Here is a 69,169-nt window from a genome sequence, read left to right on the forward strand (position 1 = left end):
AAAATTTCTACAACATGTCCAAACATTCCCAAACAGACAGAATCATATGCTTTCTGAAAGTCAATCCAGCACATCGTTGTTGTCGTTGTCGTTTTTGTCGTCTACGTCATCATTATCCTTCAAGGATAGTGGACGGTATGGACACTGGAATATTTCGAATATTTGGAAATGTGTGCATTTCAATTAATACAAACACTATTTTAAGCGTCAGGAAACGGGATTTTTCTTGTCACGAATGGCGAGTATAACAACTTGGGAAGCTAGCTTGACATTTCGTTAGTACGGTCCTCATACTGTCTTTGCCTTGTTTCTCCTGAATCTCATTATTTTCAAAAGAAACAGATAAATCGGCCATACAATGCTTTCATTGGATTTATCAAAAAGGACCATATCAGGTTTGTTCGCTTGGATACGTCTGACTCTGTATGTGGGCGTATTCCGTGGTAAATAATAAGTAAAGCTTTATTTAGGTTTAACTCGGTAAGCATAACGCAGCCGATCCTCTGCTCAGGTCACGATCCGCACGTGCTTCTGCTACCGCGAGGGCACCGCGCCTCACCCATGACACTCAGTCTTCTCCCTGCAGGCGAGAAAGTAAGACTCCCACCCTCCCTCCCAGGGCTCATTAGTTTTTAATTATTGTTTCATGTTGTACATTTTACTTCCGGAGGTATTTTTACATTGTTTTAACACATAAACAATTTGTTGTCAATTAAATATTGACCTATTCCCCAAAGCGGTTGTTTGTCTTTTTTTCTTGATAAGAGTTAAAAAGAATTTTATAGGATCGAACCATGCCAAAGATACTGTGTTTGTGTCAAGCTGGACATCAAATTTCGACACAAAATCACACATTGACGTTTTCGAGTGGCAAGTGACTGGTTCTGGGTCGATTTGATATGGTACTTCGCTTGATTGACACTCATTTCTGTACCGTCCAGCACCATCAACAAAATAAATATTAACATTGATATTCAGTGCTGCATCAATGGGTAGTTTAGAAAAATCCATTGAATGACTTGTTTTCAGTCTTGACATGCTTCACAAGAGGATCTTCAGATAAATAAATATGTGCAATAGTGCACGATTAAATTCAATCATGCAAGGCCTCCTTGTTAATCACACCATAGACGTTAAAATATGGTGATCTTCCTCATCATAAACAACTATCATCATCATTATCATTATAATGTTTATGTTCCCGTCACAGTACATCGTATTTAAAGAAAACAAGGTATAGATATAAACTCATTTGATGATACATCCATGAGTTTAAAGCAGCCCGGGCCAAACCGGACCCAACACTTCTGACAGAGATTTTCTTAAGAAAATACAGTAAAAGTGTTTGACTTTAACGGACCAGTTTTCTTTACATAAGATGTACTGAGACACTATAAAGTGGTATATAGGTAGATATTAAACTCGTTTATAGATGTGAATACATTTGAATATACACCTGTGAGGTTTAAGTTGATTTTGACAGCCCGGGCCAAGTCGGACCCAACACTTCTGTTAGAGACTTTCTTAAGAAAGTACAGGGAAAAGTGTTTGACTTTAACGGACCAGTTTTCTTTAAATACGATGTACTGAAACATTATAAAGTGGTATATAGGTAGATAAAATACTAATCTATAGATATAAAACATATTTGATGATACATCTATGTGTTTAAAGTTTATTTTGACAGCCCGGGACAAGTCGGACCGACCACAAGCCAAACACTTCTGATAGAGACTATGTTGAGAATGTAGAGGGAAAAGGGCTTCACTTTGAGCACCTTGTTTTCTTTCAATACAGCGAACCGAGACACTATAAAGTGGTTTATAGGTAGGTATAATGCTAGTCTATAGATTTAAAGACATTTGATGAAACATTTGTGTGTTTAAAATTGGTTTTGACAGCCCGGGCCAAGTCGGACCCAACACAAGCCAAACACTTCTGATAGAGACTATGTTGAGAATGTAGAGTGAAACAGGCTTCACTTTGAGCTCTGTGTTTTCTTTAACTACTGAAATATGAGACAATAAAGTGGTATATAATTAGATATAATACTAATCTTTAGATATAAAGAATGTTAGGAACTTTAGAAGTGCTTGGACAGTTTTTAACACGTGTCGTGTCAGTCCTTTGACATTCGCGAATATCCACTTCCAGAAAACATCCTGTGTTGGTTTAACACGAATTAGTAAAGGTTAATTAGGGATGCCCAACACGTTAATTAATGAAAGAAGAGTAGTCAAACACTATCGTTTCCTGCCCAGGACATCACACCCCTACACGCCAAGGTCGGTGAGAAGCATTCTAATCAAAGAATACACACAGACTTTTCTACGAGACTCACGGTATGTAGTCATAATCATCAGTTTATTACATTGTTGAAGGTGCATTTTTATTCAAACTCAATTAAATGAGCAAAACTATACGTTTGTGGACATTTGAGATCTGCCTAGATATGCGCGTTTCGTTTTATTATTCTGCAATCCATTTTTAGTATTACCCGCTGGCCCGGCCCGGCCCGACTTTTCTTGGCCCGACTTTTAGGCAATCCCAAATATCATCATTCCAAATCATATACAAGCTTGTATAGATGGACTTTTTTTGCAGTGTGGATACCATAACAATAAATTAAACCAATAGATCGTTTGAGCTAGCATGAATATCAAAAATATTTAGAAAGTGGATAGTCATAATTCCCACTGTTGGTCAAAAGTGAAATGTTCTTCATGAATACTGTAAATCATGAAATTAACGCAATAATAAGTCAGCACATCAATGCGAGTATAGAACTCTGGCTTAAAATGCGTCATGACATTTATGAGAGTAGTCTTTCAAAAATCACTGTAGACTCACAATTCAATAATGTAGTATTGGCTGATAGACGTTCGACCGAATAATATCATTTGCTAACTTCAACTGTTCATCTAATTTCCATTAATGTATGTTACATAGTTAATATGTTCATGGGCTTCATCACTGAATGTATAGTGTGGAGGACTACTTCAGTTGAGGATAAGTAACATAAATAATGATATTATTATGCTATTATCATTATTATTCCTTCAGATTATTAAAAAAAGTTATTATGTTTTCATATTAAACATAGAGAAAGAGGTATGGAGATTGTGGAGGATATTTGTAGCACAGGAATTGTTAACATAATTCTTTATAACGACAACCAAACACAAAGTAGTTTCAAACATTTATTATGATAAAATACAAAATTATAAATTTGGCGTATGGGGAATTCTCAGGTTTGATTACGGGTGCCCATGATTGAGCATCAATCATGCCAAGCATTGGAAACGATTTGGCCACTTGCAAATAATAACATGACACGGCCAAATCGTTGGCACTAAGTGTGTACATGATCGAGCATCGGTCATGCCCAAGCATTGGGATCAAACGCTGGCTATAGTTCTGAGCCTCAGAGCACAGCGAGTGACTACACAGAACGGTACAAAATGGTGCGATAAATGAGCATACAAGTAGCCTACAAGTTGGATGTGGATTATTGAACTTTAGGGGGAACTATCCCAGCAATTTGAGGAGGATAGTAAGGCTGTAAGCCTCAAAGCAAGTTGAGGAGGATAGTTGGGCCGGGCCTGAGAATTCCCAAGTTTGAGTATGATACATAAAGTGAGACAAAATATAAATTTCATATCATATCTGGTATGACCATGAGGTTACTTTGGGAGGAGGTTGGGGAGGTGGTGGAAACTGCTGGATGATACCAAGGTACTCTAAACATGTCGTAGGGCCAATTGTTTTCCTTGGTGACAAAGGAATCTTGAGATCGTTGAAGAGATGTCGCAATTTGCTCATGGTTGCATTGCCCTCGTTCTTATTTGCGTCAATTGTGAGAAAATCATCAAGTAGATGAAGTATATGAGGAATGTGGTACACGTAGGTTGCGATCCAACAGATGGCTTGAGATAACAGGTCAAAAATTTTAGGGCTGGATCTGGATCCAAAAACCAGTCTGGTAAAGTAGTACAAGCAATTGTCCCAATGGATACCATGTAGATGCCAGAGAGAGTGATGTATGGGTATCAGTTTGAAAGCATCCACAATATCAGCTTTGCACAGATAGGCGTGTCGTCCAAGATGTTTGATGATTTGTATGGCGTCATCCAGCTTGACATACACCAGGGAGTACTGTTCTTTGTCGATGAGGGAGTTTAGACTGGGATTGTCATGGTCGTTATGCGGTGCTGATAAATCAACAATCATGCGTTGTTTCCGAGAATACTTGCCTTCCACGATCCCTATGGGATTGATGCGATGATAGGGAAACGGGGACTCTGTGAACGGACCAATAAGGTAACCCTTATTTAGCTCCGTTTGTAATAAGTTATTAGTGGCATTTGGATCCTTATTGGCAGAGATGAGATTCTTGCAGAATTTTGATTGAGCAGGAGGGTTTTGAATACCCGTAAAGAATCCGTTTGTCATCCCTGCTATTAGTCTTGTCACGAAGTCATTGTCTGGATGGTTGAGCAGGTTGGCAGATAGGCGATGGACGGAAACCGGGGAGGGAGTTGCACCTAGTCAGTTCTTCTTTGAAGATCTTTTCTTTTGCTGGTGCTTTCTTCTGTGTCTAGACTTCGGCACTTCAGGACAGAGTGGGGTTTACGACAGAAGGAACACAGATGTCTGTATTTGCAGTTGACATGGATGCACTTGTCGGCAGTGTAATTATTGCAGATTGGAATGCCTTGGTGGATGATGATTGCTCGTCCATGGCGATCAGCTCTTTTGTCCGACTGCCACCGTTGATCAGGAGCGTCATAGTGTGATGGCTGTGCTTTGGTAGCTTGAGAGGTAGAAACCAGGGAGCAGAACTGTGTAGAATGTCCAACATCGTTACAAAGTTGACATGCATTGAGTCGTCGTCCCGTGAATATTGTTCTGTATAACTCGTTATCCACTGTTCCCCAGTTGACTTTCCAGTTTTGCTGCTCCAGTAATGCTGCTGCCTTTGCCGAGAAACGCTTGTGGTACTGGTAGTACGTTAAATCTTGGTATTGTGCATGCATTTCAATGATGGTGCGCTGATATTTGTCCATCTCTTTCCTGCGTTGTGGCCAGCGACTAATCATGATGTCCTTATAGCGACCAAATGCAATGATGAAGTTACCAATTGTTAATGGCTGCCGCAATCTTGAATCCCCATTGTTAGACCCCTTAAGAAGCAAGTCCATGTCATCTACATGTATAGTTTTAGACGGAGTAGAAAGATCATCTGGCATAAGCAGAAGAGCTAAGTTGATATCTCTACCTTCACATATTTGGCGCCGGAGTGTAGTTGAGACCACTTCCACCTCAGGTGTAGTACCATCCAAGATTTGTTGTGGCAAAGCTGGGAAGTTACCTTCGGGCTCCACTGCGAAGGGGTCGTCTTTGGCAAATCTGGCCGTGTATAAGCCATAACCATGGTGAGGGCCGGATGGTGGGTCCATGATGAAATGTTCAGGCACTGAGAAATTTGGTTGTGGCTGCTGTGGGGGTTGTTGTGGTGGTGGAGGTTGTGACAGTTGTGTGATCTGCTGGCGTTGCACATGCGTTTGTAGGTTTTCCACTGTCTGTTTCAGTGACTGAAATGCGATCATAATGTCTGAAAGGTTAACACTGGACTGTGGGGGGATGTCCGGAGGAAGCTCTTGAGAGTTTCTGTCATTATCTGGGACGTTGTCACTCCCGGATGGCTGGTTGTGCAGAAGGTGAAAATTGTCAGTATAAAACTGCTGGTATTGTTGTCGGGTCAGGCCTGATGGAGCTGTGATGTTGAGTATGTTTTTGATATAGCTGCAGATATGGGGCAGTGACCAGTTCCTAGGGAATGTCTGGTATGGACGTTGATCTCTTCTGTCATTGCTTCTTACTGTAGCCGGCCTCTCTGTCGCACGACTCGGGACTGAAGACTGGAATGTTGTGGAAGCCCCTGGTATTCTTACATTCTCCGCGTGAAGAATTTCCCCTGTATCAGCAATCTGTAGATCGACATGAGATTCTGCGTTACCCGATCGCCCCGGGGTTGCTGACTTCCTAGATGACCTGGGTGTCTTTTTACGTCTCACAGGTGGCATTCTCACTGTGAATCACGGCTACGCTAATTTCAACTCGAGTAACACGCCCGGAGAGGCAGGATGGTTACGATTAAAAACTGCTTGTCATTGTTTACAACTGATAACTATGGCTGCTGACCTGTACCCACTGCGCATGCGTGGGAGGAAGGCTTGTAAGCTTCCTGAGAGGAAACTCATGTCTGCGCATGCTCCTGTCAAACTTCCTTCCTGTCAAAACAAATAGTTACGACTACGATGGGTGTGGCTGTTGTAGGCACAAGCCGTTGTCTAAGCAATAAACTGGAAAGGTTAAGAGTGCATTTGGGAAGGGATTTATGTAGCTGGTACAAGCTAGGTCAGCATGACCTGCATAAATATGTACGTAGCACCACCTTGTCGTACTCAGTGTCACCAATGTGTGATGAGCAAATTGTTGCTAACCGCAGCATAGCACACATATACCAACAAATTAAACATAAGTAAAGTAATACATGCAAGTAGCAAGAATAATACATGGTTGTTTTATTGTCGTTATAAATGTGCTCATAGTACCGAAGAGCTATAATTAAAGATATTATGTTTTGTTTGTTTGTTGTTTAATGCTGCACTCAGCAACTTAAGGATATTACAACATACATACATTTAGGTTCAGTTGTATTTTTAAATTTGTATTATTTTGCAAATGTTACAGAGACCTGATAAGTGATATAATAATGTATAGTCGCTTATTCTTAAAAGTATGAATATGTTAGATTTATCAACCAGAAATATTGCACACCAAAGGATAATCATATTTCATGACACTATTCTACGTCGAAGTCAACGATATTTGTGTATGCCATTGCTACATTATTGGCTATAACAAGGTTACGTCATGATGAAGCAATGAGAAATTGATATTTGATGATATAAGATAACTACGCGATAAATCGCAAAGAACAAAGAATGAAGCGATATTTATTTCACGATAAAATATTGTTCTATCATGACATGGAGATTCGAACATGCACTCGCAACTTGAAAACGTCGTAAATTTGACCTTTTTTGAAAGGTATGTATCTAGTGAGTTGTTCCCAATAGATGTAACTGGTGAAGGTAGATAAACGCAGTGCCCAAACAATCGCATTCGAAAGTGAGAGCGATATGACAATCGGTATTGGGAGAAAAGGTACAGATAATCGACGAGAAAATTGTGAAAATATGCGGGAAAGACCAAACCCTCCCGTTCATAAAATGGATTTATCTGACATGGCCGCGGTCGGATTCTATTTAAGGAGTCATCATTATTTAAGTACGGGTAAATATTTTTCCTTTTTCCTTATTTAACACCCTTAAAGAGGCTGTACGTAATGTACATGTGATATTAATATTCCATCAATTTCTTTCCTGGTTGGTCTATCCATGTTTACAAAATGAAAATAATGCAATTAAAAAGGAGCACAGAACAATTCTTAATTTCAGACTAGAGCTGTGGAAATCTAGACTTTCCCAATCATTATAGACTTGAGTTGGTCTCATTTTTTACATTATTCTCTTGGGTCTACGTCACAGCTCATACCAAACAATAACAAGACCAGTTAGTCCCCCGCCGGAGCGCCTGGATTTTGGTTATATCATCTAACAAGGCCAACTCTGCTCTTAAGTAAACAAGAACCTAATAAGCGAGTGGTCCTTTATGATCATAGTGGGTTTTTGTCCTTTGCTTGAACAATAATGTAACTTAACTTCTTTTATTGAGTCGTTTATTTGTAGATAATTTCGTACACAGATATTTCATCTAACATGGTAATTATAATCATAACTATTTTTCAGTAATAATGGTATGCACAGTTCTTTATGTTGTTATGTACACGGATTCCCAAGTGGCTATATTGCATTATATAGAATACTCATGGATGTGTATGCCACTGTACCAAATTAATTATGATCATATTCTTTATTATTATCCCATTCAGACCCGACATTTTAACAAGAACACACATAGATCTAGTTCAGAAACACTAGACTGAAATTAATCCAATATGATTCCAAAATTATTAGATATATTTATGATTAATTTGATTGTGTAATAAGAAAACAAATGTCAAATAAATGGATTTTCATGTGAATAAAATCCAGAGGCCAAATATCGGAACCAATGACAGACCCTATCATTAAACACGATTGTTAAGGATACCGGGCGTTCAATAATTTCGCTAAACCACCATTTCACAATGGGAAAATATGGGGCATAATCGGCGATATTTACTCCATCAAATCGAACTCTTCAATAATCGTAAAACAAAATATATCAAATAAAAAAACATTTCTCATGCAAGGTAGCAAAGAAACAAAACTCGCAACTTGTCTGTCTCACAGTGCTTGAACCATACTATTTTCCCTTCCGCCCAGCCCTTAATATAATAACACGTCCCATTTTAATTCTGGAAACCCAATAGTCCAGAAACTCAACGGTCTTTGCCCAGTCTCGGTCAAAGGTATTTACAAAATTAAACATGCCGTTTTCATGGGAACATACAATGGAAGAAAAAATGAAAAAAAATTGTTCAAAAACTCAATATCTACACTATGCCGCCCATGGGCGAAGTGTGGTCCATGGCCCATCAACGATGTTATAGCGATATTGAAATATTTCGCCCATGGGCGAGAAAAAGGTTTGGCCCATGGGCAAATTATTTTCCTTTGCTCAAAACTCATGTTTTTGTTTCCCAAATACATACAGGTGTTCTTACAATTGAGTTCATGCTTTCATTGGCAGCTTCAAGCTATTAAATGAGATATATTGTGTATGATTAAAATAGATGAGAGAATAACAGTATCGCTCATTTCGTAAAGAGGATATTAAATGATCCCCCGTGCCGTACCATTTCTAGGAAACGAGTGAACAGTTTGGTATCAACTGTTTGGTTTTGCTAGGTTCATAAAACATGGTATTATGGCTCGTTTCGTATTTTACTAATCGCCTCTTTTAAAGATTGAATGATACATAAAGGGCCGTGCCTGCATTATATAGCCTGCCACGAATAAGATGCATCACAACTGACAATATGTTTTGGTTGAAATAACAGACGAGACACCTTTATGTATGTTATAGTTATCCGACATATTTATCAAGTCACGAGCGGATGCGATACAGACCAATTTTCATTTAACTGTATAATGCACCTTGCTGCCTTTGAGAGTCTGTAGAACTGGTTTGGACCTTGTCTATTTGGTATTCACTCGCTGGAACACAAATATTGGATATTAGTATTGTATTGTGATTTTGAGCATCCGGGTGCCTATATAACATGTAATATATTTCCGATTATAGTACTTGCTGATCATGCATATGCTCTAGCAATAAGAAATTTGATAAATATTCGTTTGCTTAATTTCTACTTTGAAAAACTTCGTTGGCGCTCTGAACGCTTGGCGCTGTATAATTCAGCACGCGCATGGTTGGGTGCAAACCAAATTATGTTTATTTGTCATAAATTAAACCACCAGCAGCGGTACAGGAGCATATATCTAATATCATACAATAGTAGATCAAGATGGCAGTTTCCCTGTAAAGATTATGTATTTCTAAAGATTTGTACAATATATCTTGATAACTGTTTTTTATCTTCGATCTTTTGTGAAAATAATAGTGAAAATGGTTGAGTACATGAACTAGTTTTGTGCATCTTCAATGACCGATGTGGATCAGACGCGGCAAAAGGTGACTATACCTTCATCAGCCACAATGGCACAAGCGTAATCGACTATATTGTTGCAAACCCTTCATTGTTTATGTTGTGCAAACAGTTTGACATTGCAAATAGAACAGAGTCGACCCATATGCCAGTTACATGTTCATTTCACGCACGTGCCAATTCTGGATCGAGAGACCGTGAGCGTGTTGCACGAGACCCAGGGGACAGCTACCGCTTTGTGTGGAACGAGGACAAAACTCAAACTTTTAGAGACAGTTTACTGTCTACAAATTCTATTTCAATGCTTGACAAGTGTTCAGATTTTATCGCTTCAGGTAAAATTGATAAAGCAGTTGAGGTATTTTCAGATGTTTTATGTACCGCTGCGAAATGTATGAAACGCCCTTCTTATATTTCTAGAAGTAAACAGCCATGGTTCGATAAGGAGTGTGAATACCACCGCTGTGAAAGATATAGGCTTCTTACGGTTTTCCGATCACTTAAAGATTCGTCATCACTTTGTTATTATATTAAGGCAAGAAATACTTATAGACATGTTATCCGTGAAAAAATAGAGTTATATCAAGACAATGTACAGAGTACCATTTTGACTAACTTAGATAACAGTAAAATATTTTGGGCAAATTTGAAACGTTTGTCTGCTACCACTGTCCGTCCTAAGCCAAATATTTTGAGCAATGGTTTTCACATTTTAAGGGTTGTTCGATTCAGAAATGGGAGATGAAGATAACACTGTACCAGATAACAATTTTGATGACTCAATCTATCTTAGACTCGCCAATTGAACAGCAGGAGGTAATTGAGACAATAAACAAATTGAAAATAGGCAAAGCTGCCGGCAGTGATAAGCTTATTGCTGAAATGTTCAAATACGCATACGATGTGTTAGTTCCCTGTATTACCTGTCTGTTTAACGTCATGTTTGATTCCGCATATTTTCCGATTTCCTGGTCGACTGGCCAAATTGTACCATTACACAAGAAAGGGGATACTAATACAACCGATAACTACCGAGGGATTACAGTATTAAGTATTTTTAGCAAGTTATATATTTCTGTGATGCCTATGATAAAGTTGTGGAAGCAAAGCAGGATTTCGTTGTGGCGTTTCCACAATTGATAATATGTTTATTTTACAGTCAGTTATACAGCGTTATCTGTGGAAGAAGCGAGGTAAACTATATGCTTTATTTGTAGACTTCTCCAAAGCATTCGACTCTATAAACAGATCAAAACTGTGGATAGTTTTGAATAACAGTGGTGTGTCACCTAAAATGTTTAAATGTATACAATCCATATATACGACTGTACGTTCCTGTATAAAGTGTAACAATAGCTTCTCAGATGTATTCGATTATGACTTGGATGTCCTTCAAGGCTGTGTACTGAGCCCGTTTTTGTTTTCATTGTTTATCAATGATCTAGCTGTTGAAATTGAGGCTAACTGTGAACCCGGAATTCAGCTCCATCCAGACATAATTAAACTATTCCTGCTACTCTTTGCTGATGATGTAATTATTATATCAGATACTGTATATGGCCTCCAAAAACGCATCTATGTACTCGAACACTATTGCCAGAATTATTTCCTAAAGGTAAATCTTGATAAATCGAAAATGGTAGTTTTTAAGAATGATGGAGTACTTTCTAGATCTGAGAAATGGTATTTCAGTGGCTGTCAGATGGAATGTGTATCATCGTACAAATATTTGGGATTTGTATTTTCAAAGAATTTTTCATGGTCGAAACATACTTACAATGCTTCATTACAGGCTAAACGGGTATTCTTCTCGGTTCTAAAATCACTTTCATTTTTTTTAAATATTCGATATTAAAATTGCTCCAATTATGTTATATGGGGCTGAAATGTGGAGTTTTGAAAACTGTAAAGAAATAGAAAGTATCCATGTACTTGTTTGTAAACGTCTGCTAGGTGTTAAAACGCCTACTCCCAATCATGGTGTGCGAGGAGAGTATGGAAGATACCCACTGTACATTTCTGCGTATAAATGCTGTATAAAATATTGGTGTAAACTTATGTCCCTCCCAAATTCACGATCCTAAGAAAAGTTACGATATGTTATTTCAGCTAGCCACACATGGTAAAACTAATTAGGCTACAAAAGTCAAAACTCTTTTATACAGCCTTGGATTTAGATATATATGGGAGAACCAATATGTTATTTGCCCCGAAACATTTATTTCCGAATGTGAAGATCGGTTAAAATTTGCTTACGAACAGGTTGGCATTGGTCTTTAGCAAATAGTGATAAAATGTTCCATTAAACACTTTTCAAAAACTCATTTAGTCTAGAGTTGTATTTGTCTGCTATCACTATAAACAAATTTCGTGTTGCACTAGCCCAGTTTCGCTGTAGCTCCCACACTCTCCACATTGAGACTAGTAGATACGTTAATACTCCACGATGAACTTCGTCTTCAGTATTTACCACAGAAGTATTTTGTACATCCTACTCTTGCTAAATTCAATATGCTTATGGCGATAAACAATGAAACTGTTATTAGAAATGTTGCAACTTTTATATACCATGCTATGAATGTTAGACTCCAAACACTAAGCCTATAAATGTTAATGATGGACCAAATATTGTACAATGGGCCGCTGGCCTACACATGTACATGAATAAAGAATTGATATAACAGAAGAGATGTTTTACACCTTTTAAAATAGTGTTTTCTTTTGGCTATGTTAGTTTCTCAATAAAGTTCCTCATGGCTTGTACCCTTTGTCCCCCCACAAATAGTCCATAATGCAGTGTAAACTTTCTCGAATTGGTTCTTGTTCTTTGGTACAATTATTCCAAATATGGGAGCAAAGATATGGCCAATAAGCTTGTACATAACTTCTAACGATTTATGTGAAAGGAAGTATTTAACTGAGTGAGTGAGTATTGTTCACGACAGGCGACACCAGAAAGGTATTTTAGGACTTCTAAGGCAATTACTCACAGGGCTTACCTTTTAACTATATCGTCAATATCAGAATGCTATTAACAATCTGACTGAAACATTTAACCAAAAGTAATTGATAAAAAATCTTTTCATTTTAAGGTTAGGTATTGCATTTAGACTTACTTTAACGTGAAATTGAATAGTTTCTGTTTTCTTTGGATTATGCTTTACTTGCTTTCATCCATTTGGTAATTTTCTCTAAATCAGCATTAATATTTTACGCAGTAGTATTTGGAATTGTCCACTTGGGGAACTGTCTGGACCCCGCTGCAAACACAGTAAACAGACATTCCAAGGTGAATAATATATACAATTGTTTCTTGGCTCGACATGCTAGGGTCCATAGTGTTACTTATAATGTAATACTAATAGTGATTTTAAATTATATTAAAACATTTTTATACATTTATGTATTAAACATGAGAGAGGTATCGACACACATATATAAACATGCTGTATTTTATAATAATGATTTTACAATTCTAAATGCTTTAAACCTATTGCATTAAACAAATTTTGGATATGATGTTGTCACATTGTGAATCAATTTATTTGATATTCACTTAATGGCTTTGTTGTGTACTAAACTTGTAAGTCAATTTTTTATTTCTTCCAAATGTTCTATTGCGAACACATACAGAGTCAGCGCTCATGATTGCCATATATATTGCACGGATGAATAAAAATATCATCATTAATAAACTTGCCTGAGCTCACTGTGTGTTATGAAGTAAAATCGATGTAAGGCACCCTGCACGGCTTCGTTCACGTTCACCCTCAAATGTACGATAGAAAAATCTGCGATTCTGTGTGTTCTATGTTCAACTACATTTTTGTGGCGTTCGTTTATTTATCAAAATTCCACAAATTCATAAATCACATTGAGTTGCTCGCCTCTTCTCCAGCTGCTCACACTATCCACTGATGCTGGTTGCGGGTAACTTCTCAGCCTGCCTTCATCTCAGTCTGCCTACACTTTTTTGTAGGCAGACTGAGTATAAATTAGCACAGGTGGTGAATTGGTTCGAAATTCATCCACTCACAACTACGAAGTTTTTGAAGACGACACAACCTTACGCCTCATGAGTAATCTACGGTGCCGAGTCAAAGAAGATATCAAGCCCATACAGCAGATATGGCTGGAGATCCTGGAAGATAGGCCGGACATTCCTCTTTTGAACAACTTCACTGACTACGTGACATCTACCATTTTCAGGAAAGGCCCATCCAAATTTACATGAATTTGTTTCCAAATTGAAGGAATTTGAGAAGATTGACAACATTCGAAGAGCTGAACTTCAACACGGCGGCCAGCAAGCTCCCCGAAGGAGAGTACACAGAGACTTAGACTCGCGTCTTCAGACACTGAAAGTGAAGCTTGTGCAAGGACAGATGAGCCCAATGAACTTCTTAGATGCTGCCAGCCACCTGTTGAAACTGAAGATGTGAACTGTGAACTAAGATGACGATGTGAACTATTGATAGATCTGGGCCCAATTTCTCAACACAAAGTTTTTGCTATTAAATAACATTAAATATTACACATTCTTTTTTGTTTGTCTAACAGTCTGGACACTGTTATTATTGAAATAGGGGTGTTCTCACTGTGCCTACACTTTAATTTACAGTGTAGGTAGACTGAGATGTATGCATACTGAGAGTGAACCCTGGCTGCCTTAGCTAACTGGAGTCCGCATATAACTAATTACAAACTCTGTTCTAATTATCCTAATCGAGGAAGTGCATTATACCAGATGACAAACTTAGTTGTCCTGTCACACTAATCCTTGTTTAAAATGAACACATGTCAATTGACTAAACGAACATCCTTTTTTATATACTTACGTAGGAGTATCACATTGGACAGTGCACACAACTGTTTGTCAACACAATATCAAGCAACATTTTACATTTAGAATCACCATACCATGACATAACAGAAACATATAATTGTAAGACCGCATAGACCAAAAAAAAAGAATAAAATATGTTTTGGTTAAGGAGAAACATTAAAGTGTTTTATTATACTTTGGTAACATGAGCAATAGGATGTAGCAACATAAACATGCATGGAATAGGGAAAATGGTGAAAACAAATTGAAAAGGATTTTAACACAAAATGATTGAACTAAATAACTTGCCTGAACACAAGGGGTACCCAAACTTGTTTGACTGTTTCTCGTGTGTTGTAGACTGTCGAATGGGACTCATGTGTGTGCGTAGGGTACATATATCTATTGCAAGGTTAAGTACTCATACACTTTCTCTTTTTGTGTTGATATGATTTCTATTTTCGTACATGATATGATTTCAATTTTTCTTTGTCTGCTCTGTTTATATTTGTTCGAGTAGCTGTTTGTCCCTCATAAATTGATATAGTTCTGCCTCGCTATTGCATCTCTTGACTACGGGAGATCTACACCATATAGCGGATCTAACTGCAATTGTTGTTTTAACCAAGCCCGGGTTTGACTCTCAGGTTGATTGCAGGATAGGCATACCTCGTCAAAGTGATTGTTGTGAATTCCTCCAAGTTTTGTTTGTTTGTTAGTTGTTTAACGCCGCACTCAGCAATATTTCAGCTATATGACGGCGGTCTGTAAACAATCGAGTCTGGACCAGACAATCCAGTGATTGACATCATGCGCATCAATCCACGCAATTGTGATACGATGACATGCATCAACCAAGTCAGCGAGCCTGACAACCCGATCCCGGTAGTCGCCTCTTACGACAAGCGCTGTCGCCCTTTTACGCCAATAATGGGTTGCTGAAGATCTGTTCTACCCCGGATCTTCACGGGTCCATTGACGCAGGGATTTGTGTAAAGTCATTCCGACAGTATACACTGCCATCACAAAAATTATACTCAATGTCTTCCAAAGTAATATAGTTCGGTACTTAGAGTACACGTGGGATTATATTCAGGTTAGGGAGATGTTAAACGTTTAATCTATATAACGTGTTATTATTCTACCTAACAATGTATTTAATGAAATGAATGCAAAACAAACTCAACGGTTAAAAGGTTTCATTGAAAATACTACCCCTGGTCTTGCCTAATAAAACACCCCCCACCTCGACACAGATTAAACGCAACCTAAATACAATCATAATCTGGGTAATCTGTATCACTCAACTAATTGGAGTAGCTTACTCTGCCCACAGTATGACAGTATTGGGCAGCTCAGTAATTAGTAGGTAAGACCAGGCAGGTACACTGGACACACTTGACTGGTCTGTCTGATGATTAGGTCGTCTGACAATTGGGAGTAAACCATAGCAGGTACAGCGGGATATCTGAGAAACAAGTTGATCCTTTTATTGGACCGATTAGTTTTATGACCACGGGCCTCGGCACAAGCGTGGTGTTGGAAGACAAGTCATACATGTACATCCTATATGGTGACTGTTTTTCGCTGTTCATATACTAAATCCATTCACAATACCACAAAATTTTAGTACTCCTTGACTTCAAAATGTACAATAGATTGAACGAGACCAAATGATATATTGCAGATTAGTCAATCGTTGCCTCTATTATCAGCCGCTACGTTTGTATCGTTTGCATTGTACAAATAATATTTTTTCTGTCCTATTGCAGATTTAGCCTCAGAATGTGCTCATTCGAATTAAGAACGAAAATAATTGCTTATCATGAATATATATGATACAGTTAAAATTACTTGTACACCGTAGATGTATTCACTTTAAAGTCTTATACGACATTCGACCTTCGCGAGCGAGTTGAAGGATCCAGGTTAATTAGAACGACGTCTAGAACGGGTTATAAAGTTTTGTATTTGGTAATGTGTAGGTTTGTTAATTACGATTTTTTTAAATCCTTTTATTCAAAATGTAAAAACATTAATTATGCGCTGAAAAATAGAGCTGACTTGATGCCTTAGCCACCTGAGATTGTCTGGTGGACACGGTTTAACCTTACTGTGCCCTCACCCTGGTTGTTGTTGTCGTTGTTATAAGGGATTAAGAGCTACCGCTCATTGCATTTTTTGGTTACAGTCTGTCTGACTAAAGTGGACATGTGCAGGTGAACTCAGGTGTTCACAGTTTCATACCGGATGTATATCTGAATTTGTATATGGAACCATGCGTACAGCATGACAATTACTTGCTAGTCGTCAGTCTACAACACACATAACACGGTCAAACAATTTTGGGCACCGCTTTTGCAAGTTGTTTAGTATAATAATGTTTTAATAAAATCTCTTTCAATTTGTTTTCACCATTTTCCCTATTCCACCCCATGCCTGTTAATGTAGCTACATCCTATTGATCATGTTCCCAAGTATTATAAAACACCTTAATGTTTCTCCTTCCTAATCTAACGTTATAACATTTCAGGTCATCACCATCATCTAATACACAAGCGATGATACATATTTTATTCGGTTTTATGGTCTATGCGGTCATACAATTGATTTTATTGGTCTCTAAATCTTATGTCTAGTACATATTATCACAAACAGGGCTGTTAGCTGATATAAGGAATGTAACATCCAGTTGAATTCCCAGTTGACGTACTTACTTTTTTTATCAAATAAGAGGACTCTATTCGACATACGTTAGTCTCTTAACAAACTTTCTACAATTAATATTTTTAATAAGCCGTTAATACGCCAGTTGTGACAGGGATGATGGTATGGTAGCTGTAGCAGACAGATTGACAGTCGTTGTTAGGTGGGTCACTAGGTTATTAGGACGGCATTGACCTTGACATGTGTCCTTTGGCAAACATCGTCCTCACCAGAAGTGCTGAATTCTAAGGATGCACCTGGGTGTAAATTGACTGGAGGGGGGGGGGGGGGGGGGGGGGGGGGAATAGGAACCACATTATTGATATATTGATGACACGAAGTTCGCAGATGTTACTGCAGCTGTTCAATTTGGGAAACGCATTTGTTCATGTTCACAATTCATGTCAAGGCTTTTAGATGACGTTTCAGAATCAGTGAGGTGAATTGGGGTGTAACGTTGCACTTCTATAGCGACTTTCCTTCCTTCCCTTGCTTTCCTGATGTGCTATCATTTTAATTTGAAATAATGACATAAATAGTTACCACACATCTTTCAATATTTTTCAAGGTTGGGTTAATCACAAACATATTTGAATATACACAACAGCTATACTTACTTATCTTTATACTTAAAGGCATCAGGTTTGTCTGTCATGCAGCGATTCGCTGTTCAGAGTTGCGTCCCTTTGGGCACGCCAGAAACCTATGATTGTGGGTTCGAATCCCGGTTCGCCCCGATTATGTTTCTAGGTTTGTCAGCACCATACCCGTGCTCGTGGGTTTCACCGAAGTGGTAAACGTCTGAGACCTGCATCACTTCCGGTGTCCCGGTATAAACTCTCCCCCGTACAAATTCTCCCCCCGGAGATTTTATACCGGTACAGATTCTCCCCCGGCGAATCTGTTCTGAAATAAAATCTCCCCCGGGCGGATATATTTCGCGCCCCCCTCAGTATAAAGTCTCCCCCCTGATTATTCGGTTTGTTGCAATGTCTTTAAGTACTATATTCTTTAAATAGTTATCTTTAATGTAAGGAGGGTTACTTTAAAAAATAGATTATGAAATATGGTCATAATGAATTGATATTTCAGAATATTTTATTTGGTAACTGTACCTTCCATCCTAAAATAATTATAAGACATAATCATACCAAACAAAGGATGGGAGACATGAGTCTCTACAGAACTTGTTGTTTCTAATACAGTTGTTGTTGTCTGTATACATTTTTTTAATATACCAGTTTGAGTCTACATGTGAACACAATCGATGGTTGAAATGTTAGTCTAAGAACAAAACATGAACTAATTCTAAAGAACTCTGATGTATAAAGTTACCTTCATCTTTGATTGACTGATGTATTTTCAATCTTTATTCAGCACTGAAGAGGCCACAGGCCTATAGTACGAAGCATTAAGTTTATGAATAAACTGTTATAAAATATTCATAAAGTATCAGGGGTCATTTCAACTTGCAAAATGATTGACATAGTCCTTTATAGAGCGAGGATTGGGCTGTTTTCTCACCCGATTGACTGACATTCACATGGTTTAGAATGGTACAATGAATGGTAAAGCATGCAAATTACTCTAATACGCGATATTTCATAAGAAAATATCATATCTCCGTTAAAACATAAAACCAATATTTATGAGTCTACATGTTGATATAAGACTTTATCACTGTATCCAATTCCAACATTTTAGATATAAACTTTCGGACAGTTCAGTTCAAAATTCTTCAACCTTTAATATATCACAGGGATTTGTAGCTAGACGACGGGAATCTACAGTCTTGACTGTGTGTGTGTTTTTTTATGAGAATGTTTCTCACCGACCTTAGCGTGTAGGGGTGTGATGTCCTGGGCAGGAAATGACAGTGTTTTGACTACTCGTCTTTCATTAATTAACGTTATGGGCATCCCTAATTAACATTTACTAATTCATGTTAAACCAACACAGGATGTTTTCTGGAAGTGGACAATCGCGAATGTAATAGGGCTGACACGACATGTGTTAATAACTGTCCTAGAACTTCTTAAGTTACTAAACATTCTTTATATCTAACGACTAATATTATATCCACCTATATACCACTTTATTGTCTCATACTGCGGTAGTAAAGAAAACACAGTGCTCAAAGTGAAGCCCTTTTCACTCCACATTCTCAACATCGTCTCTATCAGAAGTGTTTGGCAACTATTGAACTGCATGGCAAGTATTTATAAAACGACCGGACTCCAAGTAAAGAATGATTTGACAAGTCTAGATTGCCTAAGTTCTGGTCCTGAAATCAAGCATCGTTCTGGGATCCATTTGTATTCTATTGAGTAGATTTATAATTTTAACTACGTGAAATTGTATTTCAGGGATGTTGGTTGATTTTAGATGTGGGTATTTATAGATAACAAAAAAATATGAAATATATATTATTTATGATGTTGCTAAGGTATGTGCACGTGTAAAAACTGTAGTTTGCAGTCAACCAAAGAAGATAATCAACACTTCAGATTGTATATTGTTTTGAAATGTCTCGCCTCATGAACACGTTCCTTATTTCAATATTGTATTCAATTCCACCCATGACTGTACACAACATTTATATATTTACATGTATACGACGGCTACATGGGCAAGTATAACGGTAAACACAAACGTGTGTTTGTTTAACATTTTTGTGTGTTGAAACACTGTTATATTAAAGGGAAATATAACCATTTAGTCTGTTCGGGTAACCAATTCTAGCTATTATTTCCTGAATAAAATATTATCTACTTCAGGCATACACATATTGTTTTGTGTCATGTGACACCAGATGTTGTTATGAACCAATACTCATGTCGTAAACAACCATAAAAATGTGAAACATCAATGCTAGAGAATAACCAAGTTCGATTTTCCAACGAAAAAAATCCTTTTGGCGTGAACGTTGACAATAGCGGTACAAATATATTAATGGATCACTGAAAATCTGTTGCCTCCGATGAATAGATGAAGTTATGCCGCAACAGTAAGCTCTTAGAAGTCTTGTTTGCCAGCTGGGACCATGTCAATATATATATCAGGTATGAAATGCATTTACACGTTGAACGCATTTGACAGAGAGTATTAGTTATCTTGAACGGTTGGTGAAACCGCGCAAATCGAAACAGTTCATTTATGGTGTAGTATTTCCATTGGCAAATCGAAACAGTTCATTTATGGTGTAGTATTGTCTTCAATTCAAAAATGTTAGATATAAACTTTCGGACCCAACACAAGCCAGATTTTATTTCGTAGGGTGGGGGAGAGTTTATTTCGAGAGGGACTGAACTGTACCGGTATAAATTCGCCGGGAGGGGTGGGGGGTGGGGGGTGTGGGGGGGGAGTATTCTGGGGGCGAATATATTTCGTGACACCGGAACTACTGATGTAACTGATTTCAGAGATCTTATTAATCCTCGCAAACATTCGGTTTTAACACTAACTACGTAAAAACTGTCAACATATCCACGCCGTTATACTCTGATTAAAGATCTAAAATATATTCCTTAATACAGGCTACCATTTGAAAATGGTATCAGTGTAATACCAGGGGCTAGAATATCATGGTGCAACCAGGTTTCTGTTAAACATACAACATCATAACTATCTAATTCAGCACTGATTAAATCTACTTTAAAATCTACTAAGACTGCGTACGTTTACATGTTTAATCTTTATAAGCAAAGTAACCCAAAATATAGATAATGTGTATCATCTTCCCGAAATGATTAGCATGTAGAATAGTGAGTGAGTGAGTGAGTGAGTATGGTTTTACGCCGCTTTTAGCAATATTCCAGCAATATCACGGCGGGGGACACCAGAAATGGGCTTCACACATTGTACCCATGTCGGGAATCGAACCCGGGTCTTCGGCGTGACAAGCCAACGCTTTAACCACTAGGCCACCCGACCGCCCCGCATGTAGAATAGATTCAAAAACACCTGTATTGAACAACATCAACCGGCATCGTCAAAGCAAAGTGTACATGTAATTGTTACAATGGGGCTGGCGGTGAATATTAATGAAGAACATCTTGTTAAAAAGACACACCGAAACTGATTTGCATAACTGATGACCACAACATATTGCAAAATATCAAAATAGTAAAAATGATACAGTTTAACCTCACACTGAAGAGAAAACAAGAACGACACAGAAAAGTAAAATAGTACGTCATATAGAACTGAGATAAAGTAATCTGAGAAGGGATTCATACGTTATATACAACTTAAAAATATAATATTATGAAAAACGAAAGGAAAGGTGGGACATCCCCCACCCCCCACCCCCCACCACACACCCCACACCCCACACAAGTAACTAAATGTATAATTCAGAAAAAATAAAGGAGAGAAAAAAAATGAATAAAAAAACACATAAACAAATTAACATTAAAACTATTGGCAACTGCATGGCAAGTATTTATAAAACGACCGGGGGAGGAAATATTCTGGGGGGAGATTTTATTTCGTAGGGTGGGGGAGAGTTTATTTCGAGAGGGGCGGAACTGTACCGGTATAAATTCGCCGGGGGGAGATTTTATTCTGGGGGCGAATATATTTCGTGACACCGGCACTGTCCCTATTGAAGCTATTTATAGCTCAAATAAGAATTTCGAATTGTCGTCCATTGTTCGATGTCAATGCATCGATGTCAAGTGAGGATATCATATAGTTATCGTTTATGCCGCGCTACACTATAACAAAAAAATACAATCAAGTTGACTAGTATGTACATTACTACAATGAACATGTACATGATCATGCCCTCATAATCAAATACCGTAATATCAAATACTAATATATTATTGTGTGATGAATTTAACTGGATCAGTGGTAACATGTGATATTAATATTCCATCAACTTCTTTCCTGATTGGTCTATCCATGTCTACAAAATGAAAATAATACAATTAGGAACGAGCACAGTCAACAATTCTTAATTTCAGGCAAGAGCTGTGGAAATCTAGACTTTCCCAATCATTATAGACTTGAGCTGAGTTGAGTTTTTACATTATTCTCTTGGGTCTACGTCACAGCTCATGCCACACAATAACATGACCAGTTTGCCCCCCACCGGAGCGCCTGGATTTTGGTTATATCATCTAACAAGGCCAACTCTGTTCTTAAGCAATCAAGAACCTAATCAGTGAGGGGTGTGATCTGCTATCTCTCCCATGGACCTGGTTAATAATATATTTTCTGCTGAATATTCGAAACAGAGTGAGTGAGTTGGTACTACATAAGTATACAGTTCTATTTTAAATGACTGCAGCATTCCATATGAAAACAAATTGTTTTAACGCCGCTCTCAGCAGTATTCCAGTGATATATGACGGCGGTTGTTGTATAAGAAATTGATGCAAATTGAATCTTGAATCTTGAAAGTTGTAACCTTTCCGCAAATAAGTATCACATGCAGTATGCAGTATATCAACTGCAATATACTGTATACAACATGCAGTATACAGTGTGTCGCGAGCTCTGCGCTGGGCTTGAGCACACATTTCCTACCCCTCTCCCTTCGGCAAACACCTCATGGGGGTTGTAACGAGGTCACAGGTCAGGCGTGCACCCGTCAGTTGTATGATACGGTCAAGAGTAAGATCTTCCGGACGATCACTGCACTAGAGGTACGTGGATTGTTGATGAGGTACTACGTGTTTGGAACTGGGAGTTAAACACTAAGCACTTGTAGAGAAGAGCTCACAATAAAACGTTATTGACTCGCGGACGGACTTGTGTTTTCATTTCAAGACTTACATGTATCAGGTTGAACTTCTACGACAGATATAACTTGGTTACCGCCTCCTAACTGTAACATTAACTGAACTTTACGCCTTTTATACACATTTGTGATGGGGCGACAATGCGACAACGAGACATATTTTGACCTTGAAAATGTCGCGTTACGGCATCGTCTTCCTTTTGTAAAATAAAGAAAACGATTATTCAAAGAGCGACATTGCAACCACGTGACAATGCGACAAATGGCCAAACTGTCGCGTTGTCGAATTGTCGCGCTTTTGTTAATTTTGACACATTTTTCTTGTTTTTGTAAGGGCGTCAATGCGACAATACGCCAACTGAAAAAAATAAAACTGAGTCTAAGTCTGAAGTCTAACATGCCAATTAAAAGATAAAGTGTAAAAACGCGCTATTGCAGCTTCTGATTTCATAGATCTTCAAGAAGGATTATCAATAATGGGATGGGTGATGAGTTCAACTGCATGCCAAGTCTATACGCTGTGATTAACAATTATGCTCTGAGTTAATACATTTTGTCAAATGTATGACATGTATTACCTGAAGGAACATATTGTTTATACTCGTCCATGTTTTTGACGGACAATATAATTTACATGGTCGGTAAAAGTGAGGACGGGCATCATTTACGTGTTTCCGTGCTTTGTTCAGGTGAACAATTGACTTGGGCTTGCATGTGTTTGTGACGGGTGCCACTTACGTGGCAGGATACGCTCACCTTTTACCGAACACCCATTGGATGGCCTGAACGACTTCGGATTTTTATCCCACATCAGTCTGATACACCGTGATATAACTGAAATACTGTTCAAAGTGGTGTTTAATGCGATTCCCTTAGTGTGTTACTGCAACTGTCAACATTTTGTGTAGTGATGTTATGTAATATGTAATAACAGATCATATACACGCATGGTGCCTTGACTTACTACCAGCTTTAATAGGTCATCCCGGATAAAATAGTTCCCCCAAAAGCGAGGAACATCTGTATCAAATGTATCATCTGAACAAATGTATTCCAAACAATATCCTCATTAGATGAGAAGATCTGTTAAAGAATTACCTCAGTTAGTCAATTTCAATTTACATCAAGTACAATACGTCAAAATGGCCGACACGATAAACGTGACGGGAGATATTTCCGAAGTTGTTAATTAACCTGTGGCTGTTTCAAGCCTTTGTCATCACTGATCAGTTGGCCGACCATTGAAAGGTGATTGTAAAAATGTGTCAAATAGATTCTAAGGTAAATTATTAGATTGCTGTAGATTGTCACTACGATAGTTTGGATTTTTTCCCGGTTTTTTTTCGTGTTATTTTCATCTAAGATGGGTTGTAGCGAGGGTATCCTTGAACGGGCATGCAACCAAACTCTCTGACTTATCCCAGAGTAAGCTAAGACGCTAAGTTCAAAATTAAAGGGTCTTATTAATGAGAAACAACGCTTCTGTATGAATTCGTACCAGGGAATTCCCAGGGTTTTCCCCAGGAATGTGGGAGTAGTCAGACTGAGTGTTTACGTCATTTCAAGAATACAGTCACGTGAAAAACGTCATGTGACCGACCTCTCGTCCAATGGAAAAGCCGTATATCTTGTAAACTTCACATTACAAAATTAGTTACTGTTATAACCAAATGAAACACAACCCATTATCCGATAGAGGTAACTGTGCATAGCGGAGGGCTATGTTATCACAATAAACTTGGTAGCATGGTTTGGTTTGACTTCTTGGCACGTGTCTGAAATTCCATTAACATGCTAAATATCCTAAAACTGGCTTATCAGCAAATCTCGCTGCACTGCGCGCGACAGATACTAGAGCAAGGCATGCCAGAAATATGAAACCTAATGCTTCCGAAAGGAAGCCTTAGGCATTACGTGCGTCGGGGGACCAGCGCCATCTCATTGGCCGTTAACAGTTGTACAAGGCGGAGCAAAAAGCATCGTTTTTCCGTCCATTTTACGCTTGAAAAACTCGACCCTTTTCCGGACACTTTCTAGACGCTCACCAATTAATCAATTTTAATGAATTTTTAGTCCTTTTTCCGTCCAATGACCATATACGGAAAAAACGACGTTTTCGTGTTTGCAGTGCTACTTTCCTTAAAAGGCTTGTGAAAGTTATGAGATATATTAGCTACTTTGGAAATGGACCCCTCTTCAAACCAATTCTAGAGAAAGTCAGGACTCAGCTGGATCCTGACACAGGAACGGGTGACGTCACGACCCTCTGCATTGATATAGTTCGCTTTAAATAATTAAAGTTTGATGTTTAATGGATTGCTTTGTTGTGATTTATGTATCTGTCAATATCATGTCTGAAGCTGTATTTGGTGACGTTCATCAGCTGATGAAGACAGTGCCTCACGTAAGCAAATTCCATGATGCGTGAGGCACTGTCTTCATCAGCTGATGAACGTCAACAAATACAACTTCAATCCTTAATTAAATACGGGTAAATGATTTTAAAGCTTCAACATGTTATTGACATCCTTAAAAAGGCTGCACAAAATGTTGATATTTTATATAAGAAATAAACGACGAGTGGGAATTGATCATCGTTCAATCAAACACAGCAGTAAAAATAAACCATGTGGGACGAAGCAGACGCAGATGTGTTGGTTTAGCTGGATATAGATGTGTCAAAAAATATGTCGATCACATCAGCTTTGCACGGGATCGCAAAGGACAACTCGCCTGTCGTCAGTATATAGGGAGGTATATATAGTCGTGTATTTAACTTTGTTAAAGGATCTACAAAATGGCATTCCAACATTACAAGGTGAGTGTTGGTGTGGACGTATATGCAAGTGCGTGTACATGTCAACCCCTCTATTTATACTGATGGTAATGAAACAGGGGAATACTCAGTTTCAGACACAGTTAAATGAGATGCGATCATGGCTTCCCATCCAAATGGAAACAATGCACACAAACACTTCTCAACATTTAGTTCTGACATGTTGAATTTGCATGCGCGTTATTTCAAATGTACTGACAGTAGTTAGTGAGTATGGTTTTACACCGCTTTTAGCATTATTCGGGCAATATCACGGCGGGGGGGGGGGGGGGGGTATGGGCACAAGAAATGGGCATCACACATTGTACCATCGTGGGGAATCGAACCCGTGTCTTCGGCGTAACGAGCGAACGCCTTAACCACCATGCTACCCCGCCGCCCCCGTTAGTCAGAAAACGCCTTTAGTCTGGACCCGCCAGCCCGGGAAACCCCTTAGTCTGGACGTGTTTGTCCGGAACCCACATTGCCTGGACGTGTTATTCCGACATCCCCCTTTCTCTGGACCTGTTTGTCCGGTACCCCCTTTAGTTCGGAACTGTTGTTCCTGAAAAACTCTTAGTCTATACCTGTTAGACTGGAAATCCCTTTAGTTTGGACCTGCTAGTCCTGAAAACCCCTCAGTGGGCCTGTTGGTCCGAAACCCATTAGTCTGGGCCTGTTAGTCCTGAAACCCCCTCAGTTTTGGACCTCTTAGTCCGGAACTCCCTTTGGGGTTAGAATTGGACCCAGCATACCTATCCTAATCGTAAGTGGCGACTACGTTGATTGTAACTTCGTTCAGTGGCATTTAGAAGTTGGTGTGATGAAGTAAGACAAGTTCTATGGATGAACAACTTCTTTATTACAACTAGTGCGACGTTTCGGTGTAGATCCTAACACCTTTATCAAGCAAGTGATGGATAGTGCTTACTTACTTATATTGGAGATTTAACGTGCGCCTCCCAACTGCAAGCGTATGTCGCACACGGGCCCGGCCAGGCCATTTAATGTGTTTCCGAAAAGGGGAAAAGTGAGTTTGTGCAACCCAGGAGGGGGGCTTTAGGGGTTGCTTATAGAGTCATTTTGAAATTTTGAGATTTGGAATGAATGCCAAGAATGGGTGTAGGACGAACTAAGGGAGCTGTGTGTGTTGGGTGGTTGTTAGATTAGGTAGTTTTGGTTTTAATATTTTATTGGGGTTTAAATGCGACTAATTAGTCCTGTTTTAATTAGGTATCTGCCTAAGGCTTTGAATATTTCTAATTTATTTTGTGGATTTAGGATTGATTCTAGTGTAAGATCGGTTTTAAGATTTAGAGTGGTCTCTAGTGTTCGGCCGTGAATATGGATTGGTTGTTTGGGAGTCGGTAAGATTGTGTGTTTTTGGTTGGTTGTGCGATGTGGAATCCGAAACCTGTGTGTTTTGAGATCGGATCTGAGGATCCGTCTGTTTTGAGATCGGATCTGAGGATCCGTCTGTGTATATGTGACACCAGTTTGGCCAATTGTCGTGTATGTATGCTAGTGTGGTGGTTTTAGCGATGTTAGGGTTGGTCTGTTTATTTAGTGTATCGGCTAGTGTTGTGTCTATTTTTGGTATTTTAAGTTTGTCGCCATTGTGTAGCTTTTGTGGAGTTATTATGAATATCAAATACATGTCTTGGAATATGGACTTGTAAAAGAACTCAACATTGAACCATATGCAGTCTAACCCATTTAATTTGCGTGTAATGACAAATCATCCATCTACTTATACACACTTATTATGGACATATACAGAATTGCATTGTCCCTTATTATTTAAAAAAAATACCCGTGAAGATCCGGGTTAGAATAGGCCTTCAACAACCCATGCTTGTACGAAGGCGACTAACATAATCGGGTGGTCAGGCGTATCCCAATTGCGTAGATCGGTGCTCTTGATGACAATAACTGGATTGTCTGGTCCAGATTGGATTATTTACGAACCACCATCATAGAGCTGGTATATTGCCTAGTGCGGCGTTTAACAACAAACAATCAAACAAAAACTATTATTAAACACCTTCCAACAATGAGAAATTAAACTTATATTTTCTATATATTATGTTATATCTATAACATAATTTGATTCCCAAGTTAATTATTGCGTTGCTTTCTTGTCTGTCATTCAATGTACATGTAAACGTTTAAACCCCTAAACTTTGAATATTTGATTTTTCACTAATGGTTACGTTAGTTAGTTGCCTAGATCTCTCGTTACCGACTCACACGAACAGATTAAAATAATTTGTTCTTACTATCATATTTTAGTTTCATATTCATAATACGAAATTTATCATTCATTTATCACAGTATAGATCATATTCGTTTATATCACTTCCTGATGTAAAGGTTTTATTGCAGAAATTATGATGAATTCAAAATGTAGTAAGATACACAATTTGCCATATTTAACTTTTAAACTATACAAAGTATAATATAATGATTAGAATGCCTGTAACGGACAGTATTTAGTCGATTAGTCCCATTTTTCAGATATGCCCTTCAGTAGTATTATTGTATATCTCCAGAGAGAGGTTTACATTGTAGTTCTCATTATTTGTGGATAATTAAAAAAGCAACATAGAAAATACATATTCTACCATGACGAAAGAATACAGAGTATACAATAACTCGCAAGAGATTTCAAATCACAATAACATATCTGATATAAACAGAGGCGGTAATGATTTAATCTCTACATTGTGCCCTTATTCGTGAGCCCTTGTTCTATTCAGCAAACAGCCCAAACCCGAAACTCAACAACATATCCGATTACACTGACCCAGTTCTCCATGCGATAATGACGCCCTTGTACGTCCCCCAGACCATAGAGAATAAATTTAAAAGGAATCCCGCTCAAGTCTAGAACGATTTGTCAAGCCTAGATTGCCTCAATTCTATTCATGGAAGTAAGCATTAATAAAAAGTATTGTTCTTGGCTGCTTCAGATTGTATTTTGTAGATACATATTTTTAACTACGAAACATTTACTGACACCGGCACTGTCCCTATTGAAGCTATTTATAGCTCAAATAAGAATTTCGAATTGTCGTCCATTGTTCGATGTCAATGCATCGATGTCAAGTGAGGATATCATATAGTTATCGTTTATGCCGCGCTACACTATAACAAAAAAATACAATCAAGTTGACTAGTATGTACATTACTACAATGAACATGTACATGATCATGCCCTCATAATCAAATACCGTAATATCAAATACTAATATATTATTGTGTGATGAATTTAACTGGATCAGTGGTAACATGTGATATTAATATTCCATCAACTTCTTTCCTGATTGGTCTATCCATGTCTACAAAATGAAAATAATACAATTAGGAACGAGCACAGTCAACAATTCTTAATTTCAGGCAAGAGCTGTGGAAATCTAGACTTTCCCAATCATTATAGACTTGAGCTGAGTTGAGTTTTTACATTATTCTCTTGGGTCTACGTCACAGCTCATGCCACACAATAACATGACCAGTTTGCCCCCCACCGGAGCGCCTGGATTTTGGTTATATCATCTAACAAGGCCAACTCTGTTCTTAAGCAATCAAGAACCTAATCAGTGAGGGGTGTGATCTGCTATCTCTCCCATGGACCTGGTTAATAATATATTTTCTGCTGAATATTCGAAACAGAGTGAGTGAGTTGGTACTACATAAGTATACAGTTCTATTTTAAATGACTGCAGCATTCCATATGAAAACAAATTGTTTTAACGCCGCTCTCAGCAGTATTCCAGTGATATATGACGGCGGTTGTTGTATAAGAAATTGATGCAAATTGAATCTTGAATCTTGAAAGTTGTAACTTTTCCGCAAATAAGTATCACATGCAGTATGCAGTATATCAACTGCAATATACTGTATACAACATGCAGTATACAGTGTCTCGCGAGCTCTGCGCTGGGCTTGAGCACACATTTCCTACCCCTCTCCCTTCGGCAAACACCTCATGGGGGTTGTAACGAGGTCACAGGTCAGGCGTGCACCCGTCAGTTGTATGATACGGTCAAGAGTAAGATCTTCCGGACGATCACTGCACTAGAGGTACGTGGATTGTTGATGAGGTACTACGTGTTTGGAACTGGGAGTTAAACACTAAGCACTTGTAGAGAAGAGCTCACAATAAAACGTTATTGACTCGCGGACGGACTTGTGTTTTCATTTCAAGACTTACATGTATCAGGTTGAACTTCTACGACAGATATAACTTGGTTACCGCCTCCTAACTGTAACATTAACTGAACTTTACGCCTTTTATACACATTTGTGATGGGGCGACAATGCGACAACGAGACATATTTTGACCTTGAAAATGTCGCGTTACGGCATAGTCGCCCTTTTGTAAAATAAAGAAAACGATTATTCAAAGAGCGACATTGCAACCACGTGACAATGCGACAAATGGCCAAACTGTCGCGTTGTCGAATTGTCGCGCTTTTGTTAATTTTGACACATTTTTCTTGTTTTTGTAAGGGCGTCAATGCGACAATACGCCAACTGAAAAAAATAAAACTGAGTCTAAGTCTGAAGTCTAACATGCCAATTAAAAGATAAAGTGTAAAAACGCGCTATTGCAGCTTCTGATTTCATAGATCTTCAAGAAGGATTATCAATAATGGGATGGGTGATGAGTTCAACTGCATGCCAAGTCTATACGCTGTGATTAACAATTATGCTCTGAGTTAATACATTTTGTCAAATGTATGACATGTATTACCTGAAGGAACATATTGTTTATACTCGTCCATGTTTTTGACGGACAATATAATTTACATGGTCGGTAAAAGTGAGGACGGGCATCATTTACGTGTTTCCGTGCTTTGTTCAGGTGAACAATTGACTTGGGCTTGCATGTGTTTGTGACGGGTGCCACTTACGTGGCAGGATACGCTCACCTTTTACCGAACACCCATTGGATGGCCTGAACGACTTCGGATTTTTATCCCACATCAGTCTGATACACCGTGATATAACTGAAATACTGTTCAAAGTGGTGTTTAATGCGATCCCCTTAGTGTGTTACTGCAACTGTCAACATTTTGTGTAGTGATGTTATGTAATATGTAAAAGAAAGCATATTCAATAAACCAATTGATTTGATTAGAAAATACTTGCGTCAGTGTATTTTATTAACGCCCCAAACCGTAATTTAAACACAAATAATAACAGATCATATACACGCATGGTGCCTTGACTTACTACCAGCTTTAATAGGTCATCCCGGATAAAATAGTTCCCCCAAAAGCGAGGAACATCTGTATCAAATGTATCATCTGAACAAATGTATTCCAAACAATATCCTCATTAGATGAGAAGATCTGTTAAAGAATTACCTCAGTTAGTCAATTTCAATGACAGAGCGTCGTAATACATTTACATCAAGTACAATACGTCAAAATGGCCGACACGATAAACGTGACGGGAGATATTTCCGAAGTTGTTAATTAACCTGTGGCTGTTTCAAGCCTTTGTCATCACTGATCAGTTGGCCGACCATTGAAAGGTGATTGTAAAAATGTGTCAAATAGATTCTAAGGTAAATTATTAGATTGCTGTAGATTGTCACTACGATAGTTTGGATTTTTTCCCGGTTTTTTTTCGTGTTATTTTCATCTAAGATGGGTTGTAGCGAGGGTATCCTTGAACGGGCATGCAACCAAACTCTCTGACTTATCCCAGAGTAAGCTAAGACGCTAAGTTCAAAATTAAAGGGTCTTATTAATGAGAAACAACGCTTCTGTATGAATTCGTACCAGGGAATTCCCAGGGTTTTCCCCAGGAATGTGGGAGTAGTCAGACTGAGTGTTTACGTCATTTCAAGAATACAGTCACGTGAAAAACGTCATGTGACCGACCTCTCGTCCAATGGAAAAGCCGTATATCTTGTAAACTTCACATTACAAAATTAGTTACTGTTATAACCAAATGAAACACAACCCATTATCCGATAGAGGTAACTGTGCATAGCGGAGGGCTATGTTATCACAATAAACTTGGTAGCATGGTTTGGTTTGACTTCTTGGCACGTGTCTGAAATTCCATTAACATGCTAAATATCCTAAAACTGGCTTATCAGCAAATCTCGCTGCACTGCGCGCGACAGATACTAGAGCAAGGCATGCCAGAAATATGAAACCTAATGCTTCCGAAAGGAAGCCTTAGGCATCACGTGCGTCGGGGGACCAGCGCCATCTCATTGGCCGTTAACAGTTGTACAAGGCGGAGCAAAAAGCATCGTTTTTCCGTCCATTTTACGCTTGAAAAACTCGACCCTTTTCCGGACACTTTCTAGACGCTCACCAATTAATCAATTTTAATGAATTTTTAGTCCTTTTTCCGTCCAATGACCATATACGGAAAAAACGACGTTTTCGTGTTTACAGTGCTACTTTCCTTAAAAGGCTTGTGAAAGTTATGAGATATATTAGCTACTTTGGAAATGGACCCCTCTTCAAACCAATTCTAGAGAAAGTCAGGACTCAGCTGGATCCTGACACAGGAACGGGTGACGTCACGACCCTCTGCATTGATATAGTTCGCTTTAAATAATTAAAGTTTGATGTTTAATGGATTGCTTTGTTGTGATTTATGTATCTGTCAATATCATGTCTGAAGCTGTATTTGGTGACGTTCATCAGCTGATGAAGACAGTGCCTCACGTAAGCAAATTCCATGATGCGTGAGGCACTGTCTTCATCAGCTGATGAACGTCAACAAATACAACTTCAATCCTTAATTAAATACGGGTAAATGATTTTAAAGCTTCAACATGTTATTGACATCCTTAAAAAGGCTGCACAAAATGTTGATATTTTATATAAGAAATAAACGACGAGTGGGAATTGATCATCGTTCAATCAAACACAGCAGTAAAAATAAACCATGTGGGACGAAGCAGACGCAGATGTGTTGGTTTAGCTGGATATAGATGTGTCAAAAAATATGTCGATCACATCAGCTTTGCACGGGATCGCAAAGGACAACTCGCCTGTCGTCAGTATATAGGGAGGTATATATAGTCGTGTATTTAACTTTGTTAAAGGATCTACAAAATGGCATTCCAACATTACAAGGTGAGTGTTGGTGTGGACGTAGATGCAAGTGCGTGTACATGTCAACCCCTCTATTTATACTGATGGTAATGAAACAGGGGAATACTCAGTTTCAGACACAGTTAAATGAGATGCGATCATGGCTTCCCATCCAAATGGAAACAATGCACACAAACACTTCTCAACATTTAGTTCTGACATGTTGAATTTGCATGCGCGTTATTTCAAATGTACTGACAGTAGTTAGTGAGTATGGTTTTACACCGCTTTTAGCATTATTCGGGCAATATCACGGCGGGGGGGGGGGGGGGGGGGGGGGGGGGGTATGGGCACAAGAAATGGGCATCACACATTGTACCATCGTGGGGAATCGAACCCGTGTCTTCGGCGTGACGAGCGAACGCCTTAACCACCATGCTACCCCGCCGCCCCCGTTAGTCAGAAAACGCCTTTAGTCTGGACCCGCCAGCCCGGGAAACCCCTTAGTCTGGACGTGTTTGTCCGGAACCCACTTTGCCTGGACGTGTTATTCCGACATCCCCCTTTCTCTGGACCTGTTTGTCCGGTACCCCCTTTAGTTCGGAACTGTTGTTCCTGAAACACTCTTAGTCTATACCTGTTAGACTGGAAATCCCTTTAGTTTGGACCTGCTAGTCCTGAAAACCCCTCAGTGGGCCTGTTGGTCCGAAACCCATTAGTCTGGGCCTGTTAGTCCTGAAACCCCCTCAGTTTTGGACCTCTTAGTCCGGAACTCCCTTTGGGGTTAGAATTGGACCCAGCATACCTATCCTAATCGTAAGTGGCGACTACGTTGATTGTAACTTCGTTCAGTGGCATTTAGAAGTTGGTGTGATGAAGTAAGACAAGTTCTATGGATGAACAACTTCTTTATTACAACTAGTGCGACGTTTCGGTGTAGATCCTAACACCTTTATCAAGCAAGTGATGGATAGTGCTTACTTACTTATATTGGAGATTTAACGTGCGCCTCCCAACTGCAAGCGTATGTCGCACACGGGCCCGGCCAGGCCATTTAATGTGTTTCCGAAAAGGGGAAAAGTGAGTTTGTGCAACCCAGGAGGGGGCTTTAGGGGTTGCTTATAGAGTCATTTTGAAATTTTGAGATTTGGAATGAATGCCAAGAATGGATGTAGGACGAACTAAGGGAGCTGTGTGTGTTGGGTGGTTGTTAGATTAGGTAGTTTTGGTTTTAATATTTTATTGGGGTTTAAATGCGACTAATTAGTCCTGTTTTAATTAGGTATCTGCCTAAGGCTTTGAATATTTCTAATTTATTTTGTGGATTTAGGATTGATTCTAGTGTAAGATCGGTTTTAAGATTTAGAGTGGTCTCTAGTGTTCGGCCGTGAATATGGATTGGTTGTTTGGGAGTCGGTAAGATTGTGTGTTTTTGGTTGGTTGTGCGATGTGGAATCCGAAACCTGTGTGTTTTGAGATCGGATCTGAGGATCCGTCTGTGTATATGTGACACCAGTTTGGCCAATTGTCGTGTATGTATGCTAGTGTGGTGGTTTTAGCGATGTTAGGGTTGGTCTGTTTATTTAGTGTATCGGCTAGTGTTGTGTCTATTTTTGGTATTTTAAGTTTGTCGCCATTGTGTAGCTTTTGTGGAGTTATTATGAATATCAAATACATGTCTTGGAATATGGACTTGTAAAAGAACTCAACATTGAATCATATGCAGTCTAACCCATTTAATTTGCGTGTAATGACAAATCATCCATCTACTTATACACACTTATTATGGACATATACAGAATTGCATTGTCCCTTATTATTTAAAAAAAATACCCGTGAAGATCCGGGTTAGAATAGGCCTTCAACAACCCATGCTTGTACGAAGGCGACTAACATAATCGGGTGGTCAGGCGTATCCCAATTGCGTAGATCGGTGCTCTTGATGACAATAACTGGATTGTCTGGTCCAGATTGGATTATTTACGAACCACCATCATAGAGCTGGTATATTGCTGAGTGCGGCGTTTAACAACAAACAATCAAACAAAAACTATTATTAAACACCTTCCAACAATGAGAAATTAAACTTATATTTTCTATATATTATGTTATATCTATAACATAATTTGATTCCCAAGTTAATTATTGCGTTGCTTTCTTGTCTGTCATTCAATGTACATGTAAACGTTTAAACCCCTAAACTTTGAATATTTGATTTTTCACTAATGGTTACGTTAGTTAGTTGCCTAGATCTCTCGTTACCGACTCACACGAACAGATTAAAATAATTTGTTCTTACTATCATATTTTAGTTTCATATTCATAATACGAAATTTATAATTCATTTATCACAGTATAGATCATATTCGTTTATATCACTTCCTGATGTAAAGGTTTTATTGCAGAAATTATGATGAATTCAAAATGTAGTAAGATACACAATTTGCCATATTTAACTTTTAAACTATACAAAGTATAATATAATGATTAGAATGCCTGTAACGGACAGTATTTAGTCGATTAGTCCCATTTTTCAGATATGCCCTTCAGTAGTATTATTGTATATCTCCAGAGAGAGGTTTACATTGTAGTTCTCATTATTTGTGGATAATTAAAAAACCAACATAGAAAATACATATTCTACCATGACGAAAGAATACAGAGTATACAATAACTCGCAAGAGATTTCAAATCACAATAACATATCTGATATAAACAGAGGCGGTAATGATTTAATCTCTACATTGTGCCCTTATTCGTGAGCCCTTGTTCTATTCAGCAAACAGCCCAAACCCGAAACTCAACAACATATCCGATTACACTGACCCAGTTCTCCATGCGATAATGACGCCCTTGTACGTCCCCCAGACCATAGAGAATAAATTTAAAAGGAATCCCGCTCAAGTCTAGAACGATTTGTCAAGCCTAGATTGCCTCAATTCTATTCATGGAAGTAAGCATTAATAAAAAGTATTGTTCTTGGCTGCTTCAGATTGTATTTTGTAGATACATATTTTTAACTACGAAACATTTACTGACACCGGCACTGTCCCTATTGAAGCTATTTATAGCTCAAATAAGAATTTCGAATTGTCGTCCATTGTTCGATGTCAATGCATCGATGTCAAGTGAGGATATCATATAGTTATCGTTTATGCCGCGCTACACTATATCAAAAAAATACAATCAAGTTGACTAGTATGTACATTACTACAATGAACATGTACATGATCATGCCCTCATAATCAAATACCGTAATATCAAATACTAATATATTATTGTGTGATGAATTTAACTGGATCAGTGGTAACATGTGATATTAATATTCCATCAACTTCTTTCCTGATTGGTCTATCCATGTCTACAAAATGAAAATAATACAATTAGGAACGAGCACAGTCAACAATTCTTAATTTCAGGCAAGAGCTGTGGAAATCTAGACTTTCCCAATCATTATAGACTTGAGCTGAGTTGAGTTTTTACATTATTCTCTTGGGTCTACGTCACAGCTCATGCCACACAATAACATGACCAGTTTGCCCCCCACCGGAGCTCCTGGATTTTGGTTATATCATCTAACAAGGCCAACTCTGTTCTTAAGCAATCAAGAACCTAATCAGTGAGGGGTTTGATCTGCTATCTCTCCCATGGACCTGGTTAATAATATATTTTCTGCTGAATATTCGAAACAGAGTGAGTAAGTTGGTACTACATAAGTATACAGTTCTATTTTAAATGACTGCAGCATTCCATATGAAAACAAATTGTTTTAACGCCGCTCTCAGCAGTATTCCAGTGATATATGACGGCGGTTGTTGTATAAGAAATTGATGCAAATTGAATCTTGAATCTTGAAAGTTGTAACTTTTCCGCAAATAAGTATCACATCCAGTATGCAGTATATCAACTGCAATATACTGTAAACAATATGCAATATACAGTGTGTCGCGAGCTCTGCGCTGGGCTTGAGCACACATTTCCTACCCCTCTCCCTTCGGCAAACACCTCATGGGGGTTGTAACGAGGTCACAGGTCAGGCGTGCACCCGTCAGTTGTATGATACGGTCAAGAGTAAGATCTTCCGGACGATCACTGCACTAGCGGTACGTGGATTGTTGATGAGGTACTACGTGTTTGGAACTGGGAGTTAAACACTAAGCACTTGTAGAGAAGAGCTCACAATAAAACGTTATTGACTCGCGGACGGACTTGTGTTTTCATTTCAAGACTTACATGTATCAGGTTGAACTTCTACGACAGATATAACTTGGTTACCGCCTCCTAACTGTAACATTAACTGAACTTTACGCCTTTTATACACATTTGTGATGGGGCGACAATGCGACAACGAGACATATTTTGACCTTGAAAATGTCGCGTTACGGCATCGTCGCCCTTTTGTAAAATAAAGAAAACGATTATTCAAAGAGCGACATTGCAACCACGTGACAATGCGACAAATGGCCAAACTGTCGCGTTGTCGAATTGTCGTGCTTTTGTTAATTTTGACACATTTTTCTTGTTTTTGTAAGGGCGTCAATGCGACAATACGCCAACTGAAAAAAATAAAACTGAGTCTAAGTCTGAAGTCTAACATGCCAATTAAAAGATAAAGTGTAAAAACGCGCTATTGCAGCTTCTGATTTCATAGATCTTCAAGAAGGATTATCAATAATGGGATGGGTGATGAGTTCAACTGCATGCCAAGTCTATACGCTGTGATTAACAATTATGCTCTGAGTTTATACATTTTGTCAAATGTATGACATGTATTACCTGAAGGAACATATTGTTTATACTCGTCCATGTTTTTGACGGACAATATAATTTACATGGTCGGTAAAAGTGAGGACGGGCATCATTTACGTGTTTCCGTGCTTTGTTCAGGTGAACAATTGACTTGGGCTTGCATGTGTTTGTGACGGGTGCCACTTACGTGGCAGGATACGCTCACCTTTTACCGAACACCCATTGGATGGCCTGAACGACTTCGGATTTTTATCCCACATCAGTCTGATACACCGTGATATAACTGAAATACTGTTCAAAGTGGTGTTTAATGCGATCCCCTTAGTGTGTTACTGCAACTGTCAACATTTTGTGTAGTGATGTTATGTAATATGTAAAAGAAAGCATATTCAATAAACCAATTGATTTGATTAGAAAATACTTGCGTCAGTGTATTTTATTAACGCCCCGAACCGTAATTTAAACACATATAATAACAGATCATATACACGCATGGTGCCTTGACTTACTACCAGCTTTAATAGGTCATCCCGGATAAAATAGTTCCCCCAAAAGCGAGGAACATCTGTATCAAATGTATCATCTGAACAAATGTATTCCAAACAATATCCTCATTAGATGAGAAGATCTGTTAAAGAATTACCTCAGTTAGTCAATTTCAATGACAGAGCGTCGTAATACATTTACATCAAGTACAATACGTCAAAATGGCCGACACGATAAACGTGACGGGAGATATTTCCGAAGTTGTTAATTAACCTGTGGCTGTTTCAAGCCTTTGTCATCACTGATCAATTGGCCGACCATTGAAAGGTGATTGTAAAAATGTGTCAAATAGATTCTGAGGTAAATTAATAGATTGCTGTAGATTGTCACTACGATAGTTTGGATTTTTTCCCGTTTTTTTTCGTGTAATTTTCATCTAAGATGGGTTGTAGCGAGGGTATCCTTGAACGGGCATGCAACCAAACTCTCTGACTTATCCCAGAGTAAGCTAAGACGCTAAGTTCAAAATTAAAGGGTCTTATTAATGAGAAACAACGCGTCTGTATGAATTCGTACCAGGGAATTCCCAGGGTTTTCCCCAGGAATGTGGGAGTAGTCAGACTGAGTGTTTACGTCATTTCAAGAATACAGTCACGTGAAAAACGTCATGTGACCGACCTCTCGTCCAATGGAAAAGCCGTATATCTTGTAAACTTCACATTACAAAATTAGTTACTGTTATAACCAAATGAAACACAACCCATTATCCGATAGAGGTAACTGTGCATAGCGGAGGGCTATGTTATCACAATAAACTTGGTAGCATGGTTTGGTTTGACTTCTTGGCACGTGTCTGTAATTCCATTAACATGCTAAATATCCTAAAACTGGCTTATCAGCAAATCTCGCTGCACTGCGCGCGACAGATACTAGAGCAAGGCATGCCAGAAATATGAAACCTAATGCTTCCGAATGGAAGCCTTAGGCATCACGTGCGTCGGGGGACCAGCGCCATCTCATTGGCCGTTAACAGTTGTACAAGGCGGAGCAAAAAGCATCGTTTTTCCGTCCATTTTACGCTTGAAAAACTCGACCCTTTTCCGGACACTTTCTAGACGCTCACCAATTAATCAATTTTAATGAATTTTTAGTCCTTTTCCGTCCAATGACCATATACGGAAAAAACGACGTTTTCGTGTTTGCAGTGCTACTTTCCTTAAAAGGCTTGTGAAAGTTATGAGATATATTAGCTACTTTGGAAATGGACCCCTCTTCAAACCAATTCTAGAGAAAGTCAGGACTCAGCTGGATCCTGACACAGGAACGGGTGACGTCACGACCCTCTGCATTGATATAGTTCGCTTTAAATAATTAAAGTTTGATGTTTAATGGATTGCTTTGTTGTGATTTATGTATCTGTCAATATCATGTCTGAAGCTGTATTTGGTGACGTTCATCAGCTGATGAAGACAGTGCCTCACGTAAGCAAATTCCATGATGCGTGAGGCACTGTCTTCATCAGCTGATGAACGTCAACAAATACAACTTCAATCCTTAATTAAATACGGGTAAATGATTTTAAAGCTTCAACATGTTATTGACATCCTTAAAAAGGCTGCACAAAATGTTGATATTTTATATAAGAAATAAACGACGAGTGAGAATTGATCATCGTTCAATCAAACACAGCAGTAAAAATAAACCATGTGGGGCGAAGCAGACGCAGATGTGTTGGTTTAGCTGGATATAGATGTGTCAAAAAATATGTCGATCACATCAGCTTTGCACGGGATCGCAAAGGACAACTCGCCTGTCGTCAGTATATAGGGAGGTATATATAGTCGTGTATTTAACTTTGTTAAAGGATCTACAAAATGGCATTCCAACATTACAAGGTGAGTGTTGGTGTGGACGTAGATGCAAGTGCGTGTACATGTCAACCCCTCTATTTATACTGATGGTAATGAAACAGGGGAATACTCAGTTTTAGACACAGTTAAATGAGATGCGATCATGGCTTCCCATCCAAATGGAAACAATGCACACAAACACTTCTCAACATTTAGTTCTGACATGTTGAATTTGCATGCGCGTTATTTCAAATGTACTGACAGTAGTTAGTGAGTTTGATTTTACACCGCTTTTAGCATTATTCGGGCAATATCACGGCGGGGGGGGGGGGGGGGGGGGGGGGGGGGGGGTATGGGCACAAGAAATGGGCTTGCTTCACACATTGTACCATCGTGGGGAATCGAACCCGTGTCTTCGGCGTAACGAGCGAACGCCTTAACCACCATGCTACCCCGCCGCCCCCGTTAGTCAGAAAACGCCTTTAGTCTGGACCCGCCAGCCCGGGAAACCCCTTAGTCTGGACGTGTTTGTCCGGAACCCACTTTGCCTGGACGTGTTATTCCGACATCCCCCTTTCTCTGGACCTGTTTGTCCGGTACCCCCTTTAGTTCGGAACTGTTGTTCCTGAAAAACTCTTAGTCTATACCTGTTAGACTGGAAATCCCTTTAGTTTGGACCTGCTAGTCCTGAAAACCCCTCAGTGGGCCTGTTGGTCCGAAACCCATTAGTCTGGGCCTGTTAGTCCTGAAACCCCCTCAGTTTTGGACCTCTTGGTCCGGAACTCCCTTTGGGGTTAGAATTGGACCCAGCATACCTATCCTAATCGTAAGTGGCGACTACGTTGATTGTAACTTCGTTCAGTGGCATTTAGAAGTTGGTGTGATGAAGTAAGACAAGTTCTATGGATGAACAACTTCTTTATTACAACTAGTGCGACGTTTCGGTGTAGATCCTAACACCTTTATCAAGCAAGTGATGGATAGTGCTTACTTACTTATATTGGAGATTTAACGTGCGCTTTCCAACTGCAAGCGTATGTCGCACACGGGCCAGGCCAGGCCATTTAATGTGTTTCCGAAAAGGGGAAAAGTGAGTTTGTGCAACCCAGGAGGGGGGCTTTAGGGGTTGCTTATATAGTCATTTTGAAATTTTGAGATTTGGAATGAATGCCAAGAGTGGGTGGAGGACGAACTAAGGGAGCTGTGTGTGTTGGGTGGTTGTTAGATTAGGTAGTTTTGGTTTTAATATTTTATTGGGGTTTAAATGCGACTAATTAGTCCTGTTTTAATTAGGTATATGCCTAAGGCTTTGAATATTTCTAATTTATTTTGTGGATTTAGGATTGATTCTAGTGTAAGATCGGTTTTAAGATTTAGGGTGGTCTCTAGTGTTGGTCGGTGTGTTTGGTAGTGTGTGCAGTGAATGAGTACGTGTTCTGGTGTTTCTTGTTGTTTGCAATGTGGGCAGTTTCCTGTTGTGTGTAGATTAGCTATTTTACGGTGATTATTTAGTTTGATGTTTGTAGTTTAGTAATTATTCTGTCAATGTTTTTGGATGGGTGTAGTATTTTTGGTTTAGTTAGGGTTTTATTTAGTACTTTCCTGATTTGGCTATTTGAGTTTTGATTTATATTTTGCCGTTTTTTGTTGATTTTTTGTTTAGTTACACTTTTGATTTCTGATTTTGAGCTGGGTAAGTTTAAGCTTATTTCTGGGAGTTTAAGGGATAATTTTGCTGCTTTATCTGCGTTTTCATTTCCAAAGATTCCTACGTGGGCGGGGATCCAAATGAATTTAGTTTGGGGCGGTTTTTAGTGTTTTTATTATTGAGGTTTTGTAGTCCACTGAGGGAGTCGGTTAGGATGAGGATTTTTTGGTGTTTGTTAGATTGCTGATTGTGTAGTGCTGAGGCCATGCCCATGAGTTCGGCCGTGAATATGGATTGGTTGTTTGGGAGTCGGTAAGATTGTGTGTTTTTGGTTGGTTGTGCGATGTTGAATCCGAAACCTGTGTGTTTTGAGATCGGATCTGAGGATCCGTCTGTTTTGAGATCGGATCTGAGGATCCGTCTGTGTATATGTGACACCAGTTTGGCCAATTGTCGTGTATGTATGCTAGTGTGGTGGTTTTAACGATGTTAGGGTTGGTCTGTTTATTTAGTGTATCGGCTAGTGTTGTGTCTATTTTTGGTATTTTAAGTTTTGGAGTGATATTTTGTTTTGTTTAAGATTATTTATTTTGTGTTCATTTAGGTAATTGGTTATTCTTTGGAAAATTGGAGTAAGTAGCGGATTTCCGGGCTAGGACTTGGTTTCTAGGGCTAATATTGTTTTTTATTAAGTCTTCGATTAGAGGGTTTGATTGGGACGCGGCCCAGAAGTTTAGGGTAAGTTGTTCCCTACATAGTTTAAGTGGCATTTCTCCTGTTAAGGCCTGGAGTGAGGTGGAGGAGGTGCCATGTTGAGTTCGTGTGATTAGTTTTAGGGCCTGATACTGGATTGAGTCTAGTTTTCTAATGAGAGAGTTGTTTAGGGTGTCGTAAATGGCACTGCCATAGTCTAGTTTGGATCTAATTAGTGATATATAGAGTGAGAGGGGGGTGTTTTTGGAGGCCCCCCAGTTGGAGCCGGTTAGGCATCTTAACGTGTTTAGGTCTTTGCTGCATCTGGTTATAGTAGGTTTTTAATGTGAGCATCCCAGGTGAGATGTTCATCGAAGATTAATCCTAAGAATTTGGTTTGTTTTTTTAAAATTTGATTGGTTTGTTGTTTAGTTGGAGGTTTATGGAGGCGGTTTGCATATTTTTGTTTTTAAATACTATTCCTGAGGGGTTTTTTCTGAGTTTAGGGAGAAGCCCCATTTATCAGCCCATTTTTGTATTTTATTTAGAGATTTTTGTAGTAAGTTTTGGGCCATTTTAATGCTTTTAGTGTGGATCCAGAGGGCTCCATCATCCGCGAATTTTGATGTGTTTATTTTGGGGTCCCTCGAATAGATCGTTAATCATAATATTAAAGAGTGTGGGGATTAGGATGCTGCTCTGGGGAGTGCCATTTTCTAGGGCACATTGGTCCGATATGGTCTATGCCCACGGTTATTTTGCGGATTGTTAGGAAACTTTGGATGTAGTTAATTATTTGACTAATTTTTGTATTAGCCCGTTATGCCAAACCATGTCGAATGCTTTGGAGAAGTCTAGAAAGAGGCCTGTAGTATACTGTTTGTTAAGTTGGCCTGTTTTAATGTCCTGCTCTAGTCGGGCGAGGTTATCTAAGGTTGAGCGTCCAGGAGTGAAACCACCGCTTTGGTCTGGATTTATTATGTTGTTTTGTTCTAAGTAGTGTTGTAGCCTGTTTTTTTGCCATTGATTCCATTACTTTGCATAAGTTAGAAGTTAGGGAGATTGGTCTGTATGAATTAGCCTGGTCAGCTGGTTTATTGGGTTTTGGGATTGGTATGACCAGGGCTTGTTTACAAGGTGATGGGACCTGTCCGTTTAGATATATGAGGTTAAAGATGTTTTAGAACAGTTTGGAGTAGTTTGGGTGGTAGTTGTTTAATTATCTGGTATGAAGTAAGGTCTAAGCCTGGGGCTGTGCCCTTTTGCCTATTGTGTAGGACGTGGAGTAGTTCTCCCATTATGAAATTGAGATTAATTTCTAGATTATTATCTTTTGGCTCTTTGGTAAATTTGGTTTCTGATTTTAGTTGTTCCTGGAATTTTTGGTTGAAGTTGCTGTTGCTACTGATGGCCGAGTAGTGATTTGCTAGGTTATTAGCTTTTTGAGTGGGGTTTGTTGAATTGTTTATGTTAGTAGGTTTTTTTTATGACGTTTAATGCCCCTAATGGCGTGGAATTTGTACCAAACTGTTCTGGCATCTGTATGATGGTTAATTTCTTCGCCAAAACATTTCCAGTCTCTAGTTTTAGCTGTTTTAACTAAGCTTTGTACTTTGTGATTTAGTTCGTGTGCTATCTTTAGGTGTTTGAAGTCACGTTTGGCTTTATTGAATGCGGATTTGCGTTTACGTCTAGTTTGTTCTATCTCCTCGTTCCACCAAGGAACCGAGGGTTTGCCTATGTTGGTTGTTTTGAAAGGAATGGAGTTTTTAGCTGCGTTTATTATATAGTCAGTTAGGTTTTTACAGCAGATTTCGGGGTCGTTACTGTCTAGGTCAGCTAAGTTAGCCTGGTTGCAAATTTCCTGAAATTTGTCCCAGTCGGCTTTGTTGTAGTGAAATTTAGATTCCTGGTTTTGGGTTGGTGTTGGGATGTTTACGTCTCCTATGGTTATATTTATGGGGAAGTGGTCACTACCTAGTGGTACTCCGTGCACTTCCCATTGAATACTTTAGGCTAAATCTGGGGTGCATATGGTTAAGTCGATAGCCGACATTTTGTGGTGTATTTTGTCGTATCTAGTAGGTTGGTTGTTATTTAGAAGTATTAGGTCATTTTGTTCTATCCATTCTGAGATGAGTTTTCCGTGTTTATCTATTTTATCTTCTATACCCCAGGTAGGGTGGTGGGCATTAAAGTCTCCAGGGAAGATTGTAGATTTATTGCCTATTTGGAGGAGGGTGTTTAAATCCTCAGGTTTGACCTGTTTTTCTACCCAGTGGTATATATTTATGATATTAACTTTTAGGGTTGTTATTTGTTTTTTGAATACCGTTTGCTTCTAGGTTTGGTGTGTTTATTTTTAGTTCTTTGTAGCCTAAGTCTTCCCTGACGTATATGATTAGGCCGCCTCCGGCTCTACCTAGGTTTGTTTTGGCTCGGTCAGTTCTTATTGAGTTATAGTTTGGTAGGGTGAATTTAGATCTAGTAGAGAATTGAGTTTCCTGTATACAGACTATGTATGGACCTTTATCTCGTTTGAATTTAGCTTTTAATTCCTGGCCGTGGGAGGCTAATCCGTTGGCGTTCCACAGTCAAATTAAAAACTTCACATTTTTAAAAGTAATCCCATATATGATATACAACGGACAAATGTATTAGAGAAGGTAATTTTTAAGCATTAATGTCCAAAGAAGGATTTTAATTAACGGTGGTAACCATAATTTGTTCCAAGAACCTACGGTATTCGGTAATAACATCAACAGTTTAAATCATAAGTCCCAAGCACGAGAATCTGATGGCACACAAGTTCAGTAGCGTGTATGGCCACCATGTGCGTTGACAACTGCCATACAACGCCTCCGCATGGACCTTGTGATGCTTGTGAACACATGATTGGGAAGACGACGCCATTGTTGCTTCAAAATGGTGCCAAGATCTTGCAAATTCTGTGGTTGGGTCTGGAGAGTGCGCAGACTTCTGCCAAGGGCATCCCAGACGTGTTCGATGGGATTGAGGTCGGGAGACCTTGACGGCAAGTCCATGACGTTGACTCCCGCATTCTGAAGGAAATTCCTTGTCAAAATTGCTGTGTGGGGTCTGGCATTGTCGTGTTGGAAGATCAAACCGGGTCCATGTGCTGCCATAAAAGGCAGAAGTTCTGGTGCCAGTACCTGGTCGCGGTAAGCAGCAGCGTTGAGGTTGCCACGAATGACAATAAGCCTGGAACGTGCATTGCCACAGAAAGCACCCCACACCATGACACTTCCGCCTCGAAATCTGTCAACTTCCTGTACACAACACTGGGAGTAACGTTCATGACGGCGCCTCCACACCCTCGCCCTACCATCAGCAATTCGAAGATTAAATCGGGATTCATCACTGACGACGACTTGATTCCAATTCCCCTGAGTCCATCGTAAGTGTCGCTGTGCCCACAATTGACGTTGACGTCTGTGTAATTGAGTCAGAATCGGCCCGCAGTATGGCCGTCGTGCTTGAAGGTGAGCAGTTCTCAGACGGTTTCGAACAGTTTGCGCACTCAGTCTGCCCCTAAACAGTTCATTTCTGGTTGATGTAGCCGTCAAAAATCGGCAACGGAGGTGACGTAAGACAATCTGACGATCCTCTGCATGTGACGTCACACGTGGTCGACCTGGCCGAGGGCGATCAGCGGTGGTACCCGTTTGCTGTAGACGCGTCTGTAAATCATAAACAGTCCGTCGACTACAACCCATCGTCCTTGCGACTTCAGCTACGGACGTTCCCGTCTGCAACATGCCGATGGCACGTTCACGTTGCACATTTGAAAGGCGTGGCATGACAAATGGCCGTTAAGACTTTTGTTTTCTTGTGTTTTTCCTTTTTTTTTAATGACTGCTAACAAGTATGGCTGAAAACACGTGCGGTATTATGGCCACGTAACCAGTTGCACGTGAAAAACCACTTTTGCCACTATAGTGCTGTGCACGTGATTTTGATCGATTCACCTGCACAAAAACGGCTGATACGGCTATACGTGGCCATTACTTTTTAAATACACAATAAGAGCCCACAATGATAACTGGTCAAAATGTTAAAATTCTAGGATTGTGAAGTTTTTAATTTGGTTCAGTATATTTAGTCCTTCCATTTTGGGGGCTGAGAGGTTGTTAGTTCCTTTTGAGTTTTAGGTTGTGTTTAATTGGTGGCTTTCCTTAGTTGGAAGAGAAATAACTCGAAGGAGAGAGTTGTGAGTTTAAGTTTTTGCGCTACTGAGTGAAAAGCTGTAGTGCTAGCATTCGGTGAGCTTTGCTTATGCATGTAGGCTAGGAGTAGTGTGAGGTTATTTAGAGTTTTAGTGCCAGTTAATTGAGGAGTTTTGCGCTTGAAGTTTTTGTTTGTTTTAGGGGGTGAGAAGGTTATTTCATTTATTTCCTCGGTGGAAGAATACTCGTCTTCGTCGTTTAGGTTGTTTTTTATTGTTTGATTTTCCATTGTGGAGGTGTTTGTGGTGTGGAGGGTTGAGTTTGTGCTTGCGTGTTGGGTGTAGCTGTGGTTTCCTCAGTGTTTGTGTTTTTTGTTGTGCTTGCTTGTGGGGAAGTGTTGTTGCCTTGGGGGCTGTAGAGTGTCTGGCTGAGGGTCGTTGTGTGTCTGTGGTTTTGCTGTTTGCTTTGCATGCGGTTGTTGATGTTATGGGGGATTTGGTAGGTAGCTGTGTGAGGTGATGTGTGGATGTGGTGGGTGCGGTTTCTATGTGGTTGCCCCAGACAGAATCCGGGAGTTTGTGTGTGGTGTTTGAGTGTGGTGTGGGGAGGAGAGGTTTGGATGTAGGTGGTGCATATTTTCTTGTTTGGATTTTGCCCGAATCTATGTTTATGTGTTTGTTGGCCTGTTGTGTTAGGGCATGTCTGTGCGGGCACTGGTTTGAGAGTGATGTATGTTTTATGCATTTGCAATGGATGCACCAGGGAGGGCATGTGCCTGGGCAATCGGTTTGGGCGCATCTTTTACATTTAGTTTTTTTTAACCGTTTGGTTATATCTAAGGCAGTTAGAACATTGTTTGACCTGTTTGGTGTATGGTTTAACTTCTAGTTTAGTGTGGGCACCGAAAGAGATGTGTTTATGGGCTTCAGGAAATTTAGCACGTTTTTTTTAAGTTTACAATAACGATTGAGGTAGGGACCGTTTTGCCGTTTCTGTTTGAGGTTTTCCTGCTGGTTATTTGGGGTTGAGGGTTTAAGTATTGATTTGTGTTTGCTTTTTGGGTGTAGAGTTCTAGGTCTTCGGCTGTTTCTCTAGGCTTTACTCTTTTTACCCCTCGGGTGAATTGCTGCCAATGAGAGAGAGAGAGAGAGAGAGAGAGAGAGAGAGAGAGATTAAGATGTCACGTGCAAATAACATATACATAACTGTCAATTTTGTTGGACGCCATATTTTAACATTATATGTGCATATTAAGATCGCAGTTTACCAAATGGCTGACTATTTTTAGTACAAAATAATAAGAAAAATAACCATCAAAACACCTATTTATGTGTATGTTAACACCAGTATGATTAGACCACTTGATTAGTACATACGTGCAAGTTTTAAATGTTAGGGAATACCTTCTAGTAAGAATACCAAAGGATAATTTCAAAAGACAAAGTTTTAGACTGTTGTCGATGTGTAACCTCATTTAGTCTTTAATTTCTCATCTGAGAAAATACTGTAAGCAAGAATAACAAGTGATAACTCCGCCAAATACCTCTTCAAACTATTTCCTGTGTGATCACAGTTGACTAGATTTTGTGATACAATATAACAAGTAGTGTGACCGACAAACACTTCTTTACCTGCAAGTTAACACCGACATTGTTTAACCCTTTGATTAGCACATACTTGCAAGCTGTTAATATTAGAGAGTATCTTCTATTGAGCATAACAAATCATACTTTCAGCAGACATAGTTTAGACTGTTGCCATTGTGTAACCTTATTAGTCTTTAAATTCTCAATTTAGAAAATAATGTGAGCAAATATAACGAGTGATAACGCCAACCTTTACATCTTTAAACTCTTTTCCAATGAAATAATTGATCCAATAATATGAGGACCGTTACTTTTCAGGGAAAGTGACTTTACATCTCAGACAAGCACGTCTTTAGTCTGCGTCCTCCTGCGAAACATTTTTAGAATTGTTGTAGCTAAAACACTTTGTATATGTGGGTTATTCATCAAGAGCATAAGTTTATCTACATCATGTACGGTCGCGTTGGCCAGATTTGCTTTTTCGAGCAGTAAGATTCTAAAATCAGAATAAAAGGGGCATTTTAAAAGGAAGTGCATTTCGTCCTCGACACATGAATGGTGACAGAATTTACAGACTCTACTTTGCAGCGGTACAGATGGCCTACATATTCTACCGGTCTCTATTTCTAGAGGGAGAGTTCCACAGCGAAACTTAGCTAGGATACTTCTGTGTGATCTTGGCATTATCTTGTTTACATAGGTTTCTGTTGTCAGGTATGTCTTGAAAATCCTATACGTCCGTAACTTGTTTCCATTACTCTGTCCACTGTCATCATGGAGACTTGTAAGCCACTTTTCTTTGTCAAGTTCCAACAACTTCGATTTGACACAGTTGAATTCAAATTCGTTCATGTTGTGTATATCCTGAATATTCAAGTTCAGTCTTTGAAGCAGAGTAATCACTGTGTTTGCCCATCCTTTCCTGTATCCAAGAGACCAAGCTAGGACAACTCTGGGCGTTCCATTTGGGTCAAGACGATTGATCCTTTTCCAAAGGATCCAGCCAGCAATGAACAGAGATCAAGGTCCCGCCTGCTTACCATCACCTAATTGCTAAATCCCTATGTCCATCCAATTAATCCACTGGCTTCCAATCATCTCTACCAGTCTGCTTGCTGACTCTGTGTCCATTAGTCATCTACTGCCTTCCAATTATCTTATCAGCTCTCTGTGTCCATCAATCAATTTACTGTATAAACATTGATGTACATAAGTATATATACCTATGTTGTTTAGCACTATCAGAAATTAAAAGTGTAAACAAACAAAAATTCACCAAAAAATGGCATAACCTATATCTAAACTCAAATCGCCAAATCAAAAAAGTGCTCAGCAAACCACTAACCAAACCAAAAATTCCCCATCCATCACAAATCGACAGAGTAATCACTAAACTCCAAACAGGACACACCAACCTAAATAACCACCTAAAAAAAATTTAAAAAACACACTTTTACAGGTAACTGCCCACACTGCAAACAACCAGAAACCCTAGAACACGCACTCATCCACTGCACACACTACCTAACACATCGAACCGCATTACAAACCACCCTCAATCTAAACAAGGCTCTCACTCTAGAAGCAATACTAAACCCACAAAATAAACTAGAAAACTTCAAGGCCTTAGGCGTATTCTTAATAAAAAAGGAACTAATAAAACGCATCTAAAAACACAATAACCTACCAAATCAAAATCACATAAACAAACAAACATCCACCATTCCCAGCTCCCTTAGTTCTCTTCCCCAACCCCATCTGCATCTATTCCAAATCTCAAAATTCCCAAATTTTAAATAAGCAACCCCTAAACCCCCCTCTTGGGTTGCACAGACCACTTTCGCCCCTTTCGGAAACACATTAAATGGCCTGGCCGGGCCCGTGTGCGAAATACGCATCAGTCGGAAAGCGCACGTTAAATCTCCAAAGTAAGTAAGTAAGTAAGTAGCACTATCCATCACTTGCTTGATAAAGGTGTTCGGATCTACACCGAAACGTCGCACTAATTGTAATAAAGAAGTTGTTCATCCATAGAACTTGTCTTACTTCATCACACCAACTTCTAAATGCCACTGAACGAAGTTACAATCAACGTAGTCGCCACTTACGATTAGGATAGGTATGCTGGGTCCAATTCTAACCCCAAAGGGAGTTCCGGACTAAGAGGTCCAAAACTGAGGGGGTTTCAGGACTAACAGGCCCAGACTAATGGGTTTCGGACCAACAGGCCCACTGAGGGGTTTTCAGGACTAGCAGGTCCAAACTAAAGGGATTTCCAGTCTAACAGGTATAGACTAAGAGTGTTTCAGGAACAACAGTTCCGAACTAAAGGGGGTACCGGACAAACAGGTCCAGAGAAAGGGGGATGTCGGAATAACACGTCCAGGCAAAGTGGGTTCCGGACAAACACGTCTTACTACGTTGATTGTGTGGTGAGGCTCTGTTACTTGGCTGATGATGTGTCATCGTACTCCGACAGCTTTGACCGTTGCTCATAATATCAATCACTGGTTTGCCTGGCTCAGAAACGACTGTTTACTGGCCACCTTCATGCAGCTTCTATACTGCTGAGTGTAGAGTTAAACATCACACACACTCACACATTCTCACACTCACATATACATACACAAACACTCAAACATACACTCACTTAAACACACACACACAAACACATTCTCACTCACATACACACACACTCAAATATACACTGACACACATATACATACACATTCTCATACACATACACTAAAACATACACACATACACTCATATTGCCAATTTCTCTGCATACTGTTCGTGTAAATATGCTGTGTTAACATGATTCCAAATGTATATCACTCTCCGAAATTAATGGAGGAAATAAAGATCATTCATTCATTCATTCATACACTCATTTACACACACACTCACACACACACACATTCTCACACTCACATACACTCACACACTCAAATATACACTCACACACTTACACACACATTCTCACACTCACGCACTCAAATATACACTGACACACACATACATACACATTCTCACACTCACAGACACATACACAATCACTCAAACATACACTCACAAACTTACACACACTCACACACACATTCCCACACTCACATACACACTCAAACATACACTGACACTCACATACATACACACACACATTCAAACATGCACTCAAACATACACACACCCACATACACTTTTTCAAAGCATTGAACTCATCTTACTTTTCCATAACCTTTCATGTTACAGCTTCATGCACAGCCGCGATACTTGATGTATTGCATGGCCTTTCTCATCGTTGCAGTGATCTTTGGTGTGTTCTTCATCTCTGTGGATCAACAAACGTCTTTGTGGTCTGCCCTGCAAAGGGCGGATGTCTTCAACTTCACAGGAATTAATCCTAAGCATCCACAAATGTTTTACCCTCGTAATGTATCAACACGAAATCCTGAAGCAGATGTGCAAACGACTTTCAAACTTGTTTTTCCCGCCTCAAAGACCATTCCATACTTCCATAGACCAGTTTCGTCCACACCGAACGGTAGATTCAGAAAACGCTTCACGTATGACAATTATTCCCTCGATGATATCGACACGAGCGGTAACGAATCAAAACTAATTTTGTTTTACAATCGTCCACATTGGTTCGGTGTGAATCAGTGTATACAGGGTATCCAAGACTGTCCACGGAAAGCCTGCACATGTTCGAATGATCCTGAAGACATTGCTAAAGCAGATGCTGTCATCATCGACGCTGTTGACCTCAAGGATGCTACACCACCAACAAGTATACGGCGAGCTGATCAAATGTGGATTATGTTTGGCCTAGAGTCTCCTGTTCACTATCACAATAACTACTACCTGCGACCCCAATGGCGTCAGGCATTTAACTGGACCATGACGTACCGTCTGGACTCTGACATCGTGCTGCCGTATAACACACTACAGCGGAGGAAGAAGGCATCACAAACTAATTTCACAAAGGTTGCGTTGAATAAAACTAAATCGGTTCTTTGGTTTGTGAGCCACTGCAAAACCTCTTCCAAACGTGAATCTTACGTACTGGAACTTGCCAAGTACATCACGGTTGACATTTATGGACGATGTGGGCCCTTCAAATGTTCTAGAAATTGTGGCCATTTATATGAAAATCAATATAGGTTTTATTTGTCCTTTGAAAATTCTCTTTGTATCGACTATATTACAGAAAAACTTTTCAAAACATATAACTACAATATCGTTCCTGTTGTTCGAGGGGGGGCTGACTATGGTTCTCTTGTACCGAACGGAACATACATCAATGCTGCAGACTTTTCAAGTCCAGGAAAACTTGCAAACTATCTGAAATATCTGGAACAGAATATCACGGCTTATACCGAGATATTGAGGGAAAAGGCCAGATATTCACCGAACGGAGAAAATATTCACTCTTCATTTTGCGATAGGTGTACAAAACTTCATAATTTGGATAAATATTCAAATTATTACCATGATCATGTGAAATGGCTAAAGAAGGATATTTGTTACTAGCGATATACTTTAGGGCCGGTGGAGCAGGCTGACAACAATCCTTTAAACATTCACTCTTGAGTGCATTCAGCTAAGGCTGAGGTCAGTCCCCTCCGCTGGCTCTCTTGTGAAACTGAGCACAAATTCGAAACTATCCGCTGCTGGAAACGGCTTAATTCTGCTCTCTCTTATCGTAATAAAATGTTGGTCTCGTAGATGTCGTAAATCATGGGACAGTCGTTTCATCAAATTATGTGAAAGTTTACAGCTTCCTAAACTAGATGTCTTTGACATTTCATCGGTAGATTTTAAAGCTGTGAGGGGTAAATTAGTTATATCAGGTAATGATTCATGGTTGAGGTGACTCTGGAATGATAGAAGGTAAGTGATTGGTAATAAACTGATAACGTATAGACAATTTAAATTGCTCTCAAGGTCGAACCATTTTACGAAGAAATCAAAGAAGTATTCTAGTTGTGTTACGGCCAGGAACACTCCCTCCAGAGACTGAAATTGGTGGATACTCTATACCAATTAATCCCTTACATCAGCGTATTTGTAAATATCGTAATCAAAATATAATCGAAGATGACTAACATTTGCTATTGTGACTATAGTCGGATTTAAGATGTTGCCTTTCTTTGGATATAGGCCTCAGATATTAGTGGGGGGGGGGGGGGGGGGGGGGGGGTGGGGTGGGGGGGGGGGGGGGCACGGGTGGCCCAGTCCTCTAAGCGCCGCGATTCGCTGTGCAGAGTTGCGTACCTTGGGCATGCCAGAAACCTATGATTTTGGGTTCGAATCCAGGTTCGCCCCGATTGTTTCTAGGTTTGTCAGCACCATACCCGTGCTCGTGGGTTTCACCGAAGTGAAAACGTCTGAGACCTGCATCACTTTCCTCCCACATTAAGCTGACACGCCGTCCGTGATATAACTGGAATAATGTTAAAAGCGGCGTTAAACCCAACTCACTCACTCACTCAGATGTTAGGAATGATTATTTACAATTAACACTTTATGAAACCAGGAGAACCAGCTGTATTAAAAACACCTAGCTGATCTATTAACATAATGTATAAAAAGAAAACAAAATATGAATCTCATATCTTAATTACGTCGTGTAATTGACTTTTAGAATCTTTCGGTTTTTAGCTGCCATATGTTATAGTCCGTCAACCATCATTTTGCAGGCGGTTGTTCACAACTATTTTACATTAAACACAAACTCAATCGACGAAAGGTGGTTATTATAATAATAATCATTGACCTAACTAGAAATACCAGTTTTGTAATATTTCATGTCCGAATAAAAACATTTTCTTCACTCTTATTTTGGACTGAAAAACTGTTCAAGGATTGTCTGGTGCGTGGTTCAAATACAAGAACATTGTGATCTACTTGGCGGATTGAACTTCATGGTTCCAGACTTGATTATTTACAGACCGCCGTCATTTTTGCTGGAATATTGCTGAGTGCGGCGTTAAACAACCAACCAACCAACCAATCATAGTTTGTCCTGTTTACAGGCAATCAAAAATCGAAAATCGGATCATCCATTTTTAAAAGAAATTTTACGGTGTCGTCTTAATTTGTCTTTAGCTGAAAAAGATTTTGTTGGTTACCCAGTCATGTTGGCATCAGTGGCAACTATGGACCAGATGCTTCGGCAAAAGCCGCTCTCAATAAGTTCAAACAGACTTTCCGTATTCTAATCTTAAACCTTCTATTAGACAATATGTGAATGCTCACAAGCAACAAATTTCGAATACCAAGGTTTTGAGTGAGTTTGGTTTAACGCCGCTTTTAACAGTATTCCAGTTATATCGCTGCGTGTCAGCTTAATGTGGGAGGAAAACCGGAAGTGATGCAGGTCTCAGACGTTTACCACTTCGGTGAAACCCACGAGCACGGGTACGGTGCTGACAAACCTAGAAACATAATCGGGGCGAACCGGGATTCGAACCCGCAATCATAGGTTTCTGGCACACTTATTCAAAACCTTGGTCGCTGTGCAGAGTTGCGTCCCTTGGGCATGCCAGAAGCCTATGATTGTGGGTTCGAATCCCGGTTCGCCCCGATTATGTTTCTAGGTTTGTCAGCACCATACCCGTGCTCATGGGTTTCACCGAAGTGGTAAACGTCTGAGACCTGCATCACTTCGGGTTTCCTGCTATATTCAGCTGACATGAGACAGCCTTGAATCAACTCACTCAAAAATGTTACTACAATATATCAACAGCCATGAAGTGAGTATGGTTTTACGCCGATTTTAGCAATATTCCAGCAATATCACGGCGGGGGACACCACAAATGGGCTTCACACATTGTACCCATGTCGGGGATCGAACCCGGGTCTTCGGCGTGACGAGCGAACGCTTTAACCACTAGGCTACCCGACCGCCCCGACAGCCATGAACATACCAAGATACATGTAATATATTTATTACCACAATGAGAATATATCATATACAACTAAAGGTGTGCAGTATTACCGGTATATCGGTAAAATGAGGTTCTTTTTTTCCATGATAGGTATCACAATATCAAGTTTTAATGTTTGGTATATTGGGTGATTTCAGATAGCGATTTTTATAATGTGTTTCATGTTAAACACTTGCCAAATACATGTACCTTTGAAATGTTTACGTAATTCCAAAATGCAAGTTCGGATTCTGGGGTTCTTCTGTGGCAGAGGTGTACACAAAGTCATCACTGTCCCGGAGCGTCCATCCTTGATTATTTATTGAATGAGTAAACATTATGTTGTTCCAGCATTTTGTTTTGTTCCATTTATGAACTTCAATTCCTACATTGATGTTACAAATTGTTTCGGAATTCAAAACTTTGAATTATGCAATATATGGTTATACGTATAGCAATACAGCCTTGTGCATTGTAAAATATTGTGATACTCTTTAAACATTCAATACTGATTCCTATATAAAGTCAAGTAGGTTTTTCAAGTAAATAAACAGTGTTTATAATCAAGGTATCATCACCAGCCCTTCTGTTCAAACATGTAAATCCATTTGTTGTAATACACATAAGGGCTGGAACGAGTCCAAATTTATTACCCGGGTACCCAACCCCCTATTACCTGACCCAACCCAGGTACCCACTGCAAGTCTCAAGAGTTGGGAACAAAATGTCTGATTGGTAATTGTTTTATCGCAGCCTGGGCTAAAACTATTTAGATACATTGTACATGTATCAAACAATCAGATCATGTGTTCACTGAAGTTGACTGAAGCTTGGGCTGAAACTATTTAGATACATTGTACATGTATCAAACAATCAGATCATGTGTTCACTGAAGTTGACTGAAGCTTGGGCTGAAACTATTTAGATACATTGTACATGTATCAAACAATCAGATCATGTGTTCACTGAAGTTGACTGAAGCTTGGGCTGAAACTATTTAGATACATTGTACATGTATCAAACAATCAGATCATGTGTTCACTGAAGTTGACTGAAGCTTGGGCTGAAACTATTTAGATACATTGTACATGTATCAAACAATCAGATCATGTGTTCACTGAAGTTGTCTGAAGCTTTATCTTTACTTTAACATATACAAGTCCAAAAGAATGTGTGCATCGTCAGAAAGAAATACCCGGGTCCTACTCAGTACCCACCCGACCCGAGTACCCGAGTCACCCGTCCCTGCCCTAATACACATGTTATTACAGAACACACACCATACCCAAATGTGACCAAAACTAAATGCATACAGATTTTAGCCAACACTCTGAAGTGTTTTTTTTTTAATATCTATCAACACAAGTGGATACTGAAATCATCTGGCAATATCCATCTTCATTATGCAGAGTTGCATCCCTTGGGCACGCCAGAAACCTATGATTGTGGGTTCCCCATTTGCCCAAACTATATTTCTAGGTTCACAAACACCATACCCATGATGCTCTGGGGTTTCACCGAAGTTAGTAGTTTCACCGAAGTTTCTCAGACCTGCCTCACTTCGGGTTTTCCTCTCAAAACGGCGCTAAACCCAATTCACTCACTGAAATTTTGCAGCCTTTCTATTGTATGGGTCAGCAGGACATAAATGGGAAATCTCCAGCTAAATATTTTACATAATTATGTTCATTTACGTGTTACGCCTATGTCAATCAACCAATGGGTGATCTGCAAATTAATATCTCCTCAACTATATTGTTTGATATCAGACAAGCTAATTCTCCTGCCAGTAATGAATAATTTTGATACATGTGAACATTATTTCAGTACTTGAGGACAGATGTATTTAGATTAATTGAAAAAAAAGATGATCAGAAGGTCCAAATGACCAAGCAACCACAGTTTTTCTAAATCATATTTTGTCTTTATGAAATGCAGTACCAGGGGGTACATCCAAATTTCCACATTCCATTACTTTGCACTCTGATGGGAGCTTGTGAAGGCTGGTCAAAATCAGCAGCAGACTTTAGTTGCATGTTATGAAGGTGTAAATCGTAGCTTATAACAGCTTTATATTCATAGCTTTGTTTGTACAAGTCCAGACTTAAGCCAGTTTTATTGTGTTACCCTACTGAGATACAATGCTGCAGTTCAACATGGATACCCTACTCAGACACAGTATACCAACTCCTTGTTTTATCCCCTTAATGCAGTGTGCCATAGAGTTTGCTAACCCCACACAAAGATCTGGGGACATCACATTACAGGTCTCGCCAGAACAGCCTGTCATGAGCTTTGACGACCAATGAAATGACTAAACATGCTAAGATGAAGTCGACAGTAGCCAATCAGAAAGTACCTTGTTTAACGTTAAGGCACTAGTTTCAAAAAGGCGACTTCCATTCCATACTAAAATATTTTCATAGAGTTCTAGATTCCAACTTTGAAAACTGAATATCTAAGAAAATTCTGAAATGTCTAATAGATGGTTTAGATGGTATGACTTTACTTCCCACGGGCAATGAAAAGTCTCTTTGATTGTCCTACTGTCGTTCGGAATGACCAAAACCCTTTCGAGGTTGCATGATTAGAAAACACATTAGGACTTTCGTTGTCCTGATCTCAAAAGCGACGCTCTTGGCCAGATGAAAGATTGCTCTGTCATCACCTGTAATGGGATGTACTCAGATCTTTGTGTTGCAGTAGTGAGCACTAATTAATATCTGATTCTAATGAGATTCTTTTCTATTTGGAAGATTTAAAAAAAAACAAAAAAACACTCAACCTTCCACCAAAGGATATGAATTAGTTTGTCCCAATGGTTCCTGAGTGCCCAATCACTGCTGGGTGAACAACAGGTACACCAAATCTTGTACAAGCTGTGATTCAGTGATTTTTACACACCCAGAGGAATCTGTGTGTATAGTCCCTGATTAATACAACAATAGAAAAGGACCTTCAGCCTGAGGATAAAAACATATCCTTCACGGCAGTTTGATTTTTACCCAATTCCTAAAATGTTCCATCTGGATTTATGGTCACAAAACGAGCTTTCTCTGCAGCGAAGACAAGAAGATGACTGTTAAGTGTATCGTCCGCTCCCGTCTCTATCAAGTCAAGGCGATTCTCCTGTAACCGAGAACATGTTGTAAGATGGTTGCCCACAATGAATTCTGCTGCTTAAGTGTCTTAAGTCAAGGTCAATTAAAAAGTGACATACCATGACGTGATGGACAAAAGAATTGAGATAGTGGATGGACAGATGCACAGTTGATGGAGAGAGTATGACAGATGGATGGATGATAGAGAGGGTATGACAGACAGACAGATGGATGGATGGATGACAGATGGAGAGAGTATGACAGACGGGTGACAGATGATGGAGAGAGTATGACAGATGGCATCTTCCCGAGGCAAGAGAGTTAACTGACTTTATAAGTCCAGTTTCCACCCTTGCCGATCGTAGCACCACCAGTGGCTATTACGAGTTATGTCCTTTCTATGCCTCTCCTATTGACCAATCAGATTCAACCTCTCGTATCACTTGCATTTGTTTCAAACAAAACGGTGGCGCACAGTCAAGACGATCTGATCGATAATCAAGATCTATATTGTGATAAAACGAGTCTTACATCGCGAAGTGCATCAAATCACGTGAGCACCTTGATTAAAAACATGAAAAGATTTAGAAAATATATGTTGACAACGAGTTAGCGGTGCTCATGCTTTACAAATCCTGCAGTCGACCGAAATCTGCATGACACTCTACGAATCGGATTTCGATTTTGGTGCGCGATTTTGATTGGACTATGCATAGACTCGTTAGCCCAGCCAAGATGTAACTCCATAATACAAGCCTAGTTCGGCAAGGGTGGAAACTGGACTTTTATAGTCAGTTAACTCACTTGACTCGGGAAGATGGACAGATGGATGGATGACATGATAGAGAGAGTATGACAGACTGATGGATGACAGATGGAGAGAGTATGACAGATGGATGACTGACAGATGATTGAGAGAGTATGACAGACAGACAGATGGATTGATGACAGATGATAGAGAGTATAACAGACGGATGGATGGATGACAGATGGAGAGAGTATGACAGACGGACGGATGACAGATGGAGAGAGTATGACAGATGGATGGATGACAGATGATGGAGAGAGTATGACAGACGGATGAGAGATGGAGAGAGTATGACAGATGGATGACAGATGATGGAGAGAGTATGACAGATGGATGGATGACAGATGGAGAGTATGACAGACGGATGACATGATGGAGAGAGTATGACAGACGGATGACAGATGATGGAGAGAGTATGACAGACTGATGGATGACATGGAGAGAGTATGACAGATGGATGACAGATGGAGAGAGTATGACGGACGGATGACAGATGATGGAGAGAGTATGACAGACAAATGGATGGATGACAGATGATGGAGAGAGTATGACAGACGGATGACAGATGGAGAGTATGACAGACGAATGGACGGATGACAGATGGAGAGAGTATGACAGATGGATGGAAGGATGACAGATGATGGAGAGAGTATGACAGACAGATGACAGATGGAGAGAGTATGACAGATGGAGAGAGTATGATGGACGGATGACAGATGGATGGACGGATGACAGATGGAGAGAGTATGACAGATGGAGAGAGTATAACAGACGGATGACAGATGGAGAGAGTATGACACGGATGACAGATGGAGAGAGTATGACAGATGGAGAGAGTATGACAGACGGATGACAGATGGAGAGAGTATGACACACGGATGACAGATGGAGAGTGTATGATGGCCGGATGACATTGAGAGAGTATGACAGATGGATGTATAGATGACAGATGGACAGACAAATGAGATGATGAACGACAGAAGGATGGATAGATGATAATAATAATAATAATATAACTGCAAGAATAAACAAAATTATTCTCATGCATGTATATCATCAATGATTCAGTGTTGTCATAGTTGTCCTTTGAATCATCCCAAATGAAGACTTGAATCAACTGTAAATCATGTATGATGAGACTGATATCATTAAACATCAAACAATAGTTATCATTGTGAATAATTCTAAGAATACCACCTCTATCACATCAGTGCCATAAATTCCTGTTTATGCTGAGAACCACACTATAAATTTTTATAAATTTTCAACAGACGTCCACTACACTGCCAACATATCCATAGTTGTGAGGGAAACCCTATCCCTTGCCAGAGGCGCCACTGCGCATGCGCAAGGCGGGAATCTAGTCACTTCTTTCAACCCATACTCTCATCAACTAGATGCAGATATTTGGGGAGGTGGGAGGGATTAATTCCTGATGTGATAGAGGTGGTATTCTTAGAATTATTCACAATGATAACTATTGTTTGATAATTCTTGTGAATACCTCACCTCTATCACATCAGTGCCAGTATACACCAGAGGGACCGGCGGGTTCTGGTATCTAGCATCCCATAGATATTTGGCTAGTGAAGTGGTAAAACCAAGGATTATATGCCAAAAGGGGTCTTAAACGGATGTGTCTAATAGTCTACTTACAAGACTTAGACGTATATAATTTTCAAGGCGTCATGTGAAGGGTATATGTATATTCCCTTGTGATACTTAGACTTTTTAGTGACGTCGTTTCCTGTGATGACGTCATCTGTGACGTCACTTCCGGTGATGACGTCATCTGTGACGTCACTTCCGGTGTCACTATTCTCCCGTATCACTTATGACGTGGTTTACCGTTATGCCCTTTTGGATAGTGATATTTAACGTATCTTAACGTTTCTCCGGTGTGATGACTCCTATGACGTCACTTCCGGTGGTAGTACATTAACCTTCCTATTATGTAGATTACCGTATATCACTTAATCCTTCGATCTCTGATTTCAGTGTTGACATTTGCCCTGTTTTACTAACTCAATAGCGCAGTCCAGTAACAAAGTACAACTTACCCTGAGTTCCTGAGGTACTTCTGAAATCTTCACCCCCCCACCCCTCTTTTTTTCCTTTCCTGGAAGAGGGAGGGAACAGGTTACTTACTTGGTAACTATCACCTGGGCGGCCACCAAAGGCCCCAGAGTGTATAGTCCATTTAGATCGGTCTGTATGTCTCGTAAGTAAAGTTTGAAAAGTGTTGTGGGACTTCCACTGGCAGCTGGCCACGATTTGTTTGATGGATGCAGTATTCCATGTGGCTAGGCTTGTTGCCAGTGCTCTGATTTCGTGGGGTCTGCAGCTACCCCAAATCGGAGTGGAGATTTGTGCCGTTTTATAGCTATCTGTGATAACTGTTTTAGCCATCCCGCCCTTTGCGATGTCCTTTTCTGACGAGGGCTTGCAAGAGATAAATAGGCGTTTTCTCTGCTTTCTGTGGGGTTGAGTCGCTGTGATAAAATATCTCAAGGCTCTTATGGGGCAAAGCAATCTATCCGGGAAGTCCACACTTTTACTTAGAGCTGGTATTGTGTATTGCCGATGTCCGAGTGGGCCGAAGGTTGACGACTGGTTTTTGGGCAATAATTTCAGGGAGCGATCTGAACGACACTGCTTTCCATTCTTTGGTATGGGTTACAGTGGAGATATCAATAGCGTGTAGTTCTGACACGCGAGCCGCCGTAGCCATGGCTAAGAGAAAAGCAGTTTTCTTGGAGACTGATAGTAATGTCGCACTACCCATGGGTTCATACGGTGCTTTCATCAATGCCGACAATACTATAGATAGATCCCATTTAGGAAAAGTACGTGGTACTTTTATATCTTCCCGTGCAAAAGACTTCATAAGTCGATTTAGTACTGGATGGGTACCTATAGATAGGTCATCGTGTTGTAATACTGATGACAGGGCTGATCTATATCCTTCGATAGTGCCGTGTCGTAATTTCTTGTCGTTTCTGAGATGGGTCAAGAATTCGGCTACTATAGGTATCGTTATATCTCCATGTAACTGTTTCCCTCTTCTCCATTCGACGAACTTGTCCCATCTGTTATTATATAAGGCAGATGAGGCTGGTCTCCATGAGCTAGCCACTCTTCGTGCAGCTGATTTAGAGTAACCGGCGGCTTGCATCTTATGCGAGATAATTTCCAAGCGTGAAGATGGAGGTTATCGAGGCGGCCGTAAAATATGTCCGTCTTTGGTTGTCTCAATAGGTCGTGACGTACTGGGAGTTTCAGCGGTACTTCCAGCAGGAGTTGTAGACGTCTCGGAAACCAAGCCCTTTTGGGCCAAGCCGGGGCTATGAGAATTATGACACAATCCGTTTCCTCTATTTTCTTCAGTACTCTGTCTAGGAGAGCCCATGGGGGAATGCATAAGCAAACATTCCCTTCCATTCCATGGAGAGCGCATCGACTTGGAGTGCTAGTGGGTCTGGTACTGGGCTGACGTAGACTGGTAGTTTGTTGTTGAGACATGTGGTGAATAGATCTATGTTTGGAGTGTCCCATATCTGGGTTATCCACTTGAACACCTCGGGATGTAGTGACCATTCTGTGGGTACTATCTTGTTTTTCCGGGATAGGTAATCTGTAGTATATTTAGCTTCCCCGGAATGTGTCTTACTTCGATCTTGCAACTCACTGAGTCCACCAAGGCATATAAACATGTAACCTCCTTCAGTAAAGGCTGAGACCTTGTGCCTCTGTAGGTTAAATCTTGGATAGATGTGAGCGGGCATAGGCGAGACATCCACCAGCGTCTCGACTTGACGGCCTGATCGAGTGGGCTTGTTATCATGTGCTCTACTCTTGCATATCTGTCCTCTGTGGGTGCTGCTATGCCCCTTGTTGAGTAGAATCTTGCGCCTATGTAGGTGATGCCTGTGTGGGTACTAGCTCTGTTTTAGAGGGTGAACCAGGAAACCTAAGAGTGTTAGTAGTGAGGCACACTGTGTTTAAACTAATTGCGCTTGTCCTGATCGGCCAATAGGAAATCGTCTATATACGAGAAACCTTATGAGCTTATATGGGCGCAAACCGATGATGGGATTGGTGATCCTGGTGAATAACCATGGGGCTAAGGATATGCCGAATGGTAGTACCCTGAACTGGTATCTCTGACCGTTGACTGCAAAGTGTAGGTACCTGGAGTACTGGGGAGTAGAACCCGTGAGTGGTCTCTTGACTCTTTTAAGGTGCTGATAGCCCCTTGCTGAACTTGTGTAATCTTGGGTCGATGTCTGTGAGACCGGCTAGTTCGACTGGATTCGATGTGGTCGTATCTTTGATCTTCTGTAGTTCTAAATCGTTGTCCATTGGGCAAGCGATGTCGGTAGGGTCTGAAGGCATTTCCGGTGGTATCCCCTTCGGGGACTGCTTCTGCTTCCTCCTCTGCGAAGTGGGATGATCATCTTTAGCAGGAACTGTGCTTCTTGACGTTAGTCCGGTTGCTGATTGAAGATCTTCCTGCATCTTCAGAATGTGTTCCAGTGAGCTGTTGATGAATCCGGTCTGCTGTAGTGTCATCTCCGTGGGGTGTCTAAGTGTAGGCCTACGTTCTGATTGTTCGGGGTATGACGTTAGTAGAAAAGTTCAACGATGCTCGGCTGCTGTGCGCAGGGGCAACTTGTGTAATCACTCTTATTAATGGCAGGCATACCCAGTCTAACATTAAGTGCCGAAAGTAGCATTTAATGAATATTCGATTCTTGATGACGTCATCAATATATGACGAACAGGGAAGGGTAAGGAATTCTAGAATCAACTGACCGGTACCTCCTACCCGTCACGTTCTAACAAGGTCATCTTGGTATTTTGTCCTTGTATCTGTTTTAAAGGGCGGGCATTAGATTTATAGAGTTCTGCAATGATATGTTAATGGCATAATTATTTGGTCTATAATTAACCTCCGTAGTAGAATCCCCACTGTATAAAAAACAATATTAGCAATAGATCCGCACCCCCTACTCGGGCTGTGCTGAGACTGGGTCATATGGCTGAGGGTAGCGTAATCCCGGTCGTCTGATCTACGACTGGCCGTGCGGGAATCACGTGTTCTATAACTGTGTGATAGTGACGTAACATCTCCCTCGCTTCTCCGCCCGTGTAACTGGACTGTGTGGCAGTATGAGATGGCGCATGCTTAGGAATTCTATCCTGATTAGCACGAGCTTTGTCAGTTCGTCTATCTTATGGCTAGAGGGTGAATGGTGTGTATTTCTGAGCATACTGCGATGCAATGTCCGTGATTCACGATCTGCCCTATGGTGTACGTGGTAGGGAGGTATTTTTTATCTATCTCTTTTTTGTTCTCCTGTGTCCTCATAATAATCAGATACAGCGTAGGCTTGCTTGTCTGCTGTATGAGGAAGTACTGCCATATTCAGCCTTATATCTCACTTAATCTCGTGCTTATCAATCCCCGTTTGGTCATGCCGGGTTTGTGCAATCAATTTTTTTTTAGAGTTTATTCCTGAGCCCTTGATTGCGTGCGCTTTTATCAATTATTACAACATTGAGTTGGTTAATTTCTCCGAATCCCTTTAGTTAAAACCTGTGAGGTACATCTGCTCCTCAACTTTATTGGGAGATCCTTAGGTCTCTTGAATCTTGTGATCGACCCCTGTTGGCCAAGCCCGGGTTGTGCGACAGATTCTTTTGGATATGAGATTTCCGGAGACATTGATTGCATGCGCTTTTATCAATCTGATCGACCCCTGTATGGCCAAGCCGGGGTTGTGCGACAGATTCTTTTGGATATGAGATTTTCTGAGACATTGATTGCATGCGCTTTTATCAATCTGATCGACCCCTGTATGGCCAAGCCGGGTCATAGATTGCATGCGTGCGTCAATCATAACAGACATTGAATTTTGTTATTCTTTCCGTGAACTCATTTAAGTTAAATGGGGAACGCGGCAGAGGGTGAAAATCGTTAGTTTCTGTCCAAACTCGATGATCGACCGTACCAGACGTTGCCGGATGCAAGTTAGAGGCACTTTCTGTTTGACCGGTAAAATGCATCTGCTCCTCAACATTATTGGGAGAGTGGGATGAGCGACGGGGTCTCTTCTCCTCATAAGGTGAGACGGCGCTCTCGCGCGACACTCGCGCTTTTACGCTTTATACATCATTACAGACATTGAATTCCGAACTCAATTAAGTTAAAAGTGGGAACGCGGCAGAGGGTGAAGATCGTTAGTTTCTGTCCAAACTCGATGATCGACCGTACCATACGTTGCCGGATGCAAGTTAGAGGCACTTTCTTTTTGACCGGTAAAATGCATCTGCTCCTCAACTTTTGGGAGAGTGGGATGAGCGACGCGTTTTCTTCTCCTCATAAGGTGAGACGGCGCCCTCGCGCGACACTCGCTTGTAACCCACGTGATTAATATGGCCACCAAGAGCTTAATCACTTGTTTTTACTTGATGCGCTAGTAATCTTTGTAATCAGGATTGTTGATACATGCCTTGTAGAGCTTGTCAATTTTCTCCTTTGACAGAGGCTCGCAATAGCTGCACCTTGACTTTTGTGTGCAGTTGCTTGCATGATAGACATCTAGGGTGAGGGTCACCAGGTATCTGGTGTTGCCCACAGCCTGAACAGACGGGTGTCTGTCCTTGAGATGAAGATCTCATCCCACAAAACGTTTCTAACTAATTACTTACTAGAACTTCCGATCTTCTTATACCCACGTTCTCTGCTTGTAGACTGCTCACTGCTTGTAGCCTATGAAGCTTGAGAAGATCTAATGTGCTTTGTAAGTGTGGAACTCAATCACGTGTACGGATGTGCAACAAAATATTTTCCTTGTTGTCATCTGGACACACAGGAAAGAAGTGACTAGATTCCCGCCTTGCGCATGCGCAGTGGCGCCTCTGGCAAGGGATAGGGTTTCCCTCACAACTATGGATATGTTGGCAGTGTAGTGGACGTCTGTTGAAAATTTATAAAAATTTATAGTGTGGTTCTCAGCATAAACAGGAATTTATGGCACTGATGTGATAGAGGTGAGGTATTCACAAGAATTATTAAAACTGCCCCCTCACTCCAGCTTGATAACGGTGTAAGAATCTACATCAAAACATCGCTATAGGAAATAAACCAGAAGTTGTTATCCATAAAGCTGTACATTTTGTAATATGCTATCTCACCTTCCCGCATTTATGTATGATTGATGGTAACATTAACTTGAACTTGAACCCATGTCCCAGACAAACCCTATAACCATAATACTATGAATGTCAAAATTCATCAAATGGAATTTGTTTTGGTGATAATCTGGACTGGTTATTCTCTTGCACTGACATTTTACCTGCGATTTAAAAATGTCATCAGCTTGAACTTGTCACAGATATACACGGATTCTAACTGGTCATCTTTGACATAGAAGCCATGAACTTGTTAAGCGACTTCCCACAGAGAAACAAAGGAAAAAATCCTAAAGACATCCTACCTGAATGGTGTTCACAAGTATTTACTGCCAATTTTCTCTGATAAAAAACTGTTACCTTTGGTATCCCTAAGCACCAATACTCAGTATGGTTAGTAGGCAACTGTCAAACTCACAAACCCTAGTGAGATCCTGTCCACTTTGTCCCACCCGTCCTTGACAGACAGAAGGGCAGTCTATATTCATTTAATATCCTTTAATAATTAGTGGTATATGTAAAAAAACACACACCTGAGCGACCCCCTCTCTTCCCTATATGAATTGCACATACCAAGCTAAATGTGTATATATAATAAATATATTTGCAGTTCATATCAAACAATTCATTTACTTAATTGAAAATATGCCAATTTTTAATATGAAGTTTTGAATAGAATCTAATGTTTGGATTTTCTCTTCCTTTCTCAAATGTGAATTTTGGTTATTATTGGTAAGCCAGGATAAGTTGAGTTGTGGCCTGGCAATTCACCCCAAGTCATGATGTTTGAGGTCCGCCCACTGGCATGTACCATTGTAATGAAAATACTTGTGAAAAGATCCAAGTTGGAAGGTCTTCAACAATCCATGCATGCCGTGGTGAAAGGCAACTACGACTGGCGTAAAAGGCGACTTATGGGTCAGATTCGTTGACTTAGTTGATGCATGTCATCGTACCCCAATTGCGTGGATCGATGCTCATGACATCAATCACTGGATTGTCTGGTCCAGACTCAATTATTTACAGTTCGCCGTCATTAAGCTGGAATATTGCTGAGTGCGGCGTTAAACAACAAAGAAATGATCAAGCAAGCACTGCAATGAAGGAAGGGTTCTTGTCCCATTGTGAAGAGAGGAGTAGCGGGTGGTCAGCTACAAGTGGTATGATTGATATGTGTGTTTCCTGTCTCGGCTAACAACAATTTCGAGTGGCGATTTCAATTGCACATAATAGTACATGGTGATGTGAGGTACCCAATGACAGTGACAACGGTGACAGCAAATTTGCATTGGTAACAACAATTGAGAAGTAACATGATAATGAAGGGAATTCAGTTGCTGTAAAAATGGAATACATGTATAGACTCCCTGTTGGTACTTACGGCACTCACTCCTTGTGACTGGTGCCATCGTTTTAGCGAGATGGAAAGGGTTTTGACATTTTTATATATATAGACTCCCTGTTGGTACTTACGGCATTATGAATATATGTTAGCATTTCTGGCCAGCACCAAAACAAATACATTACTCTTTTGTTTCAAACACAGATGATTCGGACGGTGAGCTTGTCTGGAGCTGTTGTCAGAAGCAGTCGGAATATGGAGACATTGCAGACGACCATTTGTACACAGGGTAAGATGGTTTGGGTGTTGGTGCCAAGCAGTAAACTATTGTAAAACATGTATATAGTTGTTTAGCAGTGGAGCTTTGGGAGCATCAGCTGTGATCACATAAAGAACACTGCACACGCATGCGTACATACGTTCGGCATGATACTGATACAATGCTCCCATTTAGATGTCTTGTCAAATCAAAATCTATTGCACAATCTTGATTGTTTTCAATCTTTATTCACTCACGAGTCACAGTGGTAAATGGATATACAATATTAAAATGTGTCCTCTTACATGGATGTGCATATAGATGTTCAAGTAGCATGGGTGCAGTAAGATATGATTAACAAATGTAGATAATTTTCTAAATGATGATATGCGTCTCTCTTCTGGGTGCGCCTGGGTAAAGGAAGAACAAAGCTGTCTGCTTCCCAATGTTAAATAACTGTTACTACTTCATTTGTATGTCTATGATTGGTCAAACCCAAACGAACACTGAAAGTAAACAATAGCGCAAAGACCAAGAAGCCATGCACTAAAGACCTTTATGATACCTTTTTTATAATCAGACATTAGAATTTTCCTCGGACTCATGGAATTCAAGGATTTTTCTTCTCAAAATGATGTAAAATGCACTTATTTTAATCCTTTTTTTTAACATCTCCCAAACCCCTCTAGATTGGCGATGTCCCTCTAAAAACAAGTTTTGCTATTCTCATGTCTGTATAATGTATATACACGAATGTCTTCCATGACAGATGCTGGACTGAAATTCACATGTGGGATTCCACAAGCTTGACAGAGGCGCTCACCCCAACTCCTGCTACCAAGGTTCCAGTCAGACAGAGGCACAAGATGAACTGGGCAGTTGTTGGTTATGTGAAGGCCTTCTGATCAGTGACTCTCTTGCCTTGAAGGATCATCACACAGCTCCCCCCAACTCCTGCTACCAAGGTTCCAGTCAGACAGAGGCACAAGATGAACTGGGCAGTTGTTGGTTATGTGCAGAAGGCCATCTGATCGATGACTCTCTTGCCTTGAAGGATCATCACACAGCTCCCCCCAACTCCTGCTACCAAGGTTCCAGTCAGACAGAGGCACAAGATGAACTGGGCAGTTGTTGGTTATGTGAAGGCCTTCTGATCAGTGACTCTCTTGCCTTGAAGGATCATCACACAGCTCCCCCCAACTCCTGCTTCGCAGAAGGCCGTCTGATCGATGACTCTCTTGCCTTGAAGGATCATCATACAGCTCCCAACAACTCCTGCTACCAAGGTTCCAGTCAGACAGAGGCACAAGATGAACTGGGCAGTTGTTGGTTATGTAAAGGCCTTCTGATTGATGACTCTCTTGCCTTGAAGGATCATCACACAGCTCCCCCCAACTCCTGCTACCAAGGTTCCAGTCAGACA

At 40.0% G+C, this 69,169-nt stretch overlaps 1 protein-coding gene across 1 annotated transcript; it reads left to right on the forward strand.

Annotated features, from left to right (window-relative positions):
- Nucleotides 1–39,846: 39,846 nt before the first annotated feature.
- Nucleotides 39,847–53,281, forward strand: LOC124137964 (glycoprotein 3-alpha-L-fucosyltransferase A-like). The gene is made up of 2 exons (XM_046504428.2): nucleotides 39,847–40,037; nucleotides 51,359–53,281. The coding sequence occupies exons 1-2, from the start codon at nucleotides 40,017–40,019 to the stop codon at nucleotides 52,637–52,639; spliced, it is 1,302 nt and encodes a 433-aa protein (XP_046360384.2). The 5' UTR covers nucleotides 39,847–40,016; the 3' UTR covers nucleotides 52,640–53,281.
- Nucleotides 53,282–69,169: the final 15,888 nt, after the last annotated feature.

This window comes from Haliotis rufescens, unplaced genomic scaffold, assembly GCF_023055435.1.
Source record: "Haliotis rufescens isolate VD_foot unplaced genomic scaffold, xgHalRufe1.0.p SCAF_17, whole genome shotgun sequence".
Classification (NCBI taxonomy): domain Eukaryota; kingdom Metazoa; phylum Mollusca; class Gastropoda; order Lepetellida; family Haliotidae; genus Haliotis; species Haliotis rufescens.

Bases quoted from the DNA above. Each gene is read 5' to 3' on its own strand.
- LOC124137964 (XM_046504428.2), top strand. From the start codon at position 40,017: ATGGCATTCCAACATTACAAG. The intron at 40,038-51,358 runs GTGAGTGTTGGT...TTCATGTTACAG, and splicing joins TGGCATTCCAACATTACAAG to CTTCATGCACAGCCGCGATA.